This window comes from Lactuca saligna, chromosome 8 (genome assembly GCF_052625555.1).
Source record: "Lactuca saligna cultivar CGN05327 chromosome 8, ASM5262555v1, whole genome shotgun sequence".
Lineage (NCBI taxonomy): Eukaryota > Viridiplantae > Streptophyta > Magnoliopsida > Asterales > Asteraceae > Lactuca > Lactuca saligna.
This window is the reverse complement of record NC_136424.1, coordinates 36149191-36221279: the sequence shown is the minus strand read 5'-3', so window position 1 is coordinate 36221279 and position 72089 is coordinate 36149191. Positions and strand designations below refer to the sequence as shown.

Genomic DNA, 72089 nt, shown 5'->3' with positions numbered 1-72089 from the left:
AACTCTTTCACCACCACTGCCCTATATGCCACTGCTCGACCACTGTATAGGCGTATACGAACATGACTGCATTCAATCAGTATACCCTCCAAATTTCATTATGGATTGTAGGAGGAGTTCTCTGTGAACATCAAGTTGAAAATTCATTGAATCATGAGTTGCCCACCAAGTGTTTGATCATTTGTTTTACTGGGAATTCAAATCCAATTGCATTTTAGGTCCTTTTGCGAAGTACTATGATGATTTCTCATTTCACATGTTGATTTTCGATTTATGATTTCAGAATCCTCTTTTCCGTTCTAAGAACGTTTGTTTCTTATTTACACAGAATCGCCTGAGTTTGGAAATTAGATGAACCTGCTTGAGTAGTTGTGTTTCCGTTTTCTCCTTCCTTTACAACTGACGGTCTGGTCGTCTTTCCCGATGGAGGATTTAAAGGTACTCAAGAAGAACTCCTTACGAATGTCAATTTTGTCTGTATCGTCGTTTCTCCGTCTGGTATGTAAGACTGCAATGCCCTATGCCCACCAACTGTTTGATAAAATTCCTGTTATTGTTCATCTTCCCTTTTCATTTTCTCTTAGTTTTATAATAATGAGTATCGAATCAAAACTTTTTTAGATGATTCAATTTCATGATATTCCAACTGTTAATGCATATTTGTGATGGATTAGTTCATCACCATTCATGTAGCTGTGATATGACATCATAATTAAGCACCTCCAAATCCATACTTCTTACCAAAGATGATGAGTTGGAGTTTGTCATAACCAGAAAGCACACCAGCACCACACAATGACACGAAGAAGTACTTCACTTCCTCACACGATGTCGTCATCATTCTTCTACGAACAGTGTCAATTAGATAAGATGCAAGTCCTGCTCCAATTGTGATCACCCAACCAAGTGCAAAGCTAGCGAAGAAACTACCTTGAAAAAATGTGTCTCAATCGGTCCACATTAGTATTTAAGGGTAAATTCAAAAGACTATAAAGTAAATTTCCCAAATATTATCGATTTAGCTACTAAATTATCATATACTATTCATAAAAATATAATAGTTCTGTCCTTAAATCTATCATAAAATGATAAGAGCAAAACGAAAAAAAAATAATGTACTTTCACCATCACATCATTTTAGCAACATAACTATTTTATATAAAAGATTAAACTCTTATTACATTTTTAACCATTAAAAAAAACCTATTTTCTCACTTACTCGAAATTTAACCTCAATGAAAACAAACAGAGAGAAACACATTGTATTTTCACCGTTTTAAGATGTTGTCCATTTAGTGCCATGCAGAGACAATTTGAACAATTCTGCCAACTGAGTACCATCTAGGATGCCATGTCATACTTTTGAATCTTCTCTAATATTATAATTAAAATCACATTAGATGTTTATTTTGGTGTTATATACAATCAAATGATTGGGGATTTAACGAATTGTGAACAGTGGTTCTTTCCTAGATATAGCATATCTTTTAAGTAAATTCTTTTTCCCATTTCATTATAAAATCTTTATTATTGCCATTTTGACGTTTTTTTTCGTAGCTTGATGTTATATGTGTACAGAAGGAACTGAAGCATAGGTTGAGAAGCTTAAGTAAGTTTGAATTTTACTATTCTCATGGTGTTTATACTTTATCTAATCTGGAATTACTATTTTACCCTTGTGTTTTCTTTTAATGCAAAGGTGGGAAGGGCCAAAGACATTCTTGAACCTTGGCATTAAATTGTTGGTGGATCAAGGTCATTGCTTCATATTTTTATTAAATGTCCATTTTTATAAAGTTTTTTTTAATCCATGAATTATAATGTTTAGCAAAAGGTCACCAATTTTCGTGTTTATTTATTTATGCATTTAGGAATAATAAATGCAGAGGGGTTAGAGAACATGTTAGAAATGGAACAAGACATGCACTCAACTAAAACCAAACATTAAATGCTCAAAATATACTTCATGACTCTTTCAGGCAAAAATATTTCATTATGGATCCATAAGTTTAACTACAGAACCATGCAAATCAGCTCATATTGCTGCAACAAAGGTTGCAAAGGATGTTGGTGTCCTTTTGTCTTATGATCCCAATCTTCGGCTTCCTTTATGCCCATCTGCAGAGAGTGCAAGAGAAGGAATCTTGAGCATTTGAGATACTGCTGATATCATCATGGTCAAAACTTTAAACTTAAAACTAAAAAGTAAATTATTTTTCTTTTTTCATGGATGCTTTTACCCTTTTATATAATGGTATTGATAATATTGTAACTAGATAAGTTAAGAGGAGATTGGTTTTTGGCAAATGGAGAAGATCCATATGATGACAATGTATCGCCTGCCTTATTAAATATTATACCATTTAAGAATTCAATTCATGTAGTCTACATGGATACTCTTTCTGCTGAAAAGTTAATATGTTCAATTCAAATAATAGATTTTATTATGCTTCTTAAAATCTAATTTGTTTTTGACACATATTACTGTTTTATCTGCTCAGGTTTAGAAAGCCCTCTCATATTGTTGTGGAATGTGGATTACACTCTCCAATTACGTGCTACCAAAAACCCATCAATCTATTGTGCTTTCTTACCCAACTTTTTCCTCTCTTTTATCTACTCTTCAAAGCTGGTACTTGCTTCTTTACTTTTTTTTTTTTTTTTTTAATTTTGTTTGTGTGGGTTTTCTTTATTTCCTTCAAATTGAGTTGTTTCTTTTTCAATTTAGGTGAATTTTTTGCTCTATTCTTTAACCAATACCAATGCTTGGGAAAGAAAGTTTAAAAGCTTTAGGTGGATTGGGTTTTCTTTCTCTTGGTGGGAAATTCCTTCTCAGGCATTTTCAGGTTGTTGCAGAAGCAAGAAGCTCAGAGGATTTTGTAGCACACTGTTTACTAACAGTTGCTGGAACATCACTTATAACTCAGAAATTAGCAACATACTTATAGTTTTTAACCATAATAGGAACATACCTTATAGGTATGAAATTGTATGAATTTGTATGTATTTTGCTTCTATGTGTAAAGAAACATTACTAGAAAGCTGTTATTGGCAAAGTACCAATCAAAATGCACCATGTTTATACAATCAAATAAAAAACAAAACCTCTCGAGACCCATGCAAAGCATGTGTCTGTTGTAATTGTTATTGAACTCACTAAGTGTCACCGGCTTTTCCATTTCAATGTTTAAAATATTGCAAGTGATAAACATCCGATATAGTTATGTAGTGTAAGAAGATGTAGAATAGTTAATATTATCGCTTTTATACTTAGTGTATAGATTCCTGGGAAGTTATGTAATATATAAAACTCTGTAAAAATCTTAATAGTTTGTTTGTATCTAGACTTTTGATAAATATCTAGTATCTTGTAAATTATATTATTAATATACATGTAGCATGTTTGCAGTAATAATGTTAAGTAGAAAAGGGGTTTTACAATAACTAAAAATATATCAAAAGTAAAATAGATAAATTAATAAAAAAATAATTGTTGTTAGTTTTATTATATTATTTGATATTCATTTTAATAACAAAAAATCAATTTTTAAAAATTTGGTTTTTAATTTAATTGATATGATAACTAGTTCGCAGTTCAATCGCTTAGATCATCGGGACAAATCAGTTTTTAGAATTTTTATGTTTTTTTTTCTTATTTTTATCTTCACATACACATATATACACACATACACCAATACACATGCATACATCAAAAATAAAATAAATTATAATACTCAAGCAAAGTATAATACTAAATGAATACAAATACATCAAAATAAACTTCATAATATTACCATATGTTTTTATTTAATTTAAAAGATATCTATACATATGTATATGAAAAAACAATCAAAATTTGTTATGCGATATGTTTAATTTTTTATGTTTTTTTTTATTCCATTACTAGTTTAACTGGTTCAGTTTAACTAGTTTAATTGAATTTTGGCAGAACCATCCGATTTATAAACTGTTATTTTCCCTAATTTTTGGTCCAACGTTCGAACCCATTTTTAATATTGCTTCCTACCTTTTATACCTAAAAATATTCCTATCCACTAACATTGTTACAAGTGTCCCCATTCCATATTTTTTTAAATATCTCATTAAGAGTATACTAGGAAATATACCAAATCAAATTAAGTTGAATGTTGGAATAATGACAAGTGTCATAATATTAATGGATAGAAATATTTATAGACATAAAAATAAAAGACAATTTAATTTCTCTTTAATATATTGATTCAAAAACAATCAAAAAAGGGATAATAACTTAGGAGGGTAATCATTTTTATCGTTTTGTTCACATATACATATGTACACACATACACCAACACACATGCATACATCAAAAATAAAATAAATTATAATACTCAAGCAAAGTATAATACTAAATGAATACAAATACATCAAAATAAACTTCATAATATTACCATATTTTTTTATTTAATTTAAAAGATATCTATACATATGTATATGAAAAAACAATCAAAATTTATTATGCGATATGTTTAATTTTTTTTATGTTTTTTTATTCCATTTACTAGTTTAACTGGTTCAGTTTAACTAGTTTAACTGAATTTTGACAGAAATCCGATTTATAAACTGTTATTTTTCCTAATTTTTGGTCCAACGTTCGAACCCATTTTAAATATTGCTTCCTACCTTTTATACCTAAAAATATTTCTATCCACTAACATTGTTACAGGTGTCCCCATTCCATATTTTTTAAATATCTCATTAAGAGTATACTAGGATATATATACCAAATCAAATTAAATTGAATGTTGGAATAATGACAATTGTCATAATATTAATGGATATAAATATTTATAGACATAAAAATAAGAGACAATTTAATTTCTCTTTAATATATTGATTGAAAAACAATCAAAGAAGGGATAATAACTTAGGAGGGTAATCATTTTTATCGTTTTGTTCACATTTAGTAAATTTCATTATTTTTGTACACATTTGATCATTTAACTTGTTATATGTGTTCACATATTGCCATTGTTATCGGCTATAGCATGTGACAATGATAACATGTGAACAAATTAACAAGCTAAATGCTTAAATGTGTACATATATTTTTTTTTTATTTAAATGTAAACAAAGCAAAAAATTAATTACCTTGTTAAGTCATTTTTCTCATTTTTAATAGCGATTTTATTTTTCATATTTGTTTGTTTTATTTTTTTCAAACACTATTTTTAAAATATACATAATTTCTTAAATATTAATTAAATATTGATCAATTTTAAACTTTACTTCTTAATTAATAAATATGTTTTTTGTTTTGTGAAATATTTCATATAGCCTCTTATATATATATATATATATATATATATATATATATATATATATATATATATATATATATATATATGTGTGTGTGTGTGTGTGTGTATGTGTGTTTAAGAATATATAATCTTTTTAAAGTAAATAGTATTTAACAATAAAATTAAATATATAACAATAAGTAAGAAGGACCTTTTAAAAAATAGAAAGAAAATATTACTTAGCAAATAAAAAACAAAAAAAATTTATATATTGTAAATGTTTTAAAATTATTCCAACCATTTACCACTTTTTAATTAGAAGTTAATAAACATTTAATTTTTTTAATAAAACATTTTAAGCTAGTATTTAACGAAAGTATTTTAAAATGTCATAAAGAAATATTAAATTGTCATATAAAATCTCTGAAATACTTTAAAAATATTATAAAAGAAAGTTTAGAAATAAATGTATGAAAGTTATAAAAAAGTTGTAGAAAATATAAAAAAACATGTTAAAAACTTATAAGAAAAAAAACATTTATCTAATATTTAGTTAAAAGAAATTATATGAAAATATAAAATAAGTTATAAGCAAAGTTTAAAACATTGTATTAGAAAAACCTATAGAATAAAATATTATAAAAAATTATGAAAATTTTTAAAAAATTTATAAAAATAATTATTCAAATTTAGAAAATTTTATTTTTTATATAGTTAATTTATTTCTAAGTAATGAAATTACTGAACCATAATATTGGGTTTTGATCGTAACCTAGGTTTCATTCTCTTCCACTCCGAAATAGATCCATGATCCATCTCCATTCCGTTACTTCCATCTTCTCCTTCATCTCTCTTGCCCTAAAATAAAAATCCCCAATTTCCTTCTACAGTACAACATATATCGCTTCCAACTATACATTCACGCTCATTCACACCAAGCTAACCATTTTCCCTTGTACAATTTTTTTGCAAGAACTCACATGCTTCGCATTTTGCCAGTGTAATATTGATTGTAACCATGCTGGACACAAATGCACTGGTTCATGATTTCTTGAACAAGCTTAAAAGACGGTGAGTGCTAATTATTCTTTCCTTTGTTTGTCAAGTTCTGAATTTACTGTTTATTTATGTTGTTTATGATTTCTGTACGATGGGGGCAGTAAGATTGAGGGCTCAAAGGCCACAGCGAAGCTGACCGCAGAACTCCTCCGTAGTGTGATATCGCAGCAGCGTCTTCCAAATACAAACCAAGCCGGGGCTCTTATCGATGCAATTAAGGCGATTGGAGAGCAGCTTGTTGCTGCTAATCCAGTGGGTTAGTTTTTTTTTTTTTTTTTTTTTTTTTTTTTTTTTTTTTTTTCTGTGTATTGACAAATTGTCGAATGCTTATTTCTTCTGTTATCTAAATTCTTTGATTGAATTCGGTTCCAGAACTCGCTGTTGGTAATATAGTGAGGCGTGTTCTACATATAATCAGGGAAGAGGATCTATCACTCACGACATCTGCCATTGGTGGATTAAGCTTATCAGCCATCAGTGATGATGAAAATGACGTTGAAAAAGACGATTATCCAGTTTTATCAGCTGCTGCTGTTGCTGCTGCTGCTAGAAATGCTCTGAGAGCTCCATCATTGCAGACCCTTCTAGAGGGTGTACCTCACTCTGCAGCTGTTCTTCACTCCAACTCTTCTGCAGATGATTCTGAAGAAAAAACCAAATGTTAGTTCTTTTTGATTTTTAAATGTAAAGCTTATGAAATTTCTCAACTTGATTTTATTACACTACAGCTACTGATAAAAATTCAAGAAGTCGAAAGCTAAAACACAATGTTATCGAGACTGTGAATGATCTGATTCAAGATATTGCCACCTGTCATGAAGAGATTGCTGAGCAAGCAGTTGAGCATATTCACCATAAGTATTCTCATTTTACTCTAAACCCTTCTTCCCAAAAGCTGTTAATATAATATAATAGATTAATAGTCAATATATTAAATGAAAAAACAATTATTTGCAGTGAAGTTATCTTGACCTTAGGAAGTTCAAGAACTGTCATTGAATTTCTTTGTGCTGCAAAGGAGAAGAAGAGATCATTTCGTGTTTTTGTAGCAGAGGGTGCTCCAAGGTCTGTATGCTACTTTCTTTTTTAGAGTATTGAAAAAGTTACATTTTTGGTCCCTGAGTTTATCTGATTTTTTTCGCATTTGGTCCCTAAAGGAATCTGTTTGCAAATAATTTGATGTTTCATAACAGTTTTGGCCCCTGAATCGTTAATCCTACCTACCCAGCTGTTAATATCTTTAAAATGACCATTTTGGTCCGTGTTGTACACTATTCTTTTCGGTTTTGGATCAAGGGCAAAATGGTCTTTTAAGGATTAAGGGACCAAAATCATTATGAAACGTTAACCAAAACTGCAAACTGATTCCTTTAGGAACCAACAACGAAAAAACTGCTAAACTCAGGGACTAAAAATGTGATATATTCTAGACTCTAGACTAAGTTACAACTTTAGTCCCTGTGCTCTTTCAAAAGTTACGTGTTCAGTCCCGATGTTACATTTTTTTTTTTGTGTGGTTGGTCCCTAAAGTGTAGTTCCATTGCACTTCAGGTCCCTGGCTTGGACATGGTATAAAAAAGATGTTAAGTCCAAAGTAAAATGACTATTTTGCCCCTCATCTTATTCTTTAAATAGGTATGAAGGGCATATTCTTGCAAATGAATTGATTAGTAGAGGACTACAAACAACAGTAATCACTGATTCCGCTGTTTTTGCAATGATTTCACGTGTAAACATGGTATGCAACGAATCAAGTCGTTAACTAATCTGCCAATTTACCATTTTGACCCTGGTTTTGAAATTGGTAATAAATAGGTTATTGTTGGGGCCCACGCTGTGATGGCAAATGGTGGAGTGATTGCACCTGTTGGATTAAGTATGGTTGCACTTGCAGCTCAAAGACATGCTGTTCCTTTTGTTGTTCTTGCTGGCATCCATAAGGTTAAATGTTTTATAATTTTCATGATTATAAATTCAAGAGTAGATTAAATTTTTGGTACTCTTCCAAGTAAAACGACTATATCACCCTTTTTCTGATTTTGTTTATTAAATATTTGTTATTTAATTCCTAAGTCTATGTGTAAAATTCATTTTTGGTCCCTGAGCATTGTTGATATTTTTCCAATTTTGGTCCCAAAGAGTTTTCTTTTGCAGTTTTTGGCCCCAAAAGTTTTCTTTTGCTATTTTGGTCCAAAAAAAATTCTTTTGCTATTTTGGTCCCAAAAAGTTTTCTTTTGCAATTTTGTCCTCATTTGAAGTTTTTGCAACATTTTTTTTGTTCTCTTCCAAGTAAAATGACAATATTACCCCCGTTCTGTTTTTTTTATAACTATTTGTTATTTAATTTACCTGATTACAATAATAATGCAACCACAACATAAATAATAAAGACAATATAAAAAGCTAAATAAAGGGTATTATAGTCATTTGTACATGGAACAAGGACAAACATTAAATAAGGAGCATATACCAATATACGTTACAAAAAAACCCACATACACACCAATTCTTTGCAAATTGAACTTGTTGGTGCCAAAATTGTCAAAATCAGCTATACTCAGGGACCAAAAATGTAAACTACATTAAATCTAATAACTTGTTAAGAATTGACAATACGTATGCAACTTATGATTGGTTGTTTGTTTGTTTGTTTGAACTGTTTTGGTGTGTAATGACAGTTGTGCCCTTTGTATCCCCACAAACCAGACGTGTTATTGAATGAATTGAAGTCTCCATCTGATTTACTGGATTTTGGAGAGTTCTCTGATTGCATGGATTCCGCCACTGGAATTGGATTCCCTCTTCATGTTGTGAATCCTGCATTTGACTATGTGCCACCTCAGCTTGTCACTCTATTTATTACAGACACGTAAGTTCACTTGTATTTGATTAAAGTTTATTTTTTTTTTTTTTAAAAAAACAACATTTTTTCTTTATCTATCAGTTATTATTAATAATATTTTTTTTTGGCAGTGGAGGGCACAACCCATCGTATATGTATCGGCTGATTGCAGATTATTATTCGGCTGATGATTTGGTCTTACAACGAAAGCCTACTTCATGATATTGCTTAAATCTATATCCATTTTTTATAGATCGAAATGTAGCTTTTTTATTTTTATTTTTATTTATCCAAATTAGTTTGAATTTATGGTTTCTTCGAGATAGGGTTTTTTGTTACTTGGGGATTGTTTATTTTTTCCCCGTTGCTTCCTATATTGGTAAAATGATTATGGTGCTCTTCCTAGGATCTTTTGTTTATGGGGAAGAAACGTTTTATTTTGAGACTTTGCTTTTTAGAAGGGAAGAACACACAAACGTCAAAACGTCTTTTTAGAAAAATCACTTTTAAGGTCTAAAAAAGACGTGTCTATCAATTTCTTAGAATTTATTTATAGTGATAATGATAAAAATATAAAAACTCTTTAACTATAAGAAAAGTGACTATTACAACTAAATATATTCATAGCTTCTTCGTTACATTTTTGTCTTGAGCTTGTTTTAAATTTGTATTACTTGTTCTTGTTTTAACAAAAAGAGTTATTTTCATAAGAAATTATGGTGGTAACTATAAGTTAGTAGTTTTTTTTTTTTTTTTTTTTTTTTTTTTTTTTTAATTATATTAGGGTAAAATATTAAAATTAAATAATTAATACAAAGAAAAGAATATCTACATTGATATATATAAATTGCCAAAAAATATATATATGATACATATGAAATAAGGAATTGGGTTTATGTTGAAACACAATACTATAGGGGTGAATATTTTGATTGGTGGATTGGATCGGTACTAGTTTTATCATAGGTTTGTTTTTCAATTCTTACGCGGGCTGTGTTCCGGTTTTTTAGTCAGGTTGATTCTATGGTTTTCGAGTATTGAGCCAGTTTTTTTGTGTAATTTGTACAACTTTTGAAAACTAATAACTTATTTGTTCGAAGTGGGATCGACATAATATCTTTTCCAACATGTATTTTATGGTTTGTACTTTTAACTTTAGGCTATAATTACATCATTTTTACCTACATATTGAATGAGTTACATTCCCCTGAAGTAAATCAAAGTTGAAAGTTTTTAAGCTATTCAATTTTTATGTGTAATCTGTGAAACTTTTAAAAATTACGTAACTCATTCGTTTAAAGTTGGATTGATATGAAACCTTCTTTAAAATGTACTTTATAATTTATACTTAAATTTAGGCTATAAGTTCATCATTTTTGGCTCCATAATGAATGAGATATAGTTCCCTAAAGTAAGAGTATCAAAGTAGAAAGTTTTTCGATATTGCTTCAACGACTTGTAGCATACGTAACAAATGTTGTACAAGTCCAACGGGTTCAAGAACTGGAAAATCGGCATCGACATAGGAACCGTTCATGAAGGATGTCGGTTGGGCTTTTAGCATTCTAAGCTCTCGTTGGAGCATAATACAACATTCGAAATGGACAATCTCATTGAACAAAACAAAAGTTTTCATGTATGCTTGCATTATACGACATCATAGGATACTGCAAGATAATGATGCTTTTATATCTTCTGTTCATGATATTGATATTGAACCCCATATTAAGGAAGAAGTGTATGCATATATGCCCATGAATCATGCGACATAGAAAGCCACCATCAATTTCACTTAGTTATTTTATGACTACATTGAACATGTCTACATACAAACTATGGATAAATGAAATGTTATTTTTATTTTTATTTTTTAAAATATTTTGGTTTTAAATTAGTAATGTTTAATTTAAAAATAAAAATAAAAAATATAGTGAGTTGGGGGACGAGAAAGATAGGGTTTCATGTGTTGTGGGATGCAAGTGGTGAAGGTTAAAGGTGAGAGAAAAGCTTATGTGGAAGTGATATGACAAGTGGGGTTGATAGAGATGAACTCCCTCTATGCTGAAGTGTAGGGGCAACAACCCCAACCTGAACCTGTAACATCCACTCTAATACATATCACAATATTATTCGTTTTAGGCTCCCGACACAAAAACTTCCCAGGGGATTGAGGTCGGAGACTTTGTCTTACTTAAAGTGTCGTCGTGGAAGGGAGTTATAAGTTTTTAGAAGAGGGGGAAACTGGGTCCTTGATACATTGGTCCGTATAAGATTGTTGCTCGCGTAGGCAATGTAGCGTATCGTCTAGAACTACCGGAAGAGCTAAATCAGATACACAACACGTTACATGTCTCGCATATAAGGAAGTGTATTACGGATGAGACGACATTAATGCAACTTGAGGATTTACAGGTGGATGAGAGATTGAATTACGTTGAGAAACCAATCGATATCCTGGATCGAAAGACAAAAGTATTATGTAACAAGGAAGTCATGATTGTGAAGGTTTAATGGCAACATCAACGTGGTTCAGAATGGGCGTGGGAATCGGAAGAAGAAATGCATGCATATTATGCATAAATGTTCGCAGATGGAATTTCGGGGTGAAATTCTAGTAAGTGTGAGAAAGTTGTAACGTTCGAATTTTTCCTGTGCTTTTCACGTTTTTAGGAAAACAAACAAATAAATAAAATGATCTAAATAAAATAAAATCTAATAACACACAAAAATGATAATGTTAGATGTTTTTTTTATTAAGGGCTGAAAGTGTCAAGTTTTAAATATTCCATTTGTTAAGAAATTGTTTTTGGGGGTAGAAATCGTCATTATGGGAAAGTTGGGGACTGAGCATGAAAAACTCCTTGTGTTCCAATGCAAATCGACGGGAATTAGGGTGGGCTTCCTCCTTGGGGCCGACTCTATCTAACATGTACAAATTAAGCCCTAAATCAACCCTAACTCTCAGCCTTCGTGGTTTTTTTTTTTTTTTTTTCGGCACCAAAAGAAGGAAATCGGGAACGGGTTGTGGCATCGCCGGAAGTTGCTGCCAGAGGGAAGGAGGTGACGGGAGGAGTATTAGTAGTCTTGTGTCTACATCTGGAAGGTATCATCAGCCTCCGATTTTTTTTTTTTTTTTTTTTTTTTTTTCCTCTTTTCTTTTGATTACCGAGAACCAACACCACCATCACCATGGTCGGCAGCCTAGGTTGCCGGTGTATCTTTTGTGCCACCACATACTGCCGAAAGGTGGCTGAGGATGTGTGTGAGGTGTTTTCTGGCTGTCCCTTATCACTTTCTAGATTTTTTTAGTTAGTGTGTGTGGTTGTTGCCTTCTAGCCGTGAACCACCAAAGAACCACCACAGGCCACCATGGGTAGGTAGTTGTGGTTTTCTTGTTCATGGATGCCTTAGGACTAAGGTCATCATAAGAAATCATTTAGATGGTCTTTTCTTGTTTTATACATATTATCGGATCAAACTTTGTGTTTTTGGTGGTTTGACCACCAAAATGCCACCGTTATACCACCAATAAGTCTTAAAGCTGTGTAGGACTCGTTTTTCCAGTTAAGAGGTTACTTTAAGAGCTTAATGGATTAAGTTGGCAACTTAACCCTAATAAGTGAAAAAGTGGCATTTTATGTGAACATCCTTAATTTTAAACCCTCATTAAGCCAATCATTAAGACCTTTAGGTTAAATTAAATTTCACATCTCAATATCCAATAAGTAACCAACAATCATGTTAAAAGTGCTACACTTAAGGCTTAACCATTAAGTCTTTAATGGAACATCAAAAGCGACTTAAAAACAATTATGATCAATTTTCCCAAATCTGTCGTCCAACTTCTAAAATTCGTGAAAGGAAATCAAAACACATAAAAATCACGATACCTAGTTTTCTAGAAAGCTTAGTGTGTCTAGTTTCTTTAAAATTTGGATCACATTTCGAAATTCTGACTCCATGGAGGGTAAAATAGCCAATCTTCTCAGGCTGGCCTATGTTGTTGGAAATTCCATGCATTTGTCTTCTAAAAACCATAATAAATTCATTAGGACTCCAAAGCCAAAATTCTAGGGCCTATAATTAGATATGGATGTCTACGTCCATGCATATCAAGGATTTGATGTAATTCCAAGTGGGGTAGTTATCAAGGATTTGATGTAATTCCAAGTGGGGGTAGTTCTCGGAAGGGACACAATGTTATGGTTGATACTAACAATATGTGCTAGCAATCTTTATATTTATGTTATGTTTTCCGTGAAATGTGCTATATGTGTTATATGTAAGTGATATATATATATATATATATATATATATATATATATATATATATATATATATATATATAATGGTAGAGTAATATAAATGTCCACTAAGAGTTTCTCTTATCCGTTGTTATTTAACATTTTTCAGGGTTGTGATGTACTAATAAGGGAAAGAGGCCACTGTGACTGCAGACGACATTCTCTTGAAAACTTTTATGAAAATTAAATGTTATGTTTTGAAACATAGGATGTTTCTTCTTCTGCTAATGTTCTTAGAAGTGTTATTTTATAAATGTGGTTGAATGTCTTGGAAAGTTAATTGAGTAACGACTGACTTTATTATGTTCTATATTTAAAAAAAATAAGTCATTATCATTTTAAAATATAAAATAAAGTAAAGTTAGACGTTACCATTTTAAAAGTATAATTAAAGCTTTCAATAATATTCAACCATATTTATAAAATAATAATTCTAAAAACATTGCGGAAGCAGAAAACATCCCGAGTTTAAATACATAATATACATACTTCATAAATCTTTAAGAGAATGTTGCATGCAGTCACACCGGTTTCTTTCCCTTGTTAATACCTGATGATTCTGAAAAATGTTAAATGGGTAAACGAAACGCTTAGTAAGCATACACACTACTCACCCATTATATTGATCATTTACACATACATGGAATGTATATTCACATAATATCCATGTAACATTCATATAGCATATACATTCCAAACACATATTGTTGGAACCAACTTTACATCAGTAGACCGATTCCTCTGAATGGTCTATATCAGACGCTACCATACTAGAGACTTCCCCCAAAGGGTTTATCATGATCATCCAAACCTCAACCACTTCTCCTGAAGGGTTTATCATGGTCAAGAACATAACCTTGTCCACTCTATCGCATTAGGGTATATGTGGACAATATACATATACAAACATAGACAATCAACATAAGAAGCAAGTTAGTGTAACTTGTCACACCCCCAAACCAAGGATGGCGAAAACATCCCGAGGTGGAGGACTTCATGTATAGTATCAAAACCACAATGACAATAGTAATTAAAGCAAACACAACCAACATATATATAATTGAAAGAGCTACATCATTGTATGAATTACATGTTTCCAAACCAATTACAATATGTTGACAAAAATATGAAATGTTGATGCCTTAACGTCCCATCCTCAAAATGCACTTGGTTACCTGTTTAGTGATTTCCTGAGAATACAAGTTGTTTGAAAAAGTGTCAGCACAAAGGTTGGTGAGTTCATAAGCTTTTGTTTTAAACTTGATAAAAGCTTTTGTCTTGTAAATGTCATGTTTGTTCCAGAAAAATCCGATATTTTCCTTAAAATGTGTATTGTAGTCCTATATCCAAAGACCGAAATATATAAGTAACCTTTCTTACTTATAGAAAAATAATGCAAGTTTAAATCGACATACACGCGTTTAAATTCAATGAAATTCCTGTAAATTCTTATGTTTGTTAATACTTAATGTGAGTTATTATAACCATGTTATGACCTAGTTGGCCTGAAACGACGTTCTTCAGACATTAGAAATGTTATGACATTTGTAACCCTAGACCTGCCGGTCTAACTGTTGCATGCAGTTAAGGTGTGGGTTTGTCAAAACCAATATAGATCTATATACAACTATCACGCTCTCCATCCAGGAGACTTTGACTACAATACAAGACTTATTGGTAAATGTGAAGCGAATGTCTTACAAAGTCATTAATGAATTTACGTGTAATATGATGAAAATCCCTTTTTGTATAAATGTACCCTTTTTGTATGAATTTGTTGTGTAATGTATCATAAACTATACCTATTATAGTTTATCCAAAACAAGGGTAATAGTGGTAATGTACGTAAACTATATTTAACATAGTTTATTCAAGTGTTTGTATGAAATGGATGTACTTTGATTATAACAATTTGTTATCTTTTATATTCCATATATACACACACACACACACACACACATATATATATATATATATATATATATATATATATATATACACATATACATATATGTATCAAAATCCATTTATTAACTGATGCATGTCTATATACCAAGACAAAATGCCATTTATTTTCAATAACATATATTCACATAAAGATGTACACCTTGCTCGACATGTTACAAGGTGAAATAAAATTGTTAGCATTTTTCTGTTATTAACAGTTTCTATTACTGTTCTTAGAAAATTTATAAAAAATTCATAACAGATCCAAATCAGAATCCGTAAATTCTGGGAGTTTGGAAAATGAGTCTAGTTTATTCATAAATTTTCCCATGATTTTTAGTGACCTTAAACTTAGGTGAAAACGTCCATAAACACAGATTGGTCCAGATTGGTTCCTGAAATGATAGACGGTTTTGTAAAAATCACCATAAATTGTAGAAAAATCGTATGGAAATGTGCAAGTATTCATTTTAAAGCTAAGAACTTGAAATACTTCCACCTTGTACAGTTTTGAAAACTAAAATGTTTTAGTTGACCAAAACAGTCTGTGAATGGAGTCCAACTTTTCTGATGAAAGCTGTTAGAAGCGTTTAGTTGTGTTCTTGGTGATTTAACTTGTATTCCCCCCCCCCCCCCTTTAAAACTTAAGAAAATATGAAAATGTAGGGGTATTAAATCACCTTGAGTGATTTCAGTGGGTGTATCTTGAAGAAGAGAAGTGTTCAACTCAAGAACACTTGAAGGATTACTTTGAAGATTCAAGAATATAAGATAATAATGATGGAGTTTGTGTAAGCAATCACTGATTTGAGTAGAATGAAGTGTAATTATCACAAGGAGTATGAATTTTACTTACCAAGAGTGTAAGAAAGCTTGATGATCAGCCTTGAAATCCCGAAATTGAGGGAGAAAGTTTGAGAGAAAAGTTGAGTATGATCTTTGGTGAAATGAGAACAAGTGAGTGAGAATGAGGAGAAAGGATGAGTTGTTCCAGCTCTTAGGACGTGGTTGAGGCTGAAACTTGAGTGGGAAGGTACAAGGAAGTGACAAGGTATGGTAGGGAGGAGTGTGGGTTAGTCTTGGAGTTGGTATGTGAGGTTGTTTGTGTTATAAACTAAAGAAAAGTCAACACTCCACCTCTTGCACTTCCCCTACTATTATTGGATAAGTTTTGCATTAAAAATGTGATTAATTAAGACTTATGGGTCTTAATATGTTAAAATAAAGTTTTGGGTGAAAATCCCGTTTAAAATGATGAAAAACGGGCTTAAAATAAAGTCGTAGTCGAAAACCGGGAAAAATGGGTTTTCCTGCGAAGCCCTTTGGATTTGGCCCTTGAGGCTTCGGACTTCGGATCCTGAGGCTTCGAGCTTCGAATATGAGGCTAAGGCTTCGGGCTTTGATTATGGGGCTTAGGCTTCGGATCTGAGGCTAAGGCTTCGGGCTTCGGATCTAAGGCTCAGGCTTTGGATATGAGGCTAAGGCTTCGGGCTTCGGATCTGAGGCTCAGGCTTCGGATCTGAGGCTTCGTGGTTCGGATTATTGGGACTTCATTGAAGAGATTTTGGAGGCTTAGGAGCTGTTTGGTAAATCAGGTATCAAACTTGAAGGAAATTTTCGAAGCTGGGGTAGAAAAGGTAAATTAGAGGACTTGGTTTGAAAAGATTTTATAGGGAGGGACCATTCCTGCCAATATGGGGTGATGATTGTTATGGCAGCGGGTATATAACTGATGCATTGTCCCAAAACACTAACCTTAAGCATCAACCTCCTCCACCTTATTTCCCCCCACCCAGTGTCGTCGCTCCCTTCGTAGAGTCACCACCGCCGCTACTCTCCCTCCGGTGATGACCAGCGCTGCATGGAAGCCTCCGAGGACGGTGCACCTATCGCATCTGTTCCATCACCTTGTTGAAGATGTCTCCGCCATGCGACCTCACTGTGACGATAGTAACCTCCAACCGCCGCCTGGCGTCTTGAGGGTGTTGTGCGGGTTGCATCCTAGGTCATCACCGATGTATGATAGCATTGTTCGGGGCTCGCGAAGTAGGTTCGTTCATGGGGGATGGAATATTCCAAGTTAGAGTGGTGAAGAACCACCATGGTGGCTGTCGTCGTTAGCACCGTTGCTGAAGCTGCTGTTGTCACTAGTGTTGCAGTTTTCGTCATCACCTTCCACCTCATCTTCAGTCTCTTCGTCAACCACAACCCGCCATCGTTCCTGCTGCCACCGACGCCGATCGAAGCACAGTTGTTACCGGCCATCGCACCACTACCACCTCCGACCACCGTAGGTGGGAGTTTTGGATCCATTTCTCGAGCATAGAAGAGTAGTTTGCTTAGTGTATGTTGTGTATGTGTGCCATGCTTGGTCGGAAAAGTGAGAAGAAGGCTCACCACCACCGTGAGGTGGTGGCTACCGCCAAGAGAGACCGCCGACCACCATGGTGTGGCTATGTGTGTGCGTGTTAGTGTGTGTGTGTGTGTGTAACTTTTAGAATAAAGCCTTGTAACTGTAATTGTAATTAGCAATAATAATAAAAAAAATAGTAACCGCCACTGTAAGGTGGTGGCTGCCACCGTGAGCCGCCATTGACCACCACTACCAGAGGTGGTAGTGGGTGGTGCCCCATTAGCAAACCCTAATGGGCTTAGATATTGGTTTTGGGCCTATTGGGCCATGTTTGGGTGGAAACCCTAATTATGAGTATTGGGCCTTAGAATTGTTGGGCCCACTCGTGGGCCTTTGCGATTGGATTGTGAATTAAGCCCAAATTATTCCATGCCATTTATCTAGTAGAGTAAAGGAATCAAATGGATCAAGTCCTTAATGGACTAATTGAGAAAATCCTAATAGTTGAGAATTTATCAGGACACACGAGAATTATTTAATAAGTGAAATATTAAAGAATAAGCATTGGTAGAAATTAATCTAAGCAATAATGGACTTGGTGAATTAAGTCCTTAGTGGGTTAAGCCCCTAATGGGTTAAGTGAGAAACACTTAACCCTAATCGTCATTTTATGAGAAACCCTAATTTCACTTGGGTATATTATTGGGCCATAGTTTGGGCCTAGAGGGTTGTATGATATTGGGCCCCTTAGAACATGTTTGACCCTAATAGGACATGTTGGACTGGACTGGACAATTGGGCCTTAAGGGAAGCCCATGTAGAGGTTTGGACCCAATTTGGAAAATTGGGCCATATATTGGGCTTTGATCCCTAGTTGACTTTGGGCCTATGGATTGGACTTTGGGCTTGGGTAAGCCAAGCTTGGGGTAATGTAGTAATCATCTAGCAGATGGGGTCGAGTTTGCGGGACTTCAGCAATATGAGATTGAGTTTGTGGGACTTCAGCAGTGTGAGGTGAGTTTCCTTCCAGTAGGAACGACTCTACGGCCATAATGTCGGCCCGTTTAGTTAGCAGTAGTTCCAGATTACAGTCCGATGCAGTACTTGAGTATGCTTGGTGCCTTTGTGATACAGGTATGGTATGAGTTATGTGTTCCGGACTATGGTCCGATGTAGTATGCAGTATATGTGCTCATATTATATGCTATGATTATGTTATGCTATGTTCAGTTAGTTCCGGACCTCGGTCCGATGCAGTAGTTAAAGTGCTTGATGTCTTTGTGATTCAAACATGTTTTGTGTTATGTGTTCCGGACTCTCTTCCGATGTAGTATGCAATATATGTATTCATGCTAGTTGATATGTTTACGATATGTTATGTTCAGTCAGTTTCCGGATTTCGGTCCGATGCAGGGGACGGGGTCCCAGTCAGTTTCGGACTTCGGTCAGATGCAGGGGATGAGGTTACAGTCAATTCCGAACTTCGGTCCAATGCAGGGGACGGGGTCCCAATCAGTTCCGGACTTCGGTCCAATGCAGTCAGTTCCAGACTTCGGTCCGATGCAGGGGACGGGGTCCCAGTCAGTTCCGGACTTCGGCACGATGCAGTTAGTTTCGGACTTCGGTCCGATGCAGTGGGCAAGGCCCAGTATGTGCTTTATATGTTATTGTATGGTATGCGGTAGTTTGGGGGAGCTCACTAAGCTTCGTGCTTACAGTTTTTAGTTTTGGTTTCAGGTACTCAGTTTTCAAGAGAGGAGCTCGGGAAGATTGCAGTGCACAGACAATTTGTTCAGCATGGGATGTTTATACTCTGATATACTTTATAGTTATAATATTTTGAGATACATTGCTTATGATTTTATATAGGGTATATCGACTATGGTTTTTATTATTAAATTAAACGAAACTTTCAGACTGTTTTTGGGATGTTTCACTGTCACTTTCAGGATACACTTGCAATGGTGGTAACTTTTACCCTAGTAGGATTAAAAGTTAAGTCTTTGGAAAAATTCATGGTAAACACGACACCATACTCTAATCATATCCTCTACATTTTCGTGAATTGTATGTATCATCTTATTTAAATAGAATAATTAAAATAATAAACCCGGAACCCCGAGAAGTAATTTTACTATTATTTTATATTATTATTGTCCAAAATCAAATAATAATTAGTTGGGTGTTGATTTCGGGGTGCCAAATGATATACTTGTAATTTCCAAGGGTTAAAGAGTAAATATCGGAGTTAATCTGAGAAGGATTCTTGAAGTCATAGTAGAAATGGTAATTTATGGATCTTAATTGAGAATGATTTGTAGAGGAGGGGTTGTTTTGTAACTGTTGGACTTATATTGAAAAGGATTATAGGAGCAAGGGTTTAAATGGTAAATTAAGGATTTGTTTTGAAAGAAATAGGAAAAGGAGGGACCAGTTGTGTCAATATGGGATAATGTTTCAATGAAGCGGTTATATAGCCTAAACAGTTCCATTGTCTCAAACCCTACCCCTACTATTATGTATCGGCCGCCATCACCGGTTTTCCCTCTTGTGCTCCGACCAGATGGAGTTCCGACGACCGCCGCCTACTGCCTCACCATCGAGTGGTCATCACACTTTGCTGTCGGACACCTTGCGAACGAAGAAACTACCGAGACAACTTCTAGGCAGTGTGTTAATGTTATTAGATGCTCCTTCTCCTCTTCTTCTTCTTCTGCTCAGCCTTCAGCCAACGTTGCCGTTGTCGCTAGGGTCCTCAAACGCCGCCGTTGGTGTTGTCGTAAGAGCTGCTACTGTCGCTGATGGTGTTGCTGTCGCCGCCGGCCTCAACCACTAATCCATTGAAGACTAAGAGGGTACCAGTTTCCCATGGATAGCTTACTCGGAAGTGCCATTGTGTTCGTGTGTTGCTTGGCTGAGATTCAAAAAGACACACCACCACCGTGGGGTGGTGGCTGTCAATGCAAGACCGCCGCTAACTGCCTCTAGGTGGCTATGTGTGGGCGATTAATCTAGTGTGTGCGTGCTTCAGTTGTGTTTCACAAGCTTGTGGGTGTCTCGAGTTGCTGCTGCCGTAAAAATACCCAAGAAGAACCACCATGGCTGCCGGCCATGGTGGCTGCCGCCTCAAGGACAGCCATAGCGGGTATGTATGTTGTTGTGTGTGTTATTATTTTTATGTGAGTGTGTGTGTTGAGTATTGTTGTAAGATGTAATAGTGTGGGAATAATTAAAGAAAAGTCTAAACCACCACCGTAGGGTGGTGGCTGCCGCCACCGGCCGCCGTACCGGGTGGTGGTGTGCTTACCTTATTGTGTTTGACTCATTTGGTGGATGCTTGGTCAAAATGGGCCCAAGGAAAACCTAATTAACCCAAAGAGACCCTAATGAGCCCAATAAGACCCAAAGTGACCTAAAAGCCCAACCAATGGATTAATGGGTTAGTATTGGGTTGGAAAAACCTAATTAGGGTTTAGAAAACCCTAATGGCATAAAACCCTAATTTTTGTGAAATCGATCGGGACACACACACACGAGAAGTATTTAATAAACTTGAAATATTAAATAATAATCATTGGCAAACTAACTTAAGGCAATAATGGACTTAATAGATTAAGTCCTTAATGGGTTAAGTAAGAAACACTTAACCCTAATCGTCATTTCATGTGAAAACCCTAATTTTGGGATTATGGGCTTGGACTTATCGGGACCCACATTTGGTCTACTGGAATGGAATTGTGTATTAAGCCCAATCACACCATATGACTTATTTAGTAAAGTAAGGGACTTAATGGAGTTAAGTGAGAAACACTTAACCCTAATTGTCATTTTATGTGAAACCTAAATTTCACTCGGGCCTTGTGTTGGGCCTTTCCATTGGGCTTTGGTAGTTGGATTTTAACGGACCATCCAAGAATGATCACATGGACTAGAATATGTTGATGGACTTTAGGGTAAGGCCCATATGATGGGTTAGGCCCAATTCAGAAAATTAGGCTATAGTTTGCGCCTTTATGATTATGTGATATTAGGCCATGGGAATACCAAGAGTATGAACCAGAATAATTAAATGGGCCTTAAAGAAAGACCATGTAGAGGTCTTGGCGTAATTTGGAAAATTGGGCCATATGTTGGGCTTTGGCCCATTATTTGATTATTGGGCCTTTGGAGTGTGAGTTGGACCTAGGCTTGGAACCTAATTATTAATTGGGTGTTGTTTGATATTGACAGCTCGGGAATCTGTCAACCAGCAGTTGGAGTTTTATATGCGGGACTTTAGCTGTGCCAGGTGAGTTACCTCACTATACTAAGGGGTCTAAGGCACCAAGACCGACCCAGTGGATATGTTATCCTAACAGTGTTAGTATGTTGAGTATGAAGTTAGTGTTGCATGCTAGTGGTTATGCCAGTTAAGTAGATCTGTAAGACTACCTGTGTTGTTATATGATTATCTACATGCTTAGTGGTTATGTTATATGTTGATATGTTATGTGGGATGGGTTGAGGTGAGACTGCTCCGTGCGATAACCAACAAACCCGGGAGCATTCCAGATATGGGCTAAATGAGACTCGTACTGTAGGCTCGATGGCAAGCCAGATGTGAGCTATGGGCCCATAAGGCAATCCAGACTCATACTGTGGGCCTAGGGGTAATCCAGTCTGTAAAGTTGTGGACTCGTTGCATGCTGTGTAGTTTGTTATGTTATGATACTGCTGATGTTGTTATGTGGACTATATGTGTATCGGTATTGTGGGGGTAACTCACTAAGCTTTGTGGTTATGGTTTCAGTTTATGGTTTCAGGTGCTTCAGATGACTTGGCAAGATGAAGGTGTGACCGTACACATCCTCGTGTTTTGGACTTATAGTTTGTAGGATACTCTGATGTTAAACTATTTTGAAAATACTTTGTAATAACTAATGAATTTTGGATGGTTGAAATTTTTTAAATTGGATTGATTTTTATGGGTGTTACATTGTATTTTTTTTAGAATTAATTATGTGTGTCACAAGTTGATGTATAGTTTCAGTCGTTTACTAGACCACTCTTCACTTCTTGAATAAACTGTACAAATCTATTGAGAATTACATCAATCCCTTTATATGGAAGAAACTAGACATACATATCTAACTATAGGCTCTTGAATTTTGGCATTTGGAGTCCTAATGAATTTATTATGATTTTTTAAAGACAATGCATGAAATATGTGATAGCACAGACTAGTCTGAGAAGATGACCAGTCATATAAGAAGTTCTCAATATGTGTTAATTACATTGACTTAATGGTTTGTCTAAATAAGGGTTTGAAACTAGGACCTTATACATAAAATCATAACGTGATTATATGGGTTAAGTTTACAACTTAACCCATCGAGCACTTAACTTGGTACTTGGCTAGAAAATCGAGTCCTTCATAGCACCGCCAACTGTTGATGTTATGGTGGTCAAACCACTCAAAGTAAAAGTATGATGCTATTTAGGGTATATAAAAAAGGACCATTACATGATTTATCCTTATAAAATTTAGCCCTAGAATTACCAAAGGAAGGGAACCCATAACCACCCATCAACAGTGACCTGTGGTGGTAGGTAAAGTCACTCACCGGTGGCAGGGCCTGCCGGTGGTGGTCCTATGGCGGCTCACAATGGTTTTGACAATAAACCACACACACCCACACGAAAACTCAAGAAGTTAAGGAGAACACACCTCACACACAAACACCCACCCATACACAACCACCTTTCGGTGGTTTGTGGTGCCAGAATGAGGCATGCTGACAGCCTAGGCTGCCAGCCATGATGATGGTGGTGCTCCTCTGTGAAGAAGAGAAAAGAGAAAAGAAGGATGGAAGAAAGTTGTTGCAGCTTCCTCTAGTAGCTCTCCTCCGACAATAAAGACCTCCGGTAGTGGTAACAAGTTCGTTCCCCGATGGTTTCTTTTTTGGTACCGCAAGGAACACGTAAGGGATTAATGTTAGATTAGCGTATGCAAACTTATGATGGGTTCGGCCCTAAGGGAAGTGGCCCATCCTAATTCCGTCGGCTTTCAAAGGAAATTAACAGATTTTACATATTCAACCCCAATCTTTCCCATATTAACACTTTCTACCCTAAAAACAATATTCTTATCAATTAAAAGTTTTAAACCTTGACACATTCAACCCTTAATTTAATAATATCTTTAATTATTGTTTTTGGATGTTATCTGACTTTATTTTATTTAAGTTGTTTTATTGTTTTTGGATGTTATTTGGCAGCTCACAATGGTTTTGACAATAAACCACACACACCAACACGAAAACTCAAGAAGTTAAGGAGAACACACCTCACACACAAACACCCACCCATACACAACCACCTTTCGGTGGTTTGTGGTGCCAGAAAGAGGCATGCCGACAGCCTAGGCTGCCAGCCATGGTGATGGTGGTGCTCCTCTGTGAAGAAGAGAAAAGAGAAAAGAAGGATGGAAGCAAGTTGTTGCAGCTTCCTCTAGTAGCTCTCCTCCGACAATAAAGACCTCCAGAAGTGGTAACAAGTTCGTTCCCCGATGGTTTCTTTTTTGGTACCGCAAGGAACACGTAAGGGATTAATGTTAGATTAGGGTATGCAAACTTCTGATGGGTTCGGCCCTAAGGGAAGTGGCCCATCCTAATTCCGTCAGCTTTCAAATGAAATTAACAGATTTTACATATTCAACCCCAATCTTTCCCATATTAACACTTTCTACCCTAAAAACAATATTCTTATCAATTGAAAGTTTTAAACCTTGACACATTCAACCCTTAATTTAATAATATCTTTAATTATTGTTTTTAGATGTTATTTGACTTTATTTTATTTAAGTTGTTTTATTTATTTATTTACTGTTTTTATTTATTATTTAATCACATAAAATTTATCTAATAAATTTTATTCGTTTTATTCATCAATTTAATTCTTTAGAAATTTATTCCTAATTATATAACTTTTCACATTAATTAATGGACTCGTGTTAGGGCGTGTCAAACCCAACAAATTATAGGGGTACAATATACTCCAAAAGAACACTGCTATATTACACTAAAAGGTAGTACAATGCAAGTAGGGTCGAACCACAAAGACACAGGACAATCAGTCTCTACCTCTTTATGCAAGGTACTTTGGTCACCAAAAGTAAAAAAGGGGGTTTTGGTGGGATGTCAAGTCTACCAAGAAAATTACACCATTTGTTTGCAAATAAAACTTAACATAATTGTAAAAAGGGGTATCGATCATCGGGGAAATGGTTGTATTCAATCACCAATACAATCTAATAGAACTAGTGTAAATAAACTAACTAAATAGAATTAAAGTAAAGGGGGGGGGGGGTTGTTGTGATTGCTTGAAAACTAAAACACTTAAATAAATAAAAATCTCGCAATTAAGCAAGATGGTGAGATACTCAAATATTGGAAAGAATTAGTTAACCAAGGAAATTCAATGCAATGAACATTTGTGTGTTTATCATTAGGATTCAATATGAAGCTTATCATTCATCCCAAATTGGTTATAACAATCATTAAGCATGATATGCCAAGATTCCTCATAAGTTGTATGGAGGTTGGGGAAGCCCACAACACACCTTCTTAATCAAAATCAAGGATTCAATTGAAGCAATTAAACCCAAGAAGTTGATTAGCCTTAAGAATGAAGAAATCCCCAATTCCTAGAGGACGTTAATGCTTACACATCCATAAAGGATTTATGATTCATAAGCTAGAGATGATTTCTACCATCATAAAACCCTTGTTCTAAGTAATTCAATGATTCAATGCTAAACGAAAGAAATAAATCAATAATTGCTTATTCAAGTACCAACCTCACGATCAAAGCATTAAACAAGCATATGAAATATGAACTAGAATCATAGACATAAGATAAATGATAAATAAGCATAAATCATTCAAAAACCCACAAACATTCAAGGGTTTTAGCCAAAGTTAACCAAAATAGAGAAATTAGCCACTCATAGCAATAGAATAACAATCACAAAAGTCTAATTGCATCAAGAAACTAACAATTACTTTGGAAGATAAGAAGAATGTGTATACAAGCTCCAAAAATCACCTCCTATGGTCTCTGATGGTGGAAATCGAAGTCATGCTGAAAGATCCAGCCCCCAAGGTAAATAGTAAACAAAATGCCCAAAATGCCCAAAACTGGGCAGTTACGCAGGTACCCGTGCACGTGAGAATCCACCCGCACAAATATTGTTGGAATGTTAATGGCTCATTTTTCCTCCACTAACAAAGTTTCCATTGGTCCCCTCCATATCCCAGATGATTCAAATTAACCAATCATCTTTTAGCTTCAAATACGGATGCTCAAAGCCCAAAATAATAATCCATGACCCATCTTCACAAGCCCACTTCATCCAAGCCTTTAGCTTTTTAAGATTAAATTTCCTTTGGTGGATCCGAAAATCCCAATAATGTATCGAGAAGCCCACCAAGCCCATCTCCAGTCGAACCGCAATGAGCTCCAAAACCCTACAAAATATCTCATGCAAAATACAAAAGTACCCGACACAATATATGATAAAGAAAATAAAGAATATACAATGCAATATTAATAAAAAGAGCTAAAAATACTAAAATAAACTAATAAAAATAAGGAAATAAAATAAGTTATTAGGTTTGTAAATGATAATTCAAGTAAAAGATTGAAGAACTAGAAAGATTTTAACTAACTGAAATAAATTCAGAATTTATGAAAGACTCCAACTCTCTGTATACTGACTTAGCAACGTGATTCCAAGATGACATGATATTTGTTCAATTCGACCTAAATTGGTACTTTAGCTCTAATATTTTCCATTCACCACATTAATGAACCAAAATAAGCTATTTGATTAACCCTAGCCTCACTAACCTAATCTAAACTAGCTCTTAGAGTTAGATTGAAAGATTGCATTAAACTTTATGTGAATGTTCCCAAAAACATTCAGTACTCCTCACAAGCTTGGGAGCGTAAGAATGTGTGAAGATGATTTACACTAGATTTATTCAAAAAAATTCAATTTAGTGCTTGTTACTTACTCTATTTCATAAAAAAAATTACGGATTTTGCAAAATAGATAACTTGAATGATCTAACCCTAATTCAAATGGACAAAAAGAACTAAAATTAAAATCAAACATTCGATTGAAACCAAAATCAAATTCACTAGATAGAAATTAGAAACAAACATCAAATCACATGATTGAAATCACAACTAAAAGTCAAGACGTAAAGTTTGAGAAATTAGGGTTCTAGCCACACATGACTAGAACAATCAACAAGTCTAAAAAAGAGGAAATAATCTGCATACGAGACTTACAAATCCAACAAAAAATGTTTCCAGATGATTACAATAGAAACCTTGCAAAAACTTTAGAAATTGCTCTTCTTCTGTGCTCTGGAAATGCAGTCTAAGTGTAAAAATGACCCTAATCTTGTAATATGAAAGATAGGAAAAAATTTCAAAAGTTGGTTTTGCAAAAAGTTAGTTTTTGGTCCAAACATGCCCCATGTCGAAATAGAGTAAATCAACACGGGTCGTGTTGGGTGGGAGTATGCAAGTCGTCATCAGGTCTTCTACCAAAGTACAATGCTAAAAAACGTTCAGTTGGACCAACACGACTCGTGTCAAAATAGGCTAAACTGATACGAGTCGTGTTCAACATAGTTAACAACTTCTTCTTGGTCAAACACAACCCATGTTCACTTTTCATTACAAATCCAAAATCCAACACGCCCTTGTTCGCTCCAGCTTTCAAGTCCAATCTTGATTTTTCTAACTTTTCCGTTTTGCATCCAATCATCCCGGAATCTTCACCCATGCTTCTCGGCACCTCCCAAAACACATTTCAACCCCCAGTTTACCTGAAAAGACCATAAAAGCGTACAAATAAGGTTGTTCTAGAGACTAACATGACTTTGATGAAATGCAAGAAAAATGAAAAACAACTATGCTAAACGAATGCATAAAAGGGACTAAAATGTGTGCAAAAAGGTGCACTTCACAAAATCCACCTAACAACTCGTTTTCCTGAATTACTAGCGAGAATTAGGTAGTTACAGAACCTACTAACCCAATCCGAACTCATTTAATTTAATGGATCAACCCATTTACAACCCGCCATTCCTTTTAAAATTTTGAAATATTTTTAATTTATATTTATTTAGTATTATTATTTATTTATCATTATATTTTGACTATTTTATATTTATTAAAAACAATGTGTCGGTAACTTTTACTGAATTTCGAGTCGACAAAAGTGATAGTTGAGTTGCATAGAATTTTAAAATTAAAAATTTATAGTGTTTTATGGTTGGTTATAAACATTTATTTGTTGGATTAGTGTCTAAGTCCATAACTATTTTGATATGTACTTGACCCGATGGTGCATGGTCCTTTTGGGTTGCCTTCACCAAAGCAACTTGATAGGATGAATTATGAAGATAAAGGATTAAATATGATTTATTAATATATTATGAGAATAATATATTAAAGGAGAAATCATATTGTTTAAATTAATATTAGTCAAGAATTAATTGGTAGTTTTGTGACTAAAAGAGATTAATTAAACTTAAGGGACTGGAATTGTAATTATAAGATAATTGCAATTTGGGCTATGGATTGCCTTATATTAAGAAGTGGACGAATTCTATGGGAAAGCCCATGAGGAAATCGTCCAAGGACTTAAGGAAAGGAATCTATGGGTTGCTTAGGGCTTAAGCATCCAATTTAGGGTTTCCTTGTTAGATAACCCTAATAGCCTAACTATATATACATCCCTTATGACCCAAAAACGTGCCTAAGATTCCTTCTAGGGTTTCACACATTTTAGGGCAGCCTCCATCCTCTCTCCTCTTCATCCTCTTGCTCTTGGTGTTTGTGAACCATTAGAGGAGTGACATTTGTGACTCTAAGCTTTCTAAAGTCAATACAAGGAGGATTTAGATTGTTATTGCTACATAACAATCAAGGTATGATCTAAACTCTAATTATATGTTATATTGATTATCATATGCTAGATCTAGGGTTTATAGTCTTGGATAACTTGCATGTACAATAGAGAAACCTAGATCCAAGCATTAGGGTTTGTATGAGCACATAGGATGTTCTTATGACCAAAACCCATCATTATTTGTGTTTGTGTTATGAGCCTATAAAATTATTCTTGTATAATTTTCAAACTTGAACAATTATTATAACTTTTTAAATTGTATGTAATTTTATTTGATTGATTATTTGATTTTAAAGTTTTTTATTTTTATTTTTATTTATTTTTTATTTTTTTGAAATGTTAAATTGGTCAACCCACGTTTAACCTGTTTAGTAAATAGTTTGGATTAGAAAAACAATAAACATGTCAACCCGATTTCAACTCCTTTACTAAAAAGGTTGAGTTGGGTTGGGAATTCTCAACCCGTTTACTTAAACAAATTGGATTGGATAGAATTTCAACGCATTTAATTAAACAGATCAACCCGTTTATGACCCAAGGCAACCCATTGCCACCCCTACTTAAGTGATATATAGTCGTTTTTAATAGTTGTTTCTGAAATTAGGTTTTCAACCTAATTTTGTATCACCTGCAAATCAAACATTATTTTGTGTAATCAAATTTGGGAATCTAAGGAGTGGTTTAGATTCGTAATGAATGATATATGGACATATTGGATGGATATATGGATCAATTACAAAAATCAAATCAGGTTTAGGTTGGGATCTTTAATCCTTGCACCAGTTCTTTGATTCAACTTTCGGATTAATGAAGGAGCTTCATCAATCGATCTCTGGCATGTCAGCCTCCACAGTTCTGTTTCCCATGTGATTTCCTCCAGTGGCGGACCTATGTAGGGCGTTTGGGGTCCCGGACCACTGCTCAATTTCCGGCACGCAGTGTAATTTTTTTTTTCTATTACGTGCACCCGCTTGAAGTACGAGGGACACCCCTACTAAAACAGTCTGCGTCCGCCACTGATTTCCTTAATTCTTCAATCCCTTAAACGGTTTGCCTCCCTTTCTCAATCATTTATTTTGTGTCTTCTTTGTTGAGATATGATGGTGGTTGTTTTCCTAATAGGTTTTTAGATCTTCATAGTACTAATCTTAAGCACGAAACATATTTCTTTATGGGTGGCAAGGTGACTCCGGTTGGTGCAAAAATTGTACAAAGAAAGCGATGATTGCCCATGCATTTTTTCTAAAATTATCTATAAAACTTTAAATATGCTTAAAAAAGGGTGATTTTAGTCATTTTAAGGCTATTTGGGACTAAAAACAAGATAAAATAAAACCTCAAGGATGGTTTATGTCCAAATTGAAAACATGAGACTTGATTAAAAAAAAAGATATAATGACACTGAGCATTTTTGTAATTTACCTTAAGGACAAATATGATGTATGTTAATTTGGGATTTTAACAAAGTTAACAACATAAACCATTCCTTGGCATGTGGTACCCTGAAAGTTTCGGGTTAAGTGAGTTTATGAACACGCTATTCCCACTCTTCTTTTTCTTCTGTTACATATGCATAATAAGTATAAGTTGAGAAATGAAAATAAGAGCATTCACAATAGTTTTTTTTTTTTTTTCAAACCAAAAATCTCTTGAAAAATGGAAAAATTAATGTTGCTTTTCACAAAGAATTTTAATTAGTAGCAAGCTATTCTCTTAAGCATTACAAAAAAAATTCATGTGAAAAGTGAAAACTCTTTAAAAAACTTCTTTTACTATGGATTGCTCCAAAATAAAAAATAAAAAAATGATGTAACACTATGTGGTTTGTAGTTTGGAAGGGTTGTAAATGATAGACTCCTTTGTCCTAAGAGGATTTTTAATGTTAACCCTATCATATAACTCAATAGTATTGTCATATTATCACCACTTCCATACTATTGAATTGTGATAATTGATTAACTAAAAAAAGCTTGCATCGGAGATGCTATAATAACCATATGTCCATATCCCATAGAGAAATACTACATATTAACATTACTTTTTAGAAACCTTAATTTTTTTTTTTTTTTTTTGGAACGGCAAATATATTCTACTCCTAATTCTCTACCTATGCCCCTCACGAGACTTGAACCCTCGACCTTAAGGAGGGAGGGCAACACCGGATACCGCTGGGCTAGAAGCCCTAATTTGACCAATAAGTTTAAAATATTAATATTTTCTAACTTTTTAAAAAAAAATATTCTTCAACTTTCATCACTTTCAAACATTTAACATTCATCTTTCTCATATTTTCAACACTCATTGATTTTCTCAAAATTTATCTCTAAAAATGGCTCATCTTCGGATCACGACAAAAGATATTGTTTTGGCTCGTGCATATGCCGATATAAATGATAATCCATATAACAACTACCTCATAAGTGGGTTTTCTTTTGGAGCAGAATCACCTAAGTCAAGGTCTTCACCGATTAAAGATCAACCATTCAGATCAACCATTCGCTAAATGGAGAAAAACAAATGTAAAGATAGTATAGTTTCGCGTTGTGCTTATTAGAGTGAAACAACTTTAGTAAATGATGAAAATGATGTAATACTATTAGTCAATGCTCTTCAAACTTTCTTTGCAAAATGTAACAAACCTTTACTTCTTGTAGAGTTTCGGAAAGTTGTGAGGATGTCCAAAAAATAACGTTAATATGTCGAATGAAGTTGTGTTTATTTTCATGCTTTAATGTTAGCTATGTTTTAAATGCAAGTGTCTTGTGTTTTACTTAATTAAAAGCTTGTTTTTTTATTTAATTTCAAGTGTACTTATCTTTTTAGTTATACTGAAAACTATAGTTTATGTAAATTATTTTGTTTTTATATAAATTAATTTTTGTATAAATAAAAGAAAAAAAATATGCTAAAAGGGGGCACATCACCCTCTTTAAACGACTAGATCTTAAAGATGTGTGACAAATATAACGTAGCGTTTAGGTGGAAGCAAAATATACATGACAAAAATGATATTATTTTCTTTAAGATTTGATGATATACATCTTCCCATACATAGTGATCGCTAACCGGGTGCCGAATAACATCCACGAACACCACACTTTGGGTGTAGTTTTCTTTCCTGCTCTCTTTCTTTTGTTCCAATTGGTCACCTGCCATTTCTTTTATTTCTTTTCTTTTAGTTTTAAAATAAAAGTTAATTATAAATATATATTAAAAAACTATAAAAAAACATATTAAAACTTATGGTATTTAATTACTTACAAATAAAATATAATATTTATATAAAATATATTTTAAAAAATAAAATAAAATATGAAAAATAATCATTTTCTGAGTTTTAAATAATAAAATAAGAGTGAAAAAAAATGATGCTAAAATAAAAAGAAAACGAAGAAAATGTGAAAGATACGTACACTAGCTTAACCTTAGGTGAATATCACTACTTATTTTTGACAAAGGACCATTTTTGTAATTTCGTACTCTGACAAACGACTGAATGAATACCAGAACTGGTGTGGAAAAGTTGCAGACAACCCTTTATTCTCCACCACATAACTCGTGTAAAGAAAGAACTTAACTTTGTTCATATATTTATATTCATATAGAACGTATAAAACAATACTTATTCCTAAGAATATTAAATCTAAACTTTTGCTTTGTTATTGATAACAATTTAAAATTAATTAATAGATCTGGATTTTTGTTTATAAAAAGTTAAATAAAAAAATAAAAAAATTCAAATAAATTATATTAGTAGAAAAGCAACATTGCCATGGCCCCCCCCCCCCCCCCACAAGTGGTATTGATATCTATTGAGTTGTCACATCGCACTTCATCTAAGTAAGTATTTCATATTTCCAAAGGCTATTTTTAGTAGGATATTAAAGTTATCTTGATAAATTTCTAATTAATATTTCTAATTATAAATATATCGATAACAAATTTATCTGAGTGTTTTGAAATTTTCTAAAAATGGTTAATAATACAACATTTTTTTAACCATATGAAGTTTAATAAACTTTAACTTTACGTTGGAGTAATGTTATAGTCTAAAGAGCCAAAAATATATTATTCAATGTGACTTGACATTCATATTACATGCATTTTTCTAAAAATGTTATCATTTATCAAATCTTATTTCAATGTGACTCGACACTCATTTGCATACATTAAATTTGCAATGACAATTAACTATATTGTAAAATTCGTAAAATAAAATAATATGCAACTCAATAAAAGATAACATGAGATTTGCATGATGTTAATTTCTAACTCAGACGATTTATTCAGAAATAAATTGAACCAATATGATAAACCCGTAAAAAAATCGTTTGAATTGGTTTAATGGATTTGAATAATTGAATTTCACTTACCTTTTAAAAACAACACATTTTCAAAGCAAATTGAATAGTTCAAGCGGATAACGACATCCACATTGTATACAACTCAAAGGTCGACACACTTCACTGACAGATGTATTTTGACAGTCGAACCGAAAACCAGTTTAACTAAAAAAACGATTTTTAATTATCACCTATAAATCCTCTCATCTCGTTAGAAACACTCTTACATCTATATTATTATCTGGTTAAGGATAAATTCGTCCTAAAAATAGTGAACATGTAAGTCTTCGAACATATTTCAAACCGATCAATTTATCATATTGAATTCAAAATATATCCTTTTATATGTAGCTTTTTGTCATCTATTAGGGTCTACATATAACAAAATTTGAATTGAAAATAGATTAATATCATAAAAATCATTACTTCTAAGGTTTTATCAACTTTTTATTGTTTTTATATGTTATTATATTTTGAAAAACCTTTTTATTTTTGGGCCATTTATTAGGGTCTACATATAACAATATTTGCATTTAATTTCTCCTTCACGTCTTGGTTTGGATTTAGCGAGTCTATTATTTTTATATTAACCAATGGAAAAAAATTTAATTTCTCCTTCACGTCTTGGTTTGGATATAACAATATCTGTCATTATTTTTGGAAAAAAATTTATATTAACCAATGGCCGGTCACTAGTTGGTATTTTAAATAGTACCAGATTATTTATTTTGTTCCACATCTTTCATTACTTTATTGTATACATGTATTTTAAAATGAAGAAAAAACACATAACGTACGTCTCGAACTTCAGATATCTAATAAACAATACGACATTCAAATCTCCAAGCCATTAATACATTCTTAATTCATCTAAGAAACAATCTATTATTTCTAATGTTATATTTGTTGAGAGAACCAAAGAAATGCTATAAAAATAGATAAAATTTTAAGGGTTAAATGCAAGAAATAACTACTTTTTACATAATATAATATAATGACATAAAAAACATGAGAAAGTCGGTGAATATACTCTACTAAGAATCAACACCACCGTCCATGTAAACAAAAGAAGGATTAAACTTATAGTAACATTTTATAAACTAATGAGATTTATTATAAAGTTAATTGTCGACGAGCACCGAGCCAACTTTTTCAAAAAAAAAAAAAAAGAACAAAAAAGAGGAGGGATTCCGTATATCCTTCACAAAAAAAAACTCTATATAAACACCCCCACATGTATCTTCTGCATACACATCATCACCTCTCTATCTCTCTCTCCCTCTCCTCTTCTCTCTCAGTTTCTAGCAGTGTCTGAAGATGAGGCCTTCAATGAAGCTGATTGCAACCATGTTGCTTGTACTCATGTGTCTCATGGCCAATGGTAATCCTTCTAATCTCATCATTCTTACAAACTTATAAGATGCGATATTATATAGTTAATGGGTTATTAATTAAAGCTAATATATATCTACAGTAATGGTGGAAGCCAGGACATGTGAGTCACAGAGCCACAAATTCAAGGGGACCTGCGTCAGCAGCACCAACTGTGGTAATGTGTGCAAGAATGAGGGATTTCATGCCGGAAAGTGCCGTGGATTCCGTCGTCGTTGCTTCTGTACTAAACACTGTTAAATCAACTTGTACTACTTGTGGGTTATGTGTATCCGGTCACCGGTGTTTCCTTTCGGAATTAAGTTTCAGTTCGAGTCATGTGTCCCTGTTTACTTTTTGTTTTTGGTGTCTGACGCGTGTCCATGTGTGTACGTACTTCTTCGATAAATAAGCTTTGGTTCCTTTTCTAAATCGAGTGTCTTTATAGCAATTTTCTATGTAAGGCGATTGCTCAATCGCTAGCTGTCTTATCTCTTTCTCTTTGTGTCGTATCTCTCTCATTATCTCTCTCTAATAAAGAAAAAGTAAAACAAGAAATCAATTGTTATTGTCGGATTCAAAATACCAACGGCCAAACACTAAGATATATGTTTTAATGGGACATGATTTACACAATAATTTTTCTCAATGTTTTAAAATTTTGTATTGTTCAACTCTACAAGGTTAATTATTGTGTATGAATTACTTCTTCTCTTTTTGTTAGCAGTTGAACTTGTAGCATTAGATTATATCAAACAAAATTTGTTTTTTTTTTTTATTTTCAATTTTTAAAACTTATTTTTATTGAAATAAACTAAGTATAAAAAAAAATTCTAACATTTAAATATTAATAAATAAATTTGTTATATGTTTAAATATGTTTTAGAAAGCATATAATAATAATAATGTTTTAAAAAGCATATAATAATAATAATAATAATAATAATAATAATAATAATAATAGGTTCTAGTAATTTATATAATATATATAAATTTTTAGGAAAGTAAGCGTGCAAACTTACCTAGCCAAAAAGGAGAGGCGTAAGCCATTTGTAGACGAGGACGGAGGTTTGATTTTTGTAAAAGAGGTAGCATATTGTATCATACGATGAGAAGACATGTCACCTCACCTCTATCTCAACAAAATTCATACACATGACATATCACTAATGACTAGTTATCATCTCATTTTAAGTTACTAGAATTTTAGTTTTACGATGTCATTTTAAGTAACTGGAACTAACATGTGAGTTAAGGGGTTTTATAATTTATACTCTAATATATGTACGGGATTGTGCGGAGTGCATGAGAGCAGCACCCCTGGGTCCGGGGTTTCTGAAGAGGCAGTGTCCTTTTGGTGGGGTCTGGGGGCAGCACCCCTAGCGGCGTTTCCAAAGGGGCAGCGCCAACATGTATCATAAGGGAACATATTGAAAAATTCAATTTCTTGAAGGTGATTATGGTAAAACTAACGAAACTCGTTAGTTTTGGTATCCCTAAATCCTCATTAAATCTGTATTATCATTACTTGCTTCCAAAACAACTAATAACAGCCCAACCCTAATCTCGTTTAATATATAAACAGTTCTTCCTCTTCAAAAGAGGGTTACGATCTTGAGCTCTCGTTTTCATCATACTTTCACATAATCCTCTAGCATATTGGTGTACGATTTCTATGCCTAGAATCGTAAGTGTCCACTTGGATTATACTAGGCTGAATTTCTTGTAACCAAGACAAATGATAGAAATATCCGTTCGAAAAATGATATCACGATCCAAGTTGGTTCCAGATCTCCACCACAAACCCTAAATTTTCCCAACATTTTTTTTTTTTTTGCAAATATGAGGTATAAACGAATAAGAAATCTTTATATTAACAAAATCAATAAATAAAACTTATCAAACTTAAGAATTTTGTATGTCCAAAAAACCAATATACCACTTTCTCTCCACTTTTTTTTTCTACATCTCCTTTCATACACTATGGAAACATATATTTTTCATCCATTTCAACCGGTTTAATTGTTTTATTTTTAAAATTGATAAAATTGTAAGAATGATCCCTGGGGTTAGGTGTAAATTGTCAGTTTGGGATAAAAAAGTTTTGACTACCACTTGTGGTCCAAATGTTTTCATTTTCTTGCTATTTTGGTCCATTTTTGTTTGAATTTTCTTAAAATGATGAATTTACCCTCTGTATTTCATTTTCTATTTCTTTATTTAATATAATATTCTTGTAAATTAAAAAAAATCACCTCATCCAATTCTCTCCCTTAATAACTACATATCTCTCTCTCTTCATTCCGTTACATACCGCAACCATAGCCGGTCAACCCACCACCGCCAGTCGGACCACCACCCCCGATTTTCCGGTAAACACCTCTCTCTCCCTTCATCACCTGCCGGAAAAACACTTCCACATACCGGAAACCACCGTCACAATCTCTCTCTCTCTCTCTTGATGAACCTACACTCTTTCTCCAGATTTTCTAACATACAAGAACACAAAAAATCTGAAATTTAACATGCATGAACCACAAACAAACAGGTTATATGAATATATACACTAAAAAAATCATAAATTAAACAAACAATAACTCATACAAAACCCAGAGATTTTCTAACACATACACATACATTTGTTCAAGATTTGATACAAAAAACAAGAAATTTGATATATACAAGAACACACTTGAACCAGCTGGGGTTTTAAAAAACTTGAAAGGTGACGCCACCGTCGGTGGAACAACCACCACCACCTAAAGCCGGTATAAGGGAGATGAAGAGACAAGAGACGAAGAAAGATAGAAACATAGATCGGAGATAGGGGCTACAAACTCTGCATTGTTCGTTCTCACTTCAAACCTTCAAAAACGTTGATCGATCTTCTGTCTAATATCACTTTTGTCGCCTATAAAACCCTAATCGATCTTCTAGCTCATATCGTTGCCGACCTTCGTGGTGAAACCCTCAAGAGTTCTGATGCCTTTGATCTGTGAAAGGGAAACGAGTAGACGAGAAGGGAGGACTGACGATCTGTTTATGGTGAAGGGGTGAAATAAGAACGGAGATAGATGAAGTCGTGCTGTTGTCGCCTCTGCAAACTCTATCAACAAGCACTAGTTATCGAGTTATAGATATGAGCAACCCCGACGCTGCTGCTCAAACCCTTGTGTCGTCGAAGTCGGAGATAGACGTTCTGAAAACCCTAAACACCCCTGGAAACCTTTTAGTGTCATCGATGACGAACAAATGGAGGCAATGTCGTAAGAGAAGGAAATAGACAAACGGTTCAACTCACATTCCTCTTTCTCCGATGAAGTTGGCACCGGAAAAATCTAAGGTTTCGGCATCGACGGTATGGGGCATCGACTGAACGAAGAGAGAGAGAAAGAGAGAGAGAGAGAGATGAATGGGTAAATTCATCATTTTAACAAAATTCAAACCAAAATGGACCAAGGTTGAAAAAAAAAAAAAAAAAAAAAAAAAAAAAAAAACTTTTGGACCACATTTTTGGCCCACAGCCCACAGTGACAATTTCCACATAACCACAAGGATCTTTCTTACATTTTTGTCTTTAAAATAATATAAAACTAATATACAAAATATTAAAAACATATAAGATTAATTAACAAACTAATAAAAACATACAAACTTATAGGTTACAAAACCCGCTTATTGTTTGAATCGGCGGTACCACAGCTTAACGGAACCATTTCCACGATGTTACTGTCGATCTTCTCCTCCAATCCGAAAGCGACTCCGACCACTCTAAAGTGAAGCGGTAGACTATCATAATACAAGAAGAAGAAAAAAAAACGTGCAACAAAAAAGATAAGATGTGTATATCAATGTCAATATATATCTAATATAAGTGACGACAAGAATATGATTAAAGTAGAAAAACATACAAGATGCCATGTATCTAGAAAAGTACATCATACAATGGAAAAGAGAGCAAAAATGATAAGAGGCATGATCCTCCCAAAAGCCTATGCTATATGCTCTTTATCCTTTATGCCTATGTGTTACATATGTTTGACTTCATATCAAAACATGACTTTGCTTCTTAATTTAATTTAGAGTAAATTACATTAGCTGTTTACGTAATTTGGGATAAATTGTATCTTTTATTTTTATGTTAGTCATTTATAGATGGCAATGTTGCAGAAAATCATCGGGCGGTCGATTGAAGCTAAGGGATTAATTATTTTCGATAGAGATTAATGACGGATACCATAGATTATTAATAATATATATATATATATATATATATATATATATATATATATATATATATATATATTACTTTATAAATCATATATAATAGGAAGCCATAAATTTAATTTGAATGGTGTAGTAAATTATATAATAGATGATCAATTTGGTAATTCATGTGAATAAGTTTAAACCAATAAAAAGTAATCATTCACACTATAAAATAAAGATTTAGGTCGTATCCTTATTTTAGAACAAAACATTTTGATTCTGTAACTCATTTTTCTCTTTGCACTCCATGAAAAAACCCTTATCAACATCATCTCCAATCTTGGTTACAACTACCGCCACCTCTATCCAAAGCAACCTTTGCCATCGTCAACCGCTACCGTGCTGCTGCACACCACCAGGTGTCGACCACATCTAAAACTGTAGATCTATACCTGAGCCACACTACAAGGATTAATCCTTATCCAGACGAAACTTATCCCGACGACATGTGTCGTCGGCATAAAGGCAAGCTATACCGACAACATGTCGTCGATAAAACGTGTTCCAACTTTGACCATATTTCTTTGACTACAAAGTCTATCCCGACGACAAGTCGTCGGTATAGAATGGGTGGAAAGATGGAAAAAATTGGCGGCATGTCCAATATCTATGTAGACGAGATGTCGTCGTTATAAGATATTTAAAAAATATTTTTGATTTATTTATATTTCTTGTTGCGGAAAATGAAGACGACGTCGTTTTGGTTCACCTACGCCCACGACATGTCGTCGGTATAGGGTGTTAAAAAATTAATTTCGAATTATTTTTAATCCGTGTCGTAGAAAAACAAAACGATGTCGTTTTCGTCCACCTATATCGACGACTTGTCATCGGAAAAAAGTGGGACCGATCCGCGTGAAAACTATTTTTTTTAATGAGGTAAAATGGGATGACATCGTTTCCTTTACCTATACCGACGACATGTCATCCGTATAGGGTTTCGCTGTAACAAAACCCCTAGCAGCCTTCATTTCGCAGTAACGAATCACTTCCTTTTTCCTTTCAACCTCCGGCAACTAAAGGCAATTTCCGGCCACGCAGCTTCATCGGCAACCTAAAGGTAAGTTTGTTGGTCCTAGATTTGTTCTTAATTTGTTGTAGCTTGAGTTTTATTCCGATTTTGGGGGTTTATTTCCGGTTGTTATTGCCCTCAATCAAAGCATTCATCACCGCCGGCCGCCTACGAGCTTCACCACCACTGGAGATAACAAATTCCGGTTATTGTGCTATATTGACCTCCGATTTTGAGGTAATTTTTTGCTTTTTTTTCCGTGTCCAGTTACGTGAAAATGATGATGGTTATGATTTTCTTTTGCTTCCAATATATATATATATATATATATATATATATATATATATATATATATATATATATATATATATATACACATACATACATATATATATATATATATATATATATATATATATATATATATATATATATATATATATATATATATATATATATATATATATATATATATATATGCATTTTGAGGTATGAAAATGTGTTTTGGAATGAAAATGAAAATGAAATTAGGTATAATTTGTTTATCTCATTGTGGTGTATTGGTATGAAAATAAAATTAAGAATGATGTTAGATTTGTTATTTAGATGTGTACATTTGTAAGAAATTGAAATTTGATGTCTACAATGTAAGGTGCTATAAGGTATGATTGTATGAAATTGGATGAAAATTGGAATTGTATGTTTGATTTTGATTTTGTATGATGTTTGATTTTGTATTTAGATATTTACATTTGTATTGTATGTCTAAAATGAAATGAAAATTAGAGTTGAATGTATTGTATACATGTATGATTATATGATACTTTTGTTAATTGATAAGTTATAGTTTTGCATTTAGATGTTATTGTTTGTATTGTAAAATGCTTAATATGGTTTCAACGTGCTTAATTTTATTAGTGACTTAATGTTAATCATTACGACTTTAGCTTAATTAGGTTATTAATATCAACGTACTTTTATTAATTTTAAAATAATTATAAAGTACAGGTGAATTAATTTTTTTTAAAATCAATAAAAATAAAATATTAAATTAATTGTAAAATCAAATTAAATTAGTTTTAAAATTAAATTAATATTAATTTTAAAAAAATCAGATTAGTTATAAAATCAAATTAAATTAGTTTTAAAATTAAATTAATATTAATATTAAAATAAAATCAAATTAATTATAAAATCAAATTAAACGGTATATTTTTTTTAACCAAAATACTATGTAATATAATATTAAAAGTACGATGCTATAATAGAAAATAAACAAAAGTATGATGTTATAATTAACAAATTTATGATACTTTTGTTAATTGATAGGTTATAGTTATTTTATTTAGATGTTATTGTTTGTATTGTAAAGTGCTTAATATGGTTTCAAAGTGCTTAATTTTGTTAGTGACTTAATGTTGGTCATTACGACTTTAGCTTAATTAGGTTATTAATAGCATCGTACTTTTATTAATTTTAAAATAATTATAAAGTAAAGGTGAACTAATTTTTTTAAAAAAATCAATAAAAATAAAATAGTAAATTAATTGTAAAATCAAATTAAATTAGTTTTAAAATCAAATTAATATTAATTTTAAAACAAAATCAAATTAATTATAAAATCACATTAAATTAGTTTTAAAATCAAATTAATATTAATATTAAAATAAATAGAATTAATTATAAAATCAAATTAATATGATTTTCTTATTAAAACACGTTGAATCGTTGATTTTTAGTTTAAGTTTCTTCTTCATAACCATTGTGAATACTTTATCCAATCCGTTTGATTTTTACTTCTCGAGTATATATATTTTTATATACTTGTGAATACTCTGTCCATTCTCGGGTATATATTTATTTATATAGCCTGAATACAGTCTAACTTTCGATAACTATATATAATATAACTTTTAATAATGAAACAGCAATGAAGATTGATAAGAGTTGGATTAGAGAGAACCGAATGTCTTCAAAATACTTGGAAGGTCTTAAAAAATTTATGAAGATTGCTGAGAAACATGTCAACTCTAAATGCAAAGTGCGTTGCCCGCGCAAAACGTGTGTGAATTCGTATCGACATGTTTTGCCTACGGTTTATGCCCACTTACATGACATTGGGTTTCTAGAAACATATACTATGTGGATTCATCACGGTGAGAAACATGTTGGTTCATCAGATTTAAGCTATAATTCGACTCCAAGAACAAACACTCCAGTAAACACGCCCACAAGTTATGAGATGTTTGATGTAATTGATGATATTATGGTGGAACAAAATACCAATCAAGAAAATATAAATGAGGAGGGGAGAGGTATAGACCTAAAATTTGATGATTTGTTTGAGGAGATCAATACCAAGTTATACCCTGAATGTAGCGATATGTCTACCTTAAACTTTTTGGCAAAGCTGTTGCATATTAAAGTGATCAATAGATGGATAAATAGTTCGTTTGACCAACTTGTAGAGTTGTTAAGAGCTGCTTTCCCGAAGAGCAAAATTCCAGCTTCACACTATGAAGCTAAAAAGAAGTTGAGAAAGATAGGGTTAGGATATCAATCGATCCACACTTGAAAAAATGATCGTGCTTTGTTTTGGAAGGAGAACGGTTCCATGCAGAATTGACCGATTTGTAAGGAGAGTAGATGGGTGGACACAACTACTAAGGGGAAGAAAGTACCACAAAAAGTGTTGCGGTACTTTCCTTTGATTCCAAGACTTCGACAAATGTATAGCTCCAGATTTACAGCTAAAGATATGAGTTGCAATAATACTGGACACTCAATAGATGGTATGATGTATCATCCGGTTGATGGGAAGTCATGGAAAGATTTTGATCAAAGATATCTAGAGTTTGCTAAAGAACTTAGAAATGTTCGTCTAGGTTTGGTTGCTGATGGCTTCAATCCATTCGGCAACTTTAATAGTACTTATAGTACTTGGCCGGTTATATTAACTACCTACAATACACTACCATGGATATGTATGAAAGAGTCTTCTTTCATGCTAACTTTGCTGATTCCTAGCCCTAAATCACCCTCAAAGGACATTGATGTTTTCTTGGGGCCTTTGGTAGATGAGTTGAAAATGTTGTGGGCTGAAAGAGTGCAAATGAGAGATGCATCAACCAACACCATATTCAACATGCGTGCGATGTTGTTATGGACTATCAATGATTTTCCAGCACGTGGAAGTTTGTCTGGATGGAGTGGTCAAGGTTATTTATCATGCCCTACTTGTAACGCAGACACATCTTCCATTCATATCACCAACAAGATTTCTTATGTTGGTCATATACGAATCTTGCAAATGAACCATAAGTGGAGGCAAAGTTTATTGTTTAATGGTCAGCCCGAGAGAAGGCCACATCCAAGACGATTTAGCACTACAACTATATTAAAGCAATTGGCTTGTCTCCCTGATCGTATTCCAAGGAAACAACCTGAGCACTGGGGTGCAACAAGAAAGCGCAATGATGAAATAAGAAAAAAAGAGTTGAATTAGACGAAACGTAGTATCTTTTTTGAGCTTGAGTATTGATCTTCCCTCGATCTAACACACAATATAGATTTTATGCATGTGGAGAAAAATGTGGATGAGAGTTTTGTAAATACTGCATTGACGAATGAAAAAAACAAAGACAAAAAATAAGCAAGAGAATACTTGAAAAACATGGGCATTCGGCCAGATCAATGGCCAAAATAGAAAGTCAACAAGAGGAAGAAAGTCAACAATAAGAAGGAAGACAACAAGAAGAAAATAATACTACCACATTCTGATTACTTCTTTAAACCAATTGATCGACAATGCTTCTGTCAATTCATTAAAGGAATGAGGCTACCTGATGGTTTTGGATCGAACTTTAATAAGGTGAATGATACTGTATCAAATTTGGTTGGGCTAAAGTCTTACGACCATCACATACTCATGCAACGATTGTTGCCTATAGGGGTTCAAGCATTTCTCCCAGAAAATGTTTCAACAACAATCATTGACTTGTGTTCATTCTTCAAAAAAAAATGTGCACGGTTGTTAGATGTTAACGACATGAGAAATCCCAGAAAAGAAGTGGTGAAGATTTTATGCAATCTTGAGTTGATATATCCTCCAGCATTTTTTGACATCATGATTCATCTAATTCTTCATTTACCTGAAGAAGCCATTCTTGGAGGGTGTTTACATATGATATGGATGTATCCTTTTTGAAAGATACATGAAAAAATTTAAAAATTAAGTCAGAAACAAAGCCAAGCCAGAAGGCTCAATAGCATAGGGTTATTTTGTAGACGAAGCTTTGACATTTTGCTCTATGTATCTTGAGGGTATGCAAACCAAATTCAATCGGGTTGATAGAAATGAGGATCATGGCCTTCCAAAAGGCAATTTAATGTGTTCTCATCACAATGTCGACCGATGTCCACTAAGAAGCTCGCCGAACTTTGTAAAGATGCCAAAAAATCATTGCATTGGTTTATACTAAACAACTGCAACGAGGATGAGTTGAAAGGCTACATATCATAAGTTTTGTGATCTATTAACTACTTTTTTGATAGTGTTATCATATCTTGTGACATCCCCAATTTCACGGCAAGAAAAGACCGATTTGTTTATGCTTTGTTTTAAAATCAGAGTTATCTTTTAAAGAAAACAGTTGCGGAATCTGTCCCAAAAACAAAATATGACAACCATTTATCAAAAATATTTCTCAAAAAGAATGTATTTTTATTAAATAATAAAACCTCGTGATGTCATGTTCTGATATAGATCAAAAGCATAAACAATATAAAATAGACATTACAACAGTCATTTATAACCACTGATTTATAATCCAAAATCTCTCGTCAAGTCCACCAACTTATACTCTTGTTCCATTACCTGTAATGCAAAGAAAACTGAGTGTGTCAGGCTTGGGAGTCTGGTGAGCATATAGGGTTTTCAACCCACAATAATATATTTATTATATTCAATCATCAAACAATCAACCCAATTACCCATCCCCATTATCTTCTTTATTTCTTAAGGTTTTACCCTAAGAATCGATTATACTTTCTTCATTCGTTCCTAAGGAACTGTCACAAAGTCCATTTGATACCACGGTTTATACAACAGGCACTACGTCGCATAGTCACCAGGGTTCATACAATTGGCACTACGTCTCATAGTCACCAAGGTTTACACAATAGGCACTATGCCTCATAGTCACCTGGGTTTACACAAAAGGCACTACGTCTCATAGTCACCTGGGTTTACACAAAAGGAACGAAGTCACATCGTCACCAAGGTTTATCAAATAGGCACGAAGTCGCATCGTCACCAAGGATTACTCAATAGGCACGAAGTCGCATCGTCGCCAAGGCTTACTTAATAGGCACGAAGTCGCATCGTCACCAACTATTTTATCAACCCATGTTCTACCCAACATTTTTGTAGATATAAATACAAACACGATTTAAATCATTTAACACCTGTATAAAAACATCAATTCCAAGTCCATCTCAAATAGACAACTAATCTGTAACACATAGCACGTATTTCATAGCTAATACCTTATATTTACGTGTTAGAAGAAAATAACTATGCACTCACACATATAAACAAATATATATATATATATATATATATATATATATATATACACACATAACATATATTTTATAAAATACTTCATATCTATGCGTAAGATGAAAGTGACTATACACTCACTTGATCAGAAGATGATCGGACAGCACTACGACTTGCAGAATCTCTAGTTTTTTGCCTCGATTTGCGTGCCAATTATATATCGAAGCCCCGATATCATTCCCGAGCCCCGAAGCAAGTTCTGAAGCCCCGTGGATCCTGAGAAGTGAGATTCCCGAGCCGAAGCCCTGCCCGTGAGGAGCCCGGTTTTTGTAAAGATCTTCCAGATCTACGGAGGAATGCTACTAAAGAGTTTGAACAAAAGAAATCGGCAGCTCTCGCATTCTATTTATAGGCTGTTGGGTCTGGGATTACGCTGGGTGTAATTTCCAAGTACGCTGGGTGTACTCAGTACGTTGGGCGTAATTTCCAAGTACGTTGGGCGTAATTTTGGTTACGCTGGGCGTACACTTCGGATAAGCTTTGGTATGTGTACCATGATCTTCAAAAATTCATAACTTTTGCATACAATCTCCATTTTCGATGTTCTTTATATCCACGCATAGGTGAGATTATGTTCTACAACTTTCGTTTAGACTCCGTTCTCTAATTTTGAATTTATATTTTTATTATTTATTTTTAGTAGGCCGGGACAGAAAAACTTCGTTAGAAATTCATAACTTCTTCGTCCAACGTTCGTTTTTGTCTGTCTTTTTACCGTTGGACTACTATCAAAAAGATCTTCGATTATTGTTTAGATTGTTTTGGCTCAAAACCACTCGATCTCAAATCGAGTATTCGGGTTGCATACCGCTAAGTCGAAACTAAGAAAAATCATAACTTCCTCATACGAAGTCAGATTCAGATGTTCTTTTTATGCACGATCATGGTTTATCGAAATCTATGACTTTTGTTTAGATTGCTAAGGCTAAATATCAATATAGATTAAATTCACTTTTTACGTCATTCAGCGTCATGTCGGTTCTGTCGCGAAACTTCAACAGGTCATAACTTCTTCGTTATAACTCGGACTTCGGCGTTTTTTATATACACGGAAACCTTATGACATATACTACAACTTAGTTAAGATTATTCATTCTAAATAATCTTCTATCAAAAAGTTGTTTTTGACGCTTATCATCTCTAAATTGACTAACCCTAATCTACGGGCGTTACAATTATCTCCCCCTTTAGGATGATTACGTCCCGGAATCATCAACGAAACAGGGCTTGAATAACGATTCCATACGTTAACTTTCCATCCTAATTAATAACCGTGATGTTCAATCTTTCATCTGCTCTTCATACTATGTTGGACTTTCGATCGTAACTTTCAATTTATAAAATAAATCCTTATTGTGGACTCCTTTTTCTTCTTAGGATAAATACATTAATTTATCTATTGTAACAGACCGATGGGTCGTGTGCTGATGACCTCTCATTGTATGATGCAACGCTTAGACTCAAGTCTCATAGAGTCAAATTCCAGAATGGAATATACCTTCCTTCATATTCTACTGTGATATAATCACATTATTTTACATGTAGCGCTTCTAGCTACAAGATTCCTTAACAACAAGCGCGATGCTATCAATCACATTGATATTAATCTTCTGACTTGAGTCAGATGGTACCTCGAAATTGGTTCTATGAACCACGTAACAAACTCGTCGTAGTCGGACTTAATTTAATATGACCGCCAGGGTCAGAATATCAATCATCTTCTTAGTCACTACCGAAACAATGGTAACAACATACTTGAATGAAACGAGATCAATTACTAGCTTCTTAGTAACCTTGTGACTTTCCCTGATCCATGTGTGAGTCCTATGCTTCCGGTAGTATATGAATCTACTACCTTTCACATCTACACATACTCGTCCCAAGTATTGTCTCGTAGTTTAACACATACAAATGTGTCCATATAATCATATAAGTTTCCTTAGACTCTACTAGGATTTCTTCCACGTGTATCTCCAGTCATCAATCCTGCTTCAACTTGGTTGGTGGTGGAAAGTTCATCCGATGGGACAACTATATGAATAACACCAATATTCCATCATCCCGCCAATCGAAGGTGTAATTCGGACGTACCGTACTCTTCTAATCGCACTGCTTGACATATACTAACGACAAGACACCACTCTTACGATATCTTCTGATAGGTGTCATTCACTATCATAAACCTTTTTCATTTCCTCCGTTTACTCAATTTTGCTACGAGCCTTCACCATGGCATTACATTCACGGAAGCATACATCCAGCGCATCAAGACGAGAATATAGATAGAAAAGATTTAGACGTGTAATACTCTTTATTACTCCAAAAAGTTAAATGTAAGTTCTAATATCGTAATTAAACGTTTAGAAACCTGACCACGTAAAATTTCCAGATCCGGTCGGCAACAAACCATAGATCCGAACAAATAATATCACATATGACAATCATATAACATTTAGTAGATAAAAACATTTTAAGCATCTTTCCTAAAATATACTAGTGCTCGTGTCTAAAATATGGTGGACACTCATCTCACGATCATCACTTAGCATTCTAAGTTTAAATCTAGAAATTTCCTACAAATTCCTAGTTCGCTTAAACTAATGCTCTGATACCAACTGTGACATCCCCAATTTCACGGCCAGAAAAGACCAATTTGTTTATGCTTTGTTTAATATCAGAGTTATCTTTTAACGAAAACAGTTGCGGAATTTGTCCCAAAAATAAAATATGATAACCATTTATCAAAAATATTTCTCAAAAAGAATGTATTTTTATTAAATAATAAAACATCGGGATGTCATGTTCCGATACAGATCAAAAGTATAAACAATATAAAATAGACCTTACAACAGTCATTTATAACCACTGGTTTATAATCCAAAATCTCCCGTCAAGTCCACCAACTTATACTCTTGTGTCATTACATGTAATGCAAAGAAAACTGAGTGGGTCAGGCTTGGGAGCCTGGTGAGCATATAGGGTTTTCAACCCACAATAATATATTTATTATATTCAATCATCAAACAACCAACCCAATTTCCCACCCTCATTATCTTCTTTATTTCTTAAGGTTTTACCCTAAGAATCGATTATACTTTCTTCATTCATTCCTAAGGATTTACCTAAGGAACTGGCACAAAGTCCATTTGCTACCACGGTTTATACAACAGACACTACGTCTCATAGTCACCAGGGTTCATATAATTGGCACTACGTCTCATAGTCACCAAGGTTTACACAATAGGCACTACTCTCATAGTCACATGGGTTTACACAAAAGGCACTACGTCTCATAGTCACCTGGGTTTACACAAAACGCACGAATTCACATCGTCACCAAGGTTTATCAAATAGGCACGAAGTCACATCGTCACCAAGGCCTACTCAATAGGCACGAAGTCGCATCGTCACCAAGGCTTACTCAAATGTCATCACAATAAACATATCCCAGAATCTAAAAAAACATAATCTTCTGCCAGTGTGTATAAATCATGTCGGCGCCTTCCTGCGATCCTCGCTAGTACCTGAAACACATAACACATAACACGGTAAGCATAAATGCTTAGTGAGTTCCCCAAAATACCACATACAACACATATTAGCCACTCGAGGCTATAACTCTATATGACCCTCTGGTCAATGTGTCTCATTGGGACCCCCTCCAATCTCATAACTCTATGGACCCTCTAGTCCAAACTCTGTGGACCTTCCAGTCCTAACTCTGTAAACTCTGAATCATACATAGCACAAATCACATAGGAATCACATCATGCAAAAGCATACAAGATACTATGTCACATAACTCCAATTACCGCTCTAGGTAAAGTATAGTGAGAAAACTCACATCGGGTAACTCGGTAAATGTCAAACTCGGAAATACTGGTCTAGCCTCCGCCTAATACATAGAAAAATCATTCTAATCAATACGACTCTCAAAGTCTAGGCTAAACTCCCTCTAGGTTCTATCAGAAGGGTAAAAGACCATTTTACCCCTCCCATGGCTCAAAGGTCCAAACATTGGCTAAACCCTAAAAGTCAACCCTCCGGGTTACGCGACGCGTACCAAATCTGTACGCGGAGTGTACCCGAAAGCTTCACAGAAATGGGGAACGCAACCCCCTATGTCGTGCGTATTGGGATTACGCCCTGCGTAAGTCGCAGTCTTATACTCCTTTATATTTTACTTCTTAAACGGTTAAGACACACGTTCAACTCCCAGATCTGACTATTCTATAGCCACTTAATCCATAAAATCGGTGACTTTAAGCCTTTGCATGGCTGTAGAAGTCACCAACACTAAAATCATTCCATTTCCAACCTTTAGAAGCCCATAACTCAAACATGGTTAGCTCTTAATGACCAAGACTGGATTTTTTTACATAGCAACCCAAAATAAGCTAACATGGGACAGATCTCGGGTCCTAGGGGCATATTAACACATAAAGTTATCATCGTGGGGAACAAAACCCTAAAACATCCCCATACAAAACACAAATAGAAAAGAAGGAAAGCTTGAAGCTTTTTACCTCCAAATGATGCTCCCACCTTTGCAAAGCTCAAATCCAAAACTTGCACTCCAAGACTAGCTTCCAAAATGGTCCTCTCTTCTTCTATACTACCACACCAAGGGACTTTTAAGCTCCAAAGCACACACAAGGGTTAAGAACGAAGGGTAGCTCTCACTTAGGGTTTCACTCTCTGAAATAGTGGTTGAGGATAAGGCCACAACATTCCTTATATAGTGCACAAGTCCCATTTAGGGTTTTGAGTCTGGGCTCGCTATGCCCAGCGTAGCTTAAGGTACGCCCAGCATACCGGGTGGAGTCCGCATCCATAACAGGCCCATGAGTACGCGCAACGTACCTTATTAGTATGCCTAATGCACTCACTAGCAACACTTTCTCTTTTAGGGGGCTAATCTTGACTACTTTAAAAGAAGAAGGGTTAAGTAGATATACCTGAATTTCGGGATGTTACAGTTGGAGACAGATGCGATTTAAAGAAAATCGGAGTTGGTGTACACCGCAAGCAGAAGTAGTTTGGGTAAGTAATAAACAAAGTTAATAAGTTGTTTGATAAATATGTTATTATTATCATTATTATTATTATTAGTTTAAGGTATATTATTATTATTTTACTGTATAAATTTAGTTATTTTTTTTAATTAATGTATTTTTATTGTTTTCTTTATTTTAGGAAAACATTCAATGAGAGAAGATGTTGATGCAGTCAGAGCTTCGGGAGAACAAAAAGTTAAATGAATAACAATGTCTCGCTCGTGCCCTCTGTGAGTGACATAGGCATATTCGCGGAATTGGAAGGAAACCAAACATCAACAATACTTTATTTCCAAATGAACATACCAAACGTTCCAAAGCTTCCACATCCAAATTTTCAGATAATCCCTAAGTTGTTGTATTATCCCAACAACTTCAAATCATGCAACAACAAATGCTACAAATGAACCAAAATGTTTAATAACACTTTCACATCCGGCATTCCAAACTTCCAACCACAACCAATGTCACAATTCCAGTTTAATCCCAATATGTTTTCACAAAATAACCCTGAAACATCCAATGAACACGAGGAGGTTAATGATGATGATGATGATGATGATGGGGAGGAGGAGGAGGAGAACTAGAATGATAGTGATAACAATGTTTGTTAAAAACTTGTTTTTTTTTTGTTATGGAGTAGAATATGAATGGTATGGTATTTAGTAGAATTTGAATGGTATGATAGGTTTCTTAAGTGTTTTTGGATTTTAATGGTATGTTATGTTATATTTATATTATGTAAATATCTTTTTTGGATTTGTTTTATGAAACATTTGGTTTTATGAAAAAAAAAAGGCTATACCGACGACTTGTCGTCGGTACAACTTTGCAACTGTAAAAACGGTTTTCCCCTTTCCAGACATCATGTCGTCGGTATTGCTCAAACTTTTCCTGATGGCAAGTCGTCAGTATAGGGTCCGAATAAATTTTTTTCTTATTTCCTCGAAAATCAATCCTGACGATCCTTTGCCGACGACTTGTCGTCTGGATTGGTTATTCTATACCAACGACTCCTGTCTTGACGACATTTTCAACTTTTACCGACGGATCTATGCCGACGACTTTTTATAGACGACATGTCGTTGGTATAAGCTTTACCGACGACAAGTCGTCGGTACATAGTTCCAAAGTGTCGTCAAAATAGGGCTTAATCCTTGTAGTGCCATCACTGACATCAATTTATGATGCTTCCGCCTCCACCTCCATGACGGTTCGCTACCACATCGACGCTGATGCTGACGCAAGATAAACCTAGATTTATTCTCAGATCCATCGTTTCTTGATACCACCAATGTTTAAGCTACTCGACTCATCCACCCATCACATCTTTTTCTAATATCGCCATGGTGCCTTTATCGATTACATACTGTAAACATAAAAAATGACCTTTTTAGATACTGAAATATGCATAGGATCAGAGCACTTGATATAAGACAGCTTCCAAACTATTTTTTGTTTTTCCAGATCTTACTCCCAATCTTTATGTATTTGTATTTGAATCCGAAGGTTTTGTGTTATCTTTGTGTTATATCTATGTGTGGGTGATTGTTTAACTGTTTGTGTGTGTGTTTAGTATGTTGTGCATGTGCGTATCTTTAATTATGTATGTATGTTTTGTCTGAGAAACCGTTTAACAATCTCTTTTTTTTTTTTTTTTTTCTGTGGATAAAATATTGTGTGTATAGTCTGTAAGTGAGTTTATATGTAAAATGTTCTTTCATTTTTGATTCTTGAATGTGTCATGAAAGAAGGATTTTTTTTAAATTGTTCTAAGCCATTAAAAACCGACCAAATTGATATTAACAATTCATTTTATGATGTAGATTGTTAATGAGTAAGAAAAAAAAAAACTACGGTTTGAGTTTATTTGAAATTTATAAACTCATGTAAATAACGAATTAGTTTTCTAATAAGAACTAAATATATATTACATATAGTGTTTTATAGTAATATTATTTATAAAATGTTTCATAATTAATTAAAAAGTGTTTGTATTTTTTTTTTTAAGTAGGAACGTTTGATATTATGATAACTGTTATATAGTTATATGAATATAGTCCTAATTAAAATAAACAAACAAGTATATAATGTAAAATTTTCTAACGAAATATATGTTTCTTTTATTTTTCAAATGGAAATATGAATAATTTTGTTTACGAGTTGGTGTTATGGAATTAAGATGATAATGAATTGGAGGTTAAATAAGATGGCAGTTAAAATAAAATAACCTTTAATATAAAGGAAGGCTTAATATAAATGAAGGTTTAATCTAAGGAATTAATTATTATAATTATAAAATGAATGCTATTTTATGAGAGGAAGAGATATAATACGTAAAGTTAAATTTTAAAAGATGGTGATATGGTCGTTGATGACATGTTTTGGGTAATCCTAATTCTAATAAATAAGTAGAACTCGGCCACGTGGCATTCTTCCAGCCCCCCAAAATAGAGTTTTTCCGCTCATTTTTTCTTCTATATTTACGTAAATGCCATTGAATCCGAAAATTGAATAAAAGTTCAAACTGATGCAATATATCAGGAAATTTTAGCTGTCAACTGCATTCAAAATATTCATGCATTAATTTTAAATGAATAAAGATTATGGAAATAATTTGAAAAAATATGTTAATGAATAATCAGATTCGAAAATCACGATTAAATTTGAAAGTTTGTTTATTTTGATTGCAAATTCAATATATTGCAATCATTAAATCCCTAAAAATCTGCAGTATTTTTCAGCAAACGTAAATATCATTTATACGGTTATTTTGTTTTTACCATTCTGCTCCATAACAATTCTGCTCCATAGAAACCACAACAAACGTATTCTTCTTCATTCTTTGTTATTCTGCAACGCTTCAAGAATTAAATATCAGGTTAGTGTATTCAAAAATCAGAATTACCAATATTTCTATTTCCTCCATGTTCTTATTTATCTGTATCTATCACATTCTCATTGTATGATTTCTATTCTTCTTCTTTTTTGTAATTCTTCTTAATCGTCTACTTCTTCTACCTTTTCAGTTTAAAAGACGAAAAACTAATAAACATTACAAGTTCATTTTCTTTAAAAAAAAATTAAAAATAGTCTTTTTCAGATGTGCACAATAACTTTTTTTATGGTATGAAATTTTAAAATTTGTTTGTTTTTATCTAAATACAATCTCAAAAAAATTTAGAATTTTAAAATTTTTGAGTACATTAAGTCAGTTGTTATTGTCATGTGTTGATTTTTAATTTTTCTGTTTTACTCATTGTTATGTTATCTGTTAGTGTTACTATGTTGCAGGGGCATTTTCGGTATAATTGTCGTTTTCATGTTTATTATATATTTGTGTTCCATCTTATTATATAAACTTTTATTCAATCTAAAACATTATTTCATATGAATTATTTGTTTTTGTTTGTATTCCATTTTATTATAAAATGAATTATTCAATTTAAAAATTTATGAGTACATTAAGTCAGTTGTTATTGTCATGTGTTGATTTATAATTTTTCTGTTTTACTTATTGGTTAGGATGTTCTGTACATTTTAAAAGGTTGCTAATTTTCCTTACAATTCTATAATGATTAAATTTATTGCAGAAAATGGAAATAGGAAATAAGGTTTACCTAAATAACATTGACCAGATAGATGAAAAATCGCATATCAAGGTTCGGGTGCTTAAAATTTGGAACTTTGTCAGAAATAATAAAGTTTGTTCCATTGAAATGATCATCATGGATGAGGAAGTTTGTTGTATTTGATATATTTTTTATTCATCATTCAATATTAGACATGTTTCATGAACATAATAATTTTTAATTTTTTTTTAAACAGGGTACACAATACCAAGCTCGTGTCTTCAATCGGAATTTCTCCAGATTTCGTCATCTTTTAAAGGAAGATGAAAGTTATATAGTTATAAAACCCAATATGGCTGCTGTTACTAATGGTTTTAGTTATACAGGTCATAAACAGACCTTAACTTTGGATTGGAAAAGCATCCTAAAAAAATGTGATGATTTCTCGGGTCCGGTCAATGGATTTATGTTTGTTGACTTTAATTCTATCATAGAACAAACATGCCCAAAAGACACATTCTTTGGTTAGTCATAAAATATTAATAAAATCATTTTTTATCATTTTTTTTTTGGTTATACATTTTATTATTTAAATATTACGAATTTAATCCTAAACTTTTATTTTTTTGTGGTATATGTTGTGTAGATGTTATTGGACATATCGTGTCATTTAGGCCTCTTGAAACTTCAAATCCAGTACCATCCAAGCATTATATAAAAGTCACTCTTAGCAACCTAGAGTGAGATTATATTGTATTATTTATTTATTATTTATTATCTTTAATTAATCACAAATTAATATTAATATACTATTTTATGGTTTATTTAGTTCTGTACATCTGAAGGTTACTATTTTTGGAAGTCAAGCATATCAAATTTCAGAATACCTAAAAAATAACCCGACTGTTAATTTTGTTGTTATCGTGATGCAGTTTTTGAAGCTAAACATTTGGAATGGTTTGTATTCAGTCTTTATATATAGATGTTTATAATTACTGTTTTTATATAAATTTTAATAATTGGATATACATTTTTTACAGGTCTTGGTGAAGCTAAAAGTCATTTTGAAGTAACGAAATTGTTCATAAATTCTGACATTTATGAAATAAATGAGTTTAAAAATAAGTTAGTTTCCAATTGTTTTTTATTTTTTTATAATGTATTTTAACTTAAAAAAAACACAAAACCTAATATTCATGAATCTAAATTAAACATTACAGGTTGAAATGTCATGACAATTTCGGTATAACTGAAAAAAGCATAACTACACTTCAAAGCTACTCTTCTTCATATACAGATGACTTTAAGGGCAATTTTCCATTAAAAACAATCTGTGAGATCACCGAACCAATTAAGGTATATTGCATTATTTTATATGTTTTACATTTTATTTTTGCATAATTTATTTTAATAATTTTTACATTTGATATGATACAGGAAATGAAGTTTTTATTAGTTGCTTCCATTGTTAATATAAGGCAGAATCTACCATGGTATTATGAAGCATGCAAAAAATGTGGAAAAAAAATTATCCCTGTTCCCAAAACCAATCATTCGTATACCAACCCTGAGGGAATTTTAGAAACTATGGTTGTCGAGTGTACAAATGCACAATGCAAAAAATCTGAATTTCAGTCAGTTATAAAGTATAGACATATTTATTTCTATTAATTTTGTCAATCTTAAAACAACACTAACAATGACATAATTATTTTTTGTTTTAGGTATATAATTCCAATTAACGTACAAGATTGTACTGGAACCATTGGATTGACTCTTTTTGATAGGGAAGCAAGGAGGTTGTTAAATATAAGTGCCTACGAGTTGAAAAAGATACATGATGCGGTATATTATTCATACCTTTAAAATCAGAAAACATTTACTTAATTTTTTTAATTTATTAAAATATATCTTACAGGCCGGAGACAGTGATGCCCTATTTCCAATGCAACTTAACGTGTTGAAAAACCGCAAGTTTGGTTTTGTTGTAGATATTACAGAATACAATGTCAACAACTATAATAACATCTACACAGTTCTCAGAGTTACAGAAGATATGTCCATTGTTTGTGAATTGGAAAGTAAAATAGAACTTATGGTATGTAATTTTTTATTGTTGAAAATTTACAATTCTTTAATGTTAAAGTACACAACGATTAACATATTTCCATTTTATTTTTTAGAGTATTCAATCTGTCTCCTTAAATCAAGTTGCTTTGGAATCCGATGATGTTGTACAGCCTGTTCAAAAGGTTTTTCATTTTATTTTATAAACTTTTAATTATATTAGTTATTTTTTTTAGGAATCAAACATTTTTTTTTAAATTAGGATGTGATCTCACAAACAGACGAAAGTTTTACACCCTCAACAGTTGATAAGTCAACCGCAACAAGTCCTTGCAAAATATCAGGTGATTTGAAGCGCAACCTCCAAGAAATTTATGATGTTGATTCTGGATATGATTTAAGTTCAACTAAGGCTAAAAGAAAGTCAACCGCAGAGGAAACTCCACTCTTGATTCCAAAAATTGAAAAGTGAGTTTCTATCGGTTATAAGACACATTTAATATATTTTGATCATTTGTTTTGGTTATAAAGATATTTTAATTGCTTGGTATGATTTTTATTTTGGGGTATTTAGGATGTCAAATATTATTGGTTTTGAATATTTTTGGATACTTTTATTGTTTTAAATTGGACAAGTTAGTTGATTTTGGTTATAACTCAAATAAAATATATTGCCCCTAACTTGATAAGTATTTCATATATCGCAATTAACAATTAAGACAAATCAATCAATCAATCAATTTGTATAATAAAAATGCGAAATTCTTAGCTTTCTTCCCCAATTCGCATTCTACTGTAAAAATTCGCATTCTTCATTCACCCTCTTTCTTCGCATGTTCCAGTCATTTTTTTTTTAGTTCATTCGCATTTGAGTTGTTTGTCTCACCAAATGCGAAATGAATATTAACCATAATCACCTTCGCATCTTTAACCCCAATCCATACAACCTCATATGCGAAACCCAATTTTGATTTGTATTACCAAATGCGAACATTTTTGCTTTTACACGTGAACTGCATTTGACTCCAATATTGAACAAATCACATTTCACAGTCCTTCTTGACTTCGCATTTTTCTTCACGAATCGTCCCTCAATCAATAACCCAATTAACCCAATTGCGAATCCAAAATCAAAACTTATCTGTTTTCATATGCGAACCCAACTGATTGGCTTTTCAAAATCAAATTCGCAACTCCAAATCGTTCGATTATTCGCCCCAATTCCAAAATCAAATAACAGATCCTTCGTATGATTCATTTAATAACCAAGGCTTCGTTCCAGAAAACATCGAATTTAACAGTTATTCGTTCCCACAATCTTTAACCTCCGTTTAAAATCGATCCCTGTATATAAACCCAATAACCAATCGAACACATACCATTCGAAAACAATAATCATTACACCCTTCAACAGATTTGACATCGCATTTCAAAACAATCGATCTTACTTCATCTGCTTGATATATCGCAATTAACAATTAAGACAAATCAATCAATCAATCAATTTGTATAATAAAAATATTGCTATATATGTAAAGACCATATTGCCCCTAACTTGATAAGTATTTGATATATCGCAGTTAACAATTAAGACAGATAAATAAATCAATCAATTTGTATAATAAAAATTCTACTATATATGTATTCTGAATAATAAAATCTGCTATTTATGTATTCTGAATAATAAATCTGCTATATCAATCAAACTATGCCCTTAATTTGAAAACAAATAACTGAATGTATATTGCTATTTCTACTTTTTTTTTTATGTATTCTGAATAAAAAAATTTCTACTATAGTGTATGATATACTTTTTTATTTTTTATAACTGTCATCTTACTCTTTTCCATTTCTTTTACTTCAAAAAGACCATATTGTCCTTAACTTGATAAGTATTTGATATATCGCAGTTAAGAATTAAGACAAATAAATCAATCAATCAATTTGTATAATAAAATTCTGCTATTTATGTATTCTGAATAATAAAATCTGCTATTTATAAAATCATTCTTAACTGCGAAAAAAGAGGGTGAAGAAAGAGGGTGAATGAATAATAAAATTCGCATTCTTCATTCACCCTCTTTCTTCTCATGTTCCAGTCATTTTTTTTAGTTCATTCGCATTTGAGTTGTTTGTCTCACCAAATGCGAAATGAATATTAACCATAATCACCTTCGCATCTTTAACCCCAATCCATACAACCTCATATGCGAAACCCAATTTTGATTTGTATTACCAAATGCGAACATTTTTGCTTTTACACGTGAACTGCATTTGACGCCAATATTGAACAAATCACATTTCACAGTCCTTCTTGACTTCGCATTTTTCTTCACGAATCGTCCCTCAATCAATAACCCAATTAACCCAATTGCGAATCCAAAATCAAAACTTATCTGTTTTCATATGCGAACCCAACTGATTGGCTTTTCAAAATCAAATTCGCAACTCCAAATCATTCGATTATTCGCCCCAATTCCAAAATCAAATAACAGCTCCTTCGTATGATTCATTTAATAACCAAGGCTTCGTTCCAGAAAACATCGAATTTAACAGTTATTCGTTCCCACAATCTTTAACCTCCGTTTAAAATCGATCCCTGTATACAAACCCAATAACCAATCGAACACATACCATTCGAAAACAATAATCATTACACCCTTCAACAGATTTGACATCGCATTTCAAAACAATCGATCTTACTTCATCTGCTTGATATATCGCAATTAACAATTAAGACAAATCAATCAATCAATCAATTTGTATAATAAAAATATTGCTATATATGTAAAGACCATAGTGCCCTTAACTTGATAAGTATTTGATATATCGCAGTTAACAATTAAGACAGATAAATAAATCAATCAATTTGTATAATAAAAATTCTACTATATATGTATTCTGAATAATAAAATATGCTATTTATGTATTCTGAATAATAAATCTGCTATATCAATTAATCTATGCCCTTAATTTGAAAACAAATAACTGAATGTATATTGCTATTTCTACTTTTTTTTTATGTATTCTGAATAAAAAAATTTCTACTATAGTGTATGATATACTTTTTTATTTTTTATAACTGTCATCTTACTCTTTTCCATTTCTTTTACTTCAAAAAGACCATATTGCCCTTAACTTGATAAGTATTTGATATATCGCAGTTAAGAATTAAGACAAATAAATCAATCAATCAATTGGTATAATAAAATTCTGCTATTTATGTATTCTGAATAATAAAATCTGCTATTTATGTATTCTGAATAATAAAATCTGACCTATAATAATCAATCAATCTATTTGGTTTTTTATGTATTCTGCTATTTATGTATTCTGAATAACAAAAAATTCAATGTGTATTGCTATTTCTACTTTTTTTTTATGTATTTTGAATAATAAAACTTCTACTATAGTCTATGATATAGTTTTTTATTTTTTATAACTATCATGTTACCCTTTTCCACTTCGTTTACTCCAAAACGACCATATTGCCCCTAACTTGAAAATGTTTTGATAAATGCTAATTAACAATTAAGACAAATAAATAAATAAATCAATCAATGGCTTTCGATTTTTCTTTTTATATTTTAACATTTTTGTTAACAAAACAATTATTTTTTAATTGCAAGGTACAATGGAACATATTACTCCTATAAAGGAAATTGACTCAATCAAGGATGATTTCACAATTAAAGTTCGAATCATACATCTTTGGACTCAAAAGTCGAAAACTAAGTATATTGCTATTTATGTATTCTGAATAATAAAATCTGCTACTTATGTATTGTGAATAATAAAATGTAAACAAAATTTATATCTTTGATTCTCTAAAATTAATTCATACATTTTTGTAATGGTTGCAGCATATTTACTTATCTTCTGTAAATAACCTATATTCAACCAACTATTTCCTAATATTCTATACTCCCTTTTTAGATGAAATTTGAATATTAAACTAATTTTTAGTTGTAATCTTTTAAATTCCAAAAAATCAGGAAGAAAATTATATCTAATAAAGATCCAACAACAATAAAATCATATAATCGTAATCTTTTTCCAATATTCAAGCATATAACTTTACCTCAAAACGTGAAATCCAAAATTTTGAAACACCTCATTCGTCTTCTTAATGTTCAATTGTTTCTGCGATTTTTTTTTCATTAAACTTACATCAAACTGCTTCATTAAAGTTGTAATCCTCATTCCAGTTCTACCTGCAAGATTTCCATATCCATATGTCAGGTTAGTATTATCAGTTTAGATCACTTTGTTTTCTCTATGAATTTATGGTTGAAATTTACAACAATAATCAATATGCTGGAATAGATGTTTTTCTAATTGTAAAAAAATAATCTTGAATAGATACATAAGATCAATAAGCAATTTATAATCATCACGATTATCGTGTATCACACAATTTTACCTTCATTGATTCCATGGAGATCTAGGGTTTTAACCCTTGATATCATCCGAACCCACGATTGGTTGAAATTGGGGAAACAGTAGATTTAAATCGAATAAACCCTAGGTTGGAAATGAGGATGATGAGTCATGATGCTCATCAGGGAAATAATTGATATCAGGTAACTTTTTAAAATCTTCAATTTACTAATTTTTTTAAAATATATTATAAAAGAGTAAATTAATATTTGCAAATTTTGTTAAACATTTTAATAAACAAATTAATAAAGGTAACTTTTTAAATACATTTACTTTATTATCATTATTTATTTAATTCTAACTAACTTCAATTGTATTATATAAACATATTATGTACATAATTTCACATTTCATTTCCTAACCTATGTCTTCTTATGCAGAAAACAACAGTAACATGTACCACATGCAGGCCAAAGAGAAAAGAAGACAAAGAAAAATATATTTGGAAAATAAAAGATCGAAGAAAATAAAAACAATCTCAAACGTTCCAAGTATATCATTACAGCATCTCTTCAAAAAAATCATTAACTATAACCGTATTAGTATTTTATATTCCATCTTTTACTGTTATATAGTTGAATACATATATTTACAAGTTTTATAAGTTATTTCTATTTGCAGATCAATCAACCAACATTGTTCGTCAAACTCAAAATGTCAATTCATTTACAACACCTGCAAAGCATAACACAACCATACAATACTGTCCTTCCTTTACAGATGTTAGAACTCCATTTTCTAACATTACAAATGTTATAAATCCGTTATCTAACATTACGAATGGTAATTATTTATGGTTTTTAAAATATACTATTATCCATTATGTAAATATTTATTTATTTAGTTAACTATTTTATTTTTATTTTATTCAGATAACATTGGTTTCGATAAATATATCACTTCCAAGTTAGCAAAGAAAAGACAGTACCATGTACTTTCAAATGATATGACATCAAAAAATGCATCTACAGTAACAACTTCTTCATCATCAATCAAGTTAAATCCTGGATGTCATAAATTAAAAACGAAGACAAGACATTTATCCCCTATCCCATTGATTGATTTAACAGAAGATGTAGAAAATATACATCAAGTGAACAATGAAAATCGTATAGTTGGTATCTCAAATGGTAATGAAAAAATAAAATCCATTTTACATTTCAGATACTATGTTCTATATAATTATAAAATTCATTGATATTTTATTCAACGCTTTTATTTTACAGAATATTTGGATCATGGTGATCAAGATGTTGTATGTCAAACATGTCGTGCAAAGTTATGGAGAAATGAATCCATTAGAGGTAAAGAAAATGGGAACACGGATTATTCATTATGTTGTGGTTACGGCAAAGTTCAACTTCCAGACTTAAAGAATGCACCCCCTACTTATGAAAGAATGTTTCGAAATATGGATTCAAAAAGCAAACATTTCATGAAAAACATTCGACGTTACAATTCAATGTTTTCTTTCACGTCGATGGGTGGTAAAATTGACTCTTCAATCAATAGAGGAAACGCTCCTTACATTTTCAGATTGGGTGGTCAAAATTATCATAGTATTGGAAGTCTTTTGCCAGCAAAAGGATCGGAACCAAAATTCTCTCAGTTATACATTTATGACACTGACAACGAAATTACAAATAGACAAAGATGTTTTTGGTATTTTCTCAAACTTCTTATTCATAATCTATTATATATATATATATATATATATATATATATATATATATATATATATATATATATATTATGTATATATTACTAATATTATGTATAAATTTATTTATTTTAGTGGTGAAAAAGATCAATCAACATCAACTGATAGTGATATTGTTAAAGATATTAAGGTGATGTTGGATTCAAATAATGTCTTGGTTAGATCTTATAGAATGGTAAGAGATACTTTTCAAAAAAATCCAGAAGTTGATATGAAATTACGACTTATCGGGAGAAGGGAGCAAGATGGAAGAACATATAACCTACCGACTGCTTCTGAGGTTGCTGCTTTAATAATTGGTGACATTTCGGATTCAATCGAAAAGAGGGATATCGTCGTTCAAACAAAAAATGGTTGTCTACAACGTATCAGTGAATTGCATCCTTCGTACCTTCCTCTCCAATATCCATTGCTATTTCCATATGGGGATGATGGTTATAGTGTTGACATTCTTCATAGAGGTGTGTCATTTACGACCAACAGCAAGCGTGCGAAATGTACAATGAGAGAATATTTCGCTTATAGGATTCAAGACAGAGATCATTCGTTCTCTCTCATACTTAATTCAAGAAGGTTGTTTCAACAATTTCTGGTAGATGCCTATACTATGATGGAAACGGAGAGAATCTACTACATACGTAGGCAACAACATGTTCTTAGATGTGATTCTTATGAAAATTTACGTAACCAAAAAGCTCAAGGAACGACTGATATCTCGAATGTCGGCCAACGTGTCATATTACCTTCATCCTTTACCGGAGGTGCACGCTATATGCTGCAAAACTATTTGGATGCCATGTCACTATGTAAATGGTTTGGATATCCTGATTTCTTCATAACCTTTACGTGTAATCCCAAATGCCCTGAGATTAAAAGGTTTCTTAAGGATACTTCACTTCGACCAGAAGACAGACCTGATATACTATGTAGGTTGTTTAAGATCAAGCTTGATGCATTCATTAAAGACTTAAGGGAGAATCAAATTTTCGGCAAAGTTCAAGCATGTAATTAAAACTATATTTTTAATTTTTTTATAAAACATTGATCTTATTATTATATTTTAAATATGTTTTGATATCTAATCACATTCTCTTTTATTTTTTGTCAAATTCTTTTACAGATGTTTATACCATTGAATTTCAAAAAAGAGGTTTGCCGCATAGTCATATATGTCTATTCATGCATTCTGACAACAAGCTACCAACTGTTGAACTTATCGATCCAATAATTTCAGCAGAGATACGAGACAGAATTGAAGATCCTGAATTGTATTCACTTGTAAATGAGTTTATGATTCATGGTCCATGTGGAGCTGAAAATATGAATTGTCCATGCATGGTGGATAAAAAGTGCTCTAAAAACTTTCCAAAACAATTCATTAATCATTCGTCTGTTGATCAGAATGGTTTTCCGTTATATAGGCGAAGAAACGATGGTCATTTTGTAGAAAAATCAGGTGTAAGGTTGGATAATAGAAATGTTGTTCCATACAACAAATATCTATTGAAAAGATATCAGGCACATATTAATATTGAATGGTGCAATCAGGGATCTTCTATAAAGTATTTGTTTAAATACATAAATAAGGGTCCTGATAGAGCTACAGTTGCTGTTGTACCAACCAACAATGAATGTGAAAATAATGATGCGGTCGATGAAATAACTGAATATTACGATTGTAGATATTTATCAGCATGTGAAGCATCATGGCGAATTTTTAGATATGATGTTCATTGCAGATATCCTTCTGTTGTTAGACTACCTTTTCATCTTCCTAATCAACAACAGATTGTATATGGCGAAGATGATGATATTGATGATGTTCTTGACAAACCTTCTGTTGCCGCTTCAAAGTTCACAGCTTGGATGGAGTGTAATGCAATCGACAGTGAAGCACGAAAACTCACATATGTTGAATTCCCTACAAAGTTTGTTTGGATATTAAATGGTCGGTTTTGGAAGCGAAGGAAAGTAGGAAAAGCCATCGGTAGAATTCATTCAGTTTCACCTAAACTAGGTGAAGCATATTTCTTAAGGATTCTTTTAAATAAAGTAAAAGGACCAACATCATTTGATGAAATTCGCACGGTAAATGGAGAAACACATTCTTCTTTTAGAGATGCCTGTTATGCACTCGGGCTATTAGATGATGACAAGGAATACATTGATGCAATTAAAGAAGCAAGTCATTCTGGATCTGGTTTTTATCTACGCTTTTTATTTGCTACATTGTTGATGTGTAATAGTATGTCTAAACCAGAGATCGTTTGGGAAAATACATGGGAATATTTGGCAGATGGAATTCTATATAGCCAACGACGAAGATTTAAGTCAGCAGGTATTACATTTTTTCTTATTTTTTAAAATTAATTTATTTTTATTTTTCAACACCCATTAAATAATTAGTAATGAAATTATTAAATATCAACCACGTATTTTATTAATTATTTAATATTTTCGTGCAGAATTGTCTCTCGGAGTAGATGAACTTAAGAACTTAACTTTGTTCGAAATACAACAAATTTTACTTCGAAACAACTCTACTCTCAAAAACTTCAAAAACATGCCATACCCAGATGTTGAATCCGTTTCTTCTTCAAACAATCGACTTATCACCGAGGAACTAGATTACGACATTCTCGTGATAAAGAATGACTATGATCGTATGTTTCTTGCATTAACAAATGAGCAACGGAACATTTTCCTAAACATCAAGCGTGCTATTCAACAAAATAAAGGAGGTGTCTTCTTTGTTTACGGGTATGGTGGAACGGGTAAAACTTTTTTATGGAAAACAATATCTGTAGCAATTAGATCTGAAGGAAATATTGTATTAAATGTTGCTTCAAGTGGTATTGCTTCCTTATTATTGTCCGGTGGTAGAACAGCACACTCTCGATTTATAATTCCATTTGAGCTTACAGAGGATTCTTTTTGTAACATAAATCCAGACGGTGAGTTGGCAAGCTTAATAAGGAAAACCTCTTTGATAATTTGGGATGAAGCACCTATGGTCCATAAGCATGCATTTGAAGCTTTAGATCGAACTTTGAAGGATTTATTAAGGTGCGTAAATTCAACCATCTCAAATATTCCATTTGGAGGGAAAGTTATTGTCTTTGGAGGAGATTTTAGACAAATTCTACCTGTTGTGCTGGGTGGCAGTAGACAGAACATTGTAAATGCTTCTTTGAGTTCTTCATATTTATGGGAACATTGCAAAGTCCATAGATTAACAAAAAACATGAGGCTAACTGTTGGAAGGGATCAATCAGATATAGGAAAAATAAGAGATTTTGCAAATTGGTTGTTGGATATAGGAGAAGGAAAACTTGGTGGTCCGAACGACTGTGAAACGATTATCGATATTCCGGATGATATTCTCATTAATGATTCACATGATCCTATAGGTTCCTTAATTGAGTTTGTATATCCTTCAATTTTAGAGTACTATAGCGATATAAATTATTTCCAAGAAAGAGCGATACTTGCTCCAAAAAATGAAGTTGTCCAGGAAATAAACGGCCGTTTACTTAAGAAGTTTCCAGGAGATCAAGTTGAATATTTAAGTTCAGACTGCATATGTGAATCCGAATTTCTCCATGATCAATTTGATGCAAATCTATACTCTCCTGATGTATTAAATGGACTCAAAGTATCCGGTTTACCAAATCATAAATTAGTTTTAAAAATTGGTGTTCCAGTAATGTTACTGAGAAATATTGATCAGAAAAACGGCTTATGTAATGGCACAAGACTACAGGTGTTATCATTGGGCAAACATGTTATTGAGGCACGTATAATAACTGGAACTAATATTGGAAATCGGACTTTTATTCCAAGAATGTCTTTAACTCCATCAGAAAAAAAGATTGCCTTCAAATTCACAAGAAGACAGTTTCCTTTGGCTGTATGTTTGCAATGACTATTAACAAAAGTCAAGGACAATCGTTGTCAAAGGTTGGTCTGTTTCTGAAAGATCCAGTTTTTTCACATGGACAATTGTATGTTGCCTTATCTAGAGTTCAGAGTAGAGAGGGATTAAAATTATTAATTTTAGATAAAGATGGCAAACTCACAAATAAAACTTCCAATGTTGTTTATAAGGAAGTTTTTCGAAATTTGTAGCCAACTTTTTTGTAACGTCGTTTTATTCAATTTTAGGAAATCACACTTAATCCATCATATTACTGTATTTTTTTTTATAATTACGTATTGTTGTATTTTATGTTAATTTCATTACACACATTGGTATTGTATCATCTGCATATGTCAAATTAGAATGATGAATAAAAAAAAATAGTTTTCAAAAATCTTCATTCCTAATTAAATACTTCTCATTTAGTTAGTAATTAAATAATTACCAATAAAAAAAATTATTTAAATATTCAATATTACAATTTATAAGTTATCAGAATTATTGATATAATATTTTATTAAATAATTAATTTTTAAATTCAATTCAAAAACAGCACCCGTGGGTTCCACGGGTTTTAACGGTTATATAAAACTAGAAGCCTATGACTTACGCTTAGAGTATATTATTACATTGCATCATAAATAGTTATATATATGGTTTGATGTTTCTACTTCCCACATTCATTTAAACTTTTTAGAAAAAAAATTTTAACCCTTCTATTTACATAAATATCTTTAAATAACTTTATGCATCAAAATTATTTAACAAAAAGTAAAAGTTTGAAAAAAATATATAACATTATTATTATTATTATTATTATTATTATTATTATTATTATTATTATTATTATTATTATTGGTACTATATCATCTTTAACAAATAACAAAAAAAATATATTAAATTAGCTGAATATATGATTTTTTAGCTAATATGTATTATCATATTTTTGAAATTTTTTAGCGCGTGAATTTAATTTTTAATCCATATTCTTAATCTAGATGTTAATTCTTAAATTATTATTTAGTTGTTTACTATAAAACTCTTATTTTCATATATTAAATGTATGTTATTATGCTTTGAAATTGTAATATAAATGTTGTTATTTAATTGGTTTATGGATCAGATTTTTTATATAATATCGGTAAAAGTGACAAATGTTTTTTATACAATATATTTACTAATGATTATTGATGAATTTGATAAGTAAATTAACTATATTATTTGTGATTTCTTATCTTATTTATTATTTAGTTTTTTTAAATATAAACATGATTTAAAGAATATAATTCATGACAAGAGTCTGGTTTCATCCGACTGTTATTGATAAACCCCAAATGAGCAATTGGATGTTGGCATGAGCAATTGGATGTATGACTGATGGACCCCAAATGAGCATATGTCCATACAAAAGACAACGGTGAACCTCAAATGAGTAGATGTTGATACAAATGACAAGTCATTGACATTTTTATGTTTTTCTTTGGTTTTTCTAACATATAATCAATCTTCGTCGATTATTTCACGATCCTGAATTTTAAAGCTCGGTTAAGCGTGAGTTGAGTTTCGACATTTGAGTCTTGTATTTAAGTAAAACTCGAGTTTGGCATTGTATTGACTCAAATTGATTTAATTATGCTCTTATTCGAATCGAGTTCATGTTTGACATATTAAATGGTTCTACTTTTTCTTATTAACCAATAACAAAAATGTAATTTTATTCTTAACAAACAACATTAATATACATTTATTTCTAAACTAATACAATAAAATATACTTATTTTTAACCAACACAACAACACACTTTTATTTTTAGCTCGAAAAACAACGTGTTTATATTTTAAACCCAAATATAAATTTATTTTTATTTTAATCAAAAACAAAAATGTATTATTCATTTTATATAATGAAATATACTTATTTTTAACCAGCACAACAACCCATTTTTATTTTTAGCCCTAAAAAAGTGTTTATATTTTAAACCAAAATATAAATTTATTTTTATTTTTAACCAAAAACAAGAACGTATTATTCATTTTTATTCAAAACTATTTGTTGAAAGGAACTATTTGATGTCGCTGCATCGCGCAGGTAACCTACTATTATATATATATATATATATATATATATATATATATATATATATATATATATATATATATATATATATATATATATATATATATATATATATATATATAAATAAAAGTTGATTCAAATTATAAGTTGATTCAAATTCACCAAATCAACAATATGATACTTAAATTCAACATCTAATAGCCCATATAAGTAATTATAATCAACCAAATTTAGGATGATCCTTAAAACATGAAATCGATCACTGAAATCAATACAAACATTCTAAATTTTCAAACATCACAAAATCGATCCCTTTTGCAACCCATCACCTTTGAAGAGCATCTCTACATTTTATTTGGTCTTGTATTGTGGCGTTGTGACATGAAGAAACATTTCCATTAATTTGTGCAATATGTTGTTTTAGTCTATTAATTTCTCTGACCATTTCTTTATCACATAAAATGCATTTCACCCGCTCCAGTTTGTTAGGATTCACACAGACTGCATACTCCCATCCGTGATCATTCGATTTGTGTTTAAGACTCTCTTGAGTCGCGGTTGATCTCATAGACAGGGTTGTTGTGGTTGATATCATTACTTCAGTTAGAAAACTATTTAACAGAAACTCTGAAAGTGAGTTAGTGATACTAACTGATACATGAAAATGTTTAACAGAAATACAAACAAATACAAACTAACTGCACCAGAAGAAGGAAAAAAACCACAAAACATTAGAAATGAAAAAAAGCTCATCAGAAATCAACATATCACATTAGACATGCACCAAAAAACAGAAAAACCCATGCATATGTCATTATAATACGGCAGATATGCACCATAAATCAGAAAAACTCATCAAAAATACAAAAAAAAAATCTTACAAAATAAAATAAACGAAACAAGGTTGTACACAAATTAAGCAATCCTCCGACGTGAACAAATGAAGCAGAACACGATGATCCTCATTCCACATGTTCCACGAACAAATGATATGATTTTAAATGTTTATACCTATAGAACATCAACAAGATTATGTGAATTTGAAAAGCAAACCCAATAATTCGATGGAATGGCTTGGAGTTCGAGACATGTCAAGGTAGACACGTTTTCAGAAAAACCAGAGACATAAGAACACATTTTGAAAATCAACATCGGAAACGAGGATTCCTTTGATGCATCTGAGTTGTCCTTTTGATTTTAGAATTGCTATTCTAGTGACAAAATCTTGCAATTTTACGTTTTCAATGAAAATGTATAAACCAATGAAATCAGAACTATAGTACAATGAAAGCAGTGGAAAAAGGAAAAACATAAGTCGTCCTTTAAAATCATTTCGTCCTAATTCATTTTAGGAAGAGGAAGACATGAAATTTATCATCATTTTGAGTTGGACTCATTCTGAATCAGACAGTATATGAATACCTGCGACTAATGCACGATTTAGGAGTAAACTATGGTCAATGGTGGGCATCGCCTTCTGCTTCGTGCATCGTCGGAGATTACTTCGTGCATCGTCGGAGATTACTTTGTGCGTCGCCAGTGTCCAGCAGTGGCGGAGCCATGAATTTTGATATGGGGGTGCAAACATGTTCAACATTCAAAACATTATACATTCTCTCTAGTTGGGTGTACAATAACATAAATCATTTTTACAAATAATTTATTTTATATATAAAAAACACATTCGGGGATGTTGTGATACCCATAACGCCCCACAATGTTCGGTAGTTGCTTTGTGTCGTCGGCTTCTATTCTGTGTGTCACTAGTAGGCACGCCTCAATTTTGGAGAGTGACAAAAAACGGCGGATGAAATGTTGGAAATTAGGGTTAGAGCCTTTTTTAACTTTGACCAGCTTTGACAATCAATTTATGTTGACATTCGTTGACACCCAAGACCGTCGTTGACCGAAATTGACAATTTTCTGCCAAGAACCCTTAATCCTATTCGGTTGGAGAACAATAAATGATTAATCTATGATTAATCTCGATTTCTGCAACCTTGATAGAAGGAGAATGATTATTTTGTTTTTTTTTTTTAACTTTTTTCAATCATTGTTTTATCTTGTATACTAATATTAAAACTAAATATGCCCCACCTATGAACCCTTCTCCCTTCACTTAAACCTTGATGTTCCTCATGTTGAGTCGTGTGGCAGTTGTGGCCACACTTGTATAAGGTGCGCAGTAATCGAGCACAACATAGGTTATGGTCGACAAAGGTGTATAGTGCTTGACGACAATGTATGTTGTGCTTTGTTAGCAACTCTATTAGGTCCAGATTAGTTCATGATGTTTTGGACATGACCCACGAGCAATTTTAGGTCAACATTTGCTTATAAATAGATCTTCTCCTATACCTTTTGTAACCCCGAGTGCAAACTTTGTATGTAACGGTTAAATTTTTACATGTCTAATAGAAATCTATTTAGTTCCTTTGTTGATTAGCCGATCAGTTTGATCGAGTTAACCACATTAAATCATTGTCTTCTTTATTGTATTGGTGTTTATTGATTCTTAATTCCAACACTTCTCTAATGTTATCGTCTACTACCAACTCCTGCACCACCATCGTGATCCAATACACAATGTCACCGCTAAAATCTAGGATAGTCAAACAATTAGAGCTGAAAAAAAAAATCGACCCAACCTGCTAACCCAACCCGAACGCAACCCAAAATTAGCGGGTTTGGTTGATATTTTCAACCCATTTAACTTAAATGGGTCAACCCGTCTAACCCATTTAATTAAATAGGTTGGGTTGGGTAAAAATTATTAACTTGTTTTCAACCCGACAACCCATTTAACTTTAATATATATATATATATATATATATATATATATATATATATATATATATATATATGTTTAACTTAATAATTATTTGAGTATTATCATGTATTAATCAAAGTATTAATTTGTAGATTATAATGTTGCATTATTATTCTTTATATTTAATAAAATTCAATCTTAATTTACATCTTTTTTTAGTGTCGATAATATTGGTCACTCTTCAAAATCACTATGAAACTAAACATTTTTAATGTTATTTGAACAATTTATTTGTATTTATGAATTAGGATTGTGCTTTTTGTCACAATTATGAAGTTTTATTTATGTTTTATAATTTAAGTGGTATAATATTTAATTATATAATTTATTTAATTGATTTTACATGGGTTAACCCAAGTTTAACTCATTTATTTATTAGGTTGGGTCGGCAACTATATAAACACATCAATCCATTTATCAAAAAGTTTGAGTTGGGTTGGAAATATCAACCCATTTAAATAAACAAGTTTGGTTGAGTTGAAATTTCCAACCTAATTATTAAATGGGTTGAACCCGAACCCAACCCATGTTAACCTATTGTCATCTCTACAAACAATCAACCGCTACCGGCAAGCAAAATCACATGAAAAAAAGGGTGCGACATCATCTAGAAGTGTATGAACTTGTTTAATAGATATCCCTCTCATCTCATCTCTTTCGGAAAATACAGAGGAAGAAAACGTCGACGATGCCATCTAGATTTTCATGTGAGGTTTTTTCTATAGATCTGGAAATCTCAAACGCAAAAGAAATTAGAAGTGACGCCATTTGATGGAAAGGTTGTTACATGGATTAAACAACACAATCCTGTATACCCGAAATAATCTTCCATCGACGGAACGTCTTTGATCTTAGAGGTGACAATTGGTTGACTTGAGTTTGGTTCGAGTTCAACTCATTTAATAATTGGGTTGAATTTTCAACCCAACCCAACATGTTTATTTAAATGAGTTGATATTTCCAACCCAACTCAACCTTTTAGATAAATGAGTTGCAACTGAGTTTACCTCTTTATGTAGTTTCCGACCCAACCTATT

The 72089-nt window shown here is 32.6% G+C and overlaps 4 protein-coding genes and 1 long non-coding RNA gene across 5 annotated transcripts; all 5 read left to right on the top strand.

Annotated features, from left to right (window-relative positions):
- The first annotated feature begins 6049 nt into the window (after nt 1–6049).
- On the top strand, nt 6050–9623 carry LOC145012792 (uncharacterized). Its single transcript, XM_078971586.1, has 9 exons — nt 6050–6350; nt 6440–6594; nt 6711–6998; nt 7067–7196; nt 7296–7403; nt 7974–8076; nt 8154–8279; nt 9017–9207; nt 9312–9623. Exons 1-9 carry the CDS (start codon nt 6298–6300, stop codon nt 9400–9402), a joined length of 1245 nt encoding a protein of 414 aa, XP_078827712.1. The 5' UTR covers nt 6050–6297; the 3' UTR covers nt 9403–9623.
- A 24702-nt stretch (nt 9624–34325) lies between these two features.
- LOC145011446 (defensin SD2-like) lies at nt 34326–34899 on the top strand. Its single transcript, XM_078970170.1, has 2 exons — nt 34326–34477; nt 34571–34899. The coding sequence occupies exons 1-2, from the start codon at nt 34414–34416 to the stop codon at nt 34726–34728; spliced, it is 222 nt and encodes a 73-aa protein (XP_078826296.1). The 5' UTR covers nt 34326–34413; the 3' UTR covers nt 34729–34899.
- A 19415-nt stretch (nt 34900–54314) lies between these two features.
- On the top strand, nt 54315–54946 carry LOC145008443 (uncharacterized). The gene is made up of 3 exons (XR_013663434.1): nt 54315–54524; nt 54647–54740; nt 54830–54946. It is a non-coding gene; the product is annotated as an uncharacterized LOC145008443 (long non-coding RNA).
- Nucleotides 54947–54954: 8 nt separating this feature from the next.
- On the top strand, nt 54955–56626 carry LOC145009555 (uncharacterized). The gene is made up of 8 exons (XM_078968232.1): nt 54955–54984; nt 55041–55069; nt 55221–55356; nt 55438–55634; nt 55725–55845; nt 55919–56098; nt 56184–56252; nt 56330–56626. Exons 1-8 carry the CDS (start codon nt 54955–54957, stop codon nt 56537–56539), a joined length of 972 nt encoding a protein of 323 aa, XP_078824358.1. The 3' UTR covers nt 56540–56626.
- A 4245-nt stretch (nt 56627–60871) lies between these two features.
- Nucleotides 60872–66152, top strand: LOC145009554 (uncharacterized). The gene is made up of 7 exons (XM_078968231.1): nt 60872–60896; nt 61129–61290; nt 61380–61625; nt 61734–62169; nt 62303–63231; nt 63348–64565; nt 64693–66152. Exons 1-7 carry the CDS (start codon nt 60872–60874, stop codon nt 66150–66152), a joined length of 4476 nt encoding a protein of 1491 aa, XP_078824357.1.
- The last annotated feature ends 5937 nt before the right edge of the window (nt 66153–72089 follow it).

Bases quoted from the DNA above. Each gene is read 5' to 3' on its own strand.
- LOC145012792 (XM_078971586.1), top strand. From the start codon at position 6,298: ATGCTGGACACAAATGCACTGGTTCATGATTTCTTGAACAAGCTTAAA. The intron at 6,999-7,066 runs GTTAGTTCTTTT...ATTACACTACAG, and splicing joins TTCTGAAGAAAAAACCAAAT to CTACTGATAAAAATTCAAGA. The intron at 9,208-9,311 runs GTAAGTTCACTT...TTTTTTTGGCAG, and splicing joins ACTCTATTTATTACAGACAC to TGGAGGGCACAACCCATCGT.
- LOC145009555 (XM_078968232.1), top strand. From the start codon at position 54,955: ATGGTTTGTATTCAGTCTTTATATATAGAT. The intron at 55,846-55,918 runs GTATATTATTCA...TATATCTTACAG, and splicing joins TGAAAAAGATACATGATGCG to GCCGGAGACAGTGATGCCCT. The intron at 56,253-56,329 runs GTTTTTCATTTT...TTTTTAAATTAG, and splicing joins TTGTACAGCCTGTTCAAAAG to GATGTGATCTCACAAACAGA.
- LOC145009554 (XM_078968231.1), top strand. From the start codon at position 60,872: ATGTCTTCTTATGCAGAAAACAACA. The intron at 61,291-61,379 runs GTAATTATTTAT...TATTTTATTCAG, and splicing joins GTTATCTAACATTACGAATG to ATAACATTGGTTTCGATAAA. The intron at 62,170-62,302 runs GTATTTTCTCAA...TATTTATTTTAG, and splicing joins AATAGACAAAGATGTTTTTG to TGGTGAAAAAGATCAATCAA.
- LOC145011446 (XM_078970170.1), top strand. From the start codon at position 34,414: ATGAGGCCTTCAATGAAGCTGATTGCAACCATGTTGCTTGTACTCATG. The intron at 34,478-34,570 runs GTAATCCTTCTA...ATATATCTACAG, and splicing joins CATGTGTCTCATGGCCAATG to TAATGGTGGAAGCCAGGACA.